Source organism: Nothoprocta perdicaria, unplaced genomic scaffold, assembly GCF_003342845.1.
Source record: "Nothoprocta perdicaria isolate Ctin4 unplaced genomic scaffold, notPer1 scaffold_21, whole genome shotgun sequence".
Taxonomy (NCBI): domain Eukaryota; kingdom Metazoa; phylum Chordata; class Aves; order Tinamiformes; family Tinamidae; genus Nothoprocta; species Nothoprocta perdicaria.
Window position 1 is genome coordinate 2,232,586 of NW_020455316.1, and position 72,089 is coordinate 2,304,674.

The 72,089-nt window shown below is 43.2% G+C and overlaps 2 protein-coding genes across 2 annotated transcripts; one reads left to right on the top strand and one right to left on the bottom strand.

Annotated features, from left to right (window-relative positions):
• Positions 1-8,933: 8,933 nt before the first annotated feature.
• On the top strand, positions 8,934-41,468 carry LOC112946568 (gamma-aminobutyric acid receptor subunit rho-1). The gene is made up of 9 exons (XM_026038430.1): positions 8,934-9,155; positions 28,632-28,738; positions 30,243-30,310; positions 33,870-34,093; positions 36,667-36,749; positions 37,900-38,040; positions 38,772-38,924; positions 40,035-40,231; positions 40,930-41,468. Exons 1-9 carry the CDS (start codon positions 9,034-9,036, stop codon positions 41,215-41,217), a joined length of 1,383 nt encoding a protein of 460 aa, XP_025894215.1. The 5' UTR covers positions 8,934-9,033; the 3' UTR covers positions 41,218-41,468.
• A 5,168-nt stretch (positions 41,469-46,636) lies between these two features.
• Positions 46,637-59,838, bottom strand: PM20D2 (peptidase M20 domain containing 2). The gene is made up of 7 exons (XM_026038427.1): positions 59,325-59,838; positions 59,106-59,254; positions 56,387-56,529; positions 54,236-54,390; positions 53,025-53,160; positions 48,617-48,724; positions 46,637-47,794 (listed from the first exon to the last, which is right to left on the bottom strand). The coding sequence occupies exons 1-7, from the start codon at positions 59,769-59,771 to the stop codon at positions 47,589-47,591; spliced, it is 1,344 nt and encodes a 447-aa protein (XP_025894212.1). The 5' UTR covers positions 59,772-59,838; the 3' UTR covers positions 46,637-47,588.
• Positions 59,839-72,089: the final 12,251 nt, after the last annotated feature.

Below are 72,089 nucleotides of genomic sequence, written 5' to 3' on the forward strand. Positions count from 1 at the left end.
GAGTACAATATGTTAACTCGGCGCCTGGGGAGGCAGACGTGCTCCGCTTCCCGGGGGTGCTGCGGTGGAGCCGGCCGTGTGAGGCTCTTGGATGACGTCAGTTTATCCCGGCTGCGGGATCTGTCCTGCAGCCCATCCCGGCTGGACACGCGGCGAAGTGAGCGCGATCCGCCTCCCGAATCCCCGCGCAGCACACATGGGCTTTGCCTTCACGGCCATCAGGAGGCTCCTGGTACCTTTCTTTCCAACCAAAAGGGGCTGYATTTGGTTTCCTTGCCCAACCTTGAGCTGTGGCTTTAGGAGTGGACTTCTGTGCTCCTCTGGGCAAGGGGAAATACTTTGCTTTGCTCCAGGCTCCCCTTGCAGGTCAGGACTTCCAAAGGCATCTGTACCCCAGCCCAGCAGGCTGAGATACCCTCCTAAAAGCCTGAGATCAAAAGCAAAGCTAGTGGGAACGCCAAGTGCACAGAATTGTCAATAACAATCACTGGTGAAGAAGAAAAATCATTGTGTTTATGCTGTGAGCCTAGAATATTGATATAATAAAAATGACTCACATATTGGAAAGCAAGCATGACTTACACTCGTAAGCTTTTTCTTTTTTTTTTTTTTTTTTTTTGATTTTACTGATAATCTGTTAGAAATTGCCCTATTGATTTTGCTGGTGATCTCATAGGAAACACTTCAGAGTAATTTTACATTACAGATTAAAGAAAGGATGACTTCCTTTTATTTGAGCATTTTAGATTTGACAGTATTTTGATTTATTCCAACCAAATACTCACGGAGGAAACCGCCCTCGAGCTGCACCATATATGCAGGTCACACCAGGCTTTCTTGGACTGGGCACAACTTGAGGACTGAGAAGACTCATCTGGGAAAATAAGAACAGACTTGGGGCAGTCGGCATCTTGTTGATGATCTTGAGTACGATTTTTTTCTCATTACCCTGCAGTGGCAATGTGAAAAAGGGCCTTCAAGCATGGACCTTTCCTATCCTCTCCATAACCCATCAAAGGCTTTATTTCCTTCCAGATGCACATCTACATTTGCTTTTTAATGGTAGGGTAAATTCCCCATATATGCTAGATGACAGGAGAGATACAATATCTCAATCAATGTGTCTACTCCAGATGGGTGTTCTCACCATATCTTAGTCATGTTTTTGCATGCAAACATGACCCTCTCCTTCGTGAGGGAGGGCTGCACTGGGACCCCCTTGCAGGGAGCTGCCTCCTTACACTGYTCCCTGCTCCACCTCTTACAAATGATGTCGCTTCCTTCCTTGGGGATGAATGGAGACTTGCTGCTTGCCATTCAGCTGAGGTCCATCTTCTCTTAAGGGTGCATCCAATATWCTTCTACTCTAGTGTGCTTGTGAAGGGCTACTCTTTCAGTTCGTGTTGTCTGGTAATATAAATGCTCCTCTTCTGCCCATTGCCCCTCAGTGAACTGTTGAGACCTTTCTGATAGACCTTTCCTGCCCTGATTCCCTCTGGTGCTGAGCCCCATACAGGTTGGTGACTTTTTGAACAGCTTCAGCACTTGGCCATGSTAGTGGGATGTGCACAGATTCCTATAACTGGCATTGGCCTGATTTGGATGGGATAAATAAGAAACAATGCTGAAACCATCTAAAGCTTTTCTTTTTTTTTTAATAACACAGCTCACCTACCACATTGCAATCCAAACCTGCGTGCCCTTCCTTTTCCACATCTGACACTTTATTCCTTTGCTACAGTTTCTGTCTAATGCGGGTCAAGATCTCTCTGGCCTTGCTGAGGTGCCCTGCTGAACTGTTGCTCCCAGGCCTGTGAAAGAGAAGCTGCAGTTGTGCAGCCTCAGGAAGAGGCTGTGGGGGTGGTGGTGGTGGTGGAGAGACATCAAAATTCCACTATTAAAAATAGTAAAATATGAAGACTGAAATTAATAAAAGCTCTATTCAAAATATAAATTTCTGACACCACTAAGACCTGATAGCAGCTTGTGGCCTGGGAAATGACAGGCCTTAAAGTCATGAGTTGTTGAGTCATGATTCAAATCAGTACTTGAGAAATCTCAGCAACCTCCATATAGGCCCTGGGGATGGTGCTTAGAGAAGCAAACTAGGAGAGGAGGCTCCTCCTAATCCTAAGCAAGCTGCCCAGCATCACAAGTCCCACAAATCCCACAAGTTCCACAAGTCTGGAGTACCCAGAGCAGATAGTGCTGTGCATGTCATCAGTGGAGGGAGGGATAGACTGACTGTAAGGAGTAACAGACCCTGCCATCCAGTCCAGGCAGGGCTGTTACGCTTTATTTCCTTACCACCCACTGGGTGTCATCCAGCACCACCTGCCATGTGCACCCTTTGGACGGCCACTGAGACATTAGATGACTTTCAGCCTGCAGCCATCCTCTACTGCAAACTATCAGGAAAATTCAAACGACACTGCTAACTGSTGTCACTAACTAGTGTCTGGACCTTTACCTGTGTTACTCCATTTATTCCCTGTCAGGGAGTCTTCAGCTTTCCTGATCTTCTTTTTGTCACTGTAGCCTTAATCAGAGAGCAATTTTATTTTATTTTAGCACATTGACAAGAACAGAACAGGAGAAAGAATCCATCTCTTTGGGGACATATATTCTTGGAAATATACTGGAAACATATTCTCCTGATGAAGCTTTACCATTTGCAGACAAATCTGAGATGCATTTACCATCCAGTTTTAAAACATTTTAATTATTTTATCTTGACATTGTATTCTGGTAGTTGCTAAATCACAATGCCCTGTGGAAGAACACCAAATGCCTTATAGGCAGCAAAATGCCTTACATTGCAAAGCTTCATTTCCTCTAGCAAACATAGTTTAAATTAATCAAAAAAGGATTAGCTTGGAAAGAACTATCTTCTTTAAAGTCATGCTAATTGACATTAATTTAATTACCCTTTAGCTCTTTATTTATTGAGTGTCATATCAGCCACTCCAATATTTTGCCTGGGATCAGTGTCAGACTGAGAGGGCTGTAATTACTGCAGTTGTTCATTTAATTCCCCCCTAAACACTGGCTGAATAGCCCTCTTACAAAGCGCTGCCTCCTCTGAATCCCTATCGACAATTCCATTACTGTTATTTATAGTTGCATCATCTTTTGCCCAGAGAAGGCCCTGTTGGGCTTCCTGTGCTCATGCTGCAGAACAGCTGCCCCTTCTCTTCTGCTCTATTTTGCTGCTGTCTTGTTAAGAGCATTTTGAATTCTTCCTCGGTGGACAGGCAGAGGCATTTGGCACGTTACTGATGCGATTCCTGACTGGGATTATGCTGGCCCTTGGGAAGAGGAAACTGAGAGGCCCTTTTTGGCTGGAAACGTGCATATTGCAAACAAGGGGAACGGAGTGGGCTCAAGAGGAGAGATGAAGAACGGAGTCTAGCAGTCGGAGCAAAATTACTGCCCGGCCAGGTTTGGAAAGCTGGTTTCAGTTCGGGGTGAATGCTTGGATCCCTTTCAGTTCCAGGTCTTCCAGCTCAGCTCACAGCTTTTAAGGAGCAGCCCCACCAACAGCGCTGTGCTCAGGGGATTAGCACTTATGGGGAGCGTCAGGGGCACCCCGCAGCACCCCACATCTGCCTTCTCTAGTGTGTCTGGGCATACTAGCAGATAAAAATGCTTCCCAGTGGGCTGCAGTATGCACTAATGTGTGCATATTTCAATATTTTAACCTGTTGCTTGCTATGAGCACCAGGTTTAGTAGCAGTGCCGAGTGCATGCAAAGCTGACACGATGCTGGGAAGCTGCCGAAGAGGCCCCAGCAACAGGACGTAGTTCAGCACACGTAATCTCTCAGACAAGAGTGCAASCTGCCTAAGGACACTTGCAAACCCAAACAGGTCTCCCTGGGGCAGCGAGGCATCGCGAGGAGAACAGGAGCAGTCAGCAGACCCGGGCATCACTGAGCACAGAGCTGCAGGGAAAAGCAGGCCACTGTTAAGGACTTGCCTCGCTGTGGTGCTGTAGCTTTGCTATTCACTTGAGCAGCGCGGAATCGCATCCAAAYGCATCAGTCCCGAAGCGCTGCAATTCACTGGGACACATTGTTAGCCGCAGCCTTTCAGCTCTCTGCAGGCTTGGCCTATTTCCCCTTCCTTTTATACAGCRTGCAATCCATTTAGGGTTTTATAGYGGCTTAGAGGCACGTGTCCTGTGCCTTGCCTCGACTCGCTTTGTATTCTGTGATAAGAAGGCTCGGGGTTACAGAGTCTTCAGTATTTCTCTCCCCTCCGCCATTCACTCTGAATGGAAAACTGTTTTTTGTTTTTGTGTGTGTATTTTTGAGGTCGGGCAATGTCCTGGTCRCTCACAGGAGATGTCTGAGTATTTGCCACACAGATCTGCAGACCTGCTCTCCTGTGGTGCTGTAAGCAAGGGGCTAAAGCCAGACCGGAGGAGAGCACAGGCATGGAGGCAGGAAAGATGATGAAGTCAAAAGCAATCTGGGAGGAAATCCTTGATCGGTATAAAGTGACATGATTCTCATGCACTGGCTTTTAATGCTGAAAAGCAAAATCTTTGGTTAGGACATTCACCCTCTGCCCTTTCCCGTCAGCTCTTGGTCTCCCACAAATGTAGCGCCTCAGGTTACAGAGGGGAGAATTTGTATTTGCATTTGCCTCTTGTTGCCTGCAGCCGAAATGCTTTGTACCCTTCCACCTCCATTCCTTCACTTTCCGGTCATCGTGGGGCAAATGCAAATGCTTCATGTTTCCGTGCTTCACTCTGTCCTGCTCCCTGCAGAATTTGATTTTAAGGCATATAAAGAGCAGAGCTACAAAGGCAACTGCTGACACCACCATAGAGAAATTCMGTGAATTTGCCACTCATCCCCAGCTTGTTCAAATTTTATGTAGTCTCTGTGTTGTTACCTCCTTGGAGGTGGTTCCTTACACAAAAATATAAAGTATCCAGCTGTCATAATTACTTACACTGAGTGTATTGGAGGTTATATACTCCCAAAAGGACATAAGTCCACCTGTTAAAAAGGGACACAAGATTCAGGAGCCCTGCTAGCTCAACATTAAGCCTGATTTTAAAAGCCTTTGACAACACCCTGACTGAAGGCACTAATGGTGTAAAAAGCAAGTACTCTGACAGGGTGCCCTGGAGACACGGAGCACTGTTTCTGAAAGAAAAGGGTAGCACAGGGTAAATAATAACTTTGCAGAAGTCAAACAGCATTACATCAGTCAGGCAGGTGCCCTTGTACTCCTCCAGCTGTTGCAAACCTAAGTCAGAGCACGTTCATCTCTGCCTGMATGAAGAGCTTTTAGAGAAAGGCCGGCACGACACTCAGTACGAAGAGGAGAGAAAATGTGAACACTACTGAGGGTTTTATATGTGACTGCTGCAGTCTCCTTTTAGCTCCAGGTGTATTTATATTATGTATCCTATGTACTTTATTGTAATATTTAAAACTTTGGGTAAGCAGTTGAGCAAGAGAAGCCAGGTTCATGACACTTGACTGGAGCTGTGGCAGACACACTGCCTTGTGCCCTGCTTCTTGGGCATTGCCAAGATTGCTGGTGACTTGTATAACCATTCTCCAGGTGAGATTTCTACTCCTGACAAAATCAAGATTTAACTATACAGCTCTCATTTTTAAGGTAGTCTACTTATAAATAGATTGGCTGAGCAACCAAGTAGCTGGGAACCTACTGTAAAGATTTGAAAATATTAATTTCTGTTTGAATTCTGTTTCACCTTTGGTGTTCATTTTTTCCATTTGTCTCAGCTGCCTGAAATGTTTTCCTTTCTGGTGAATTATCATTTGTATTCAGCTCCCACTGTATTGCTAGATAAGCATGCTATCTGACTTGAAGCACAAAAGCCTTCGAAGAAAGACAACTTCAGCTTTAAAAGGGAAATAAATGGCCTTCCCTGTTGTGAAGCTCGACATTGCTCCATTGAGTGTTTCATGTCTATAGTCTATCCTGACCTCCTGATCTGTTCCTGAATCAGCTACTGACTGTCTTAGGAGGATATGGCACAACCATTTCATGCTCTGCCAGCTCTCTCCTGTCCTGACCATTGGTGATACAGTTATCAAACTCAAGGTATTGTACTTTTCAAATGTATTTTAAAATTTGCCCTGAGATCTCCCAGTGAATGTTGTCAGACGTGGGCGGGATGTAAGTGCTTACACTACTAATGTGGAATCTGGAATGCAGATGATATGTTTAATTTCATATTTGTAAGACTCATTCGATGAATGGACAGGAAAAATATTTTTGTGAGATTATCAATCCAAATAAAACAAACACAGTGATTCAAATTTACACTATTTTGTGATGAATGCAAAGGGAACAAAACAAACCAAAATAAATCAGTCCCTAAGCTGAAACAATGCAGCAATTTGAAGAAATCACAGTCTGCTCACAGCTAGTCTACTAGCCGCGACATCAGATGAATTTGTTGAATATACGGCTCTTTGCAAATCATTCATTCTGCTCTTGTTCAGTGTCCACGGGGCTTTCTGTCTACTGAATGAAAATAGTGCTATATCTTTTAATCTCTTGTTGTGGTTTTATGTCCCTCATGGAGATAGCAGGCAAAATTAACTCTTCGCCTACTAGTGAGATCGAGCAGAATTTACTGATAATATTTAAAAAAAGATGTAAAAATTTTCTTTCATTCTTTCCGCTTTTTTTATATCAGTCACATAGCCAACTGTTCTCTTTTCCCTTGATGTTTGAATTTTCCTCCTTTGTTCTAATTTTAAGATACCACCTCCCATCATTTTTCTTTTTGGAAAATCATAAGGAATTAATGATGGAAGAGACCCCAAGAAGTAATTTAGTCTAGATCTAGCCCTTTTTTTCTAAGACAGGATCAACTATACCCATCTTAATGAATTCTAGTGGTGGCAAGTGCAAATCCTTCCCATATAATCTATAGCACTGCTTTTATTACTGTCCTTATTGTTAGAAAGGTTTCCTAGCACCTAATTCAATACCTCAACTCACTTTCCCTTACAGATTTTCAGGATATTACTCTTTGTAATATCCAACGGCCATTGGAGATAGAGAATTTTTCCTTTTGCAGTGACATCCATATACCTGAAGAGAGACATTGTGCCATTTCTCTTCTTTTCTCTTTGAAGTAGGCATCCAGCTTCTTCACAGCTTCCTTGCACTTTGCTTGTGAACATGGTGTGTTCTTGCATGCTGGCACTGAGTCACCCATAACTGCCCTTGGGGCCCAGCAAGACAAGCACAGATAAAGCTACCAAATGTTTACATACACCCTATACATGTTTCATCAAGACCACTCTTCCCTGGCGTGCTTATGAGAACATTGTGTGAGACTGAGTTAAAAGCTTATCTAATATACTGCTTCTCCTTGAGCTACTAAAATTGTCATAGAAAGAAATTAAATTTGTTCAACATGTTTCTCCTTGATCAGTCCATGCTGTTGATTCCTTATCCAATTGTCTTCTTCTGYGGGCTGACTGATGATTTGTTCCAGATTTTTTCTATGAATTGTTCATATTCAAACTTTTTCATGAAGAATGATCAAAAAACAAAAAAAGCATTGATATCTTCTTTTAGTAAAACACCTCTTTTAAATCAGAGGATGAAGGTTTCTGTTGCCTTATGTGTAACAGGGCACTACCAGCTTTTATTGGAAAGATAATTGAATTTGTCTTTATTCATTGCTTGTCAATCCCCATTGCTTCCAGGAAGCAAGTAACAAGCAAATTTTAAAGATGTGAACAAAGTTATAAAATATATTCCAAAGAGATGAAGCAGTTTCTTTTGATGGAAAGACTTCATAACTTTATATAGATTATTGAAAAGAAGACCAAGAATAGATTTGATTTTAGTTTATCCGTTTACCATCAGAGATGAATAAAACAGTTATTAAGATACTTTTTGTCCTCACTGAATAGATCATGTGAATCAGGGGAAACTGAAAGCAAATTTTTAAAGACAAGATTGGTTGAACTTGTTTCAATAATAGGACTTAGCAGGTGACTGATTTGGCATTTCTTGAGTCATTCACCACCTGAAGTCCGCATGACTTTGTGCAAGAAATGTTTTAGCCCAGCAGATCACTAAATTGGATCTTGGAAGATGGAATGAAAACCTCACTGACTCCCGATGTGTTGTTTCTGTGGCTCCTGGGACAGTGTTCATGCTCAATGAAGTCAATAAAGCTGAGGCAGCCTGGACCAGGTAGAGCTCTGCTGTGTTCAGGATGGTCCTTCCACAAGAGAACCTGCCACTCCACCATACAGTACTCTGTTTTGGCAGGATCTCTTCTAGACAGCCAAATGCAAAGAAGATAAATAACTGCTCCATGCTCATCCCTCCATGTGTTAACCCTGCTCTCCTGGATATTTTCCCTGGASCCCACGTGCAGCCAGGCTGTGTGGCAGAACAGCAAGGTACGTGATACAAGTCTTGAAAACACCAGGCACTCCAGCCACAGCATTACTGTGTGTTACAGTAATGTAGAAAAATACAGAAAATCAAAATACTACCCTGTAGATCTAAACAGAAATATCGACATTTTAGTGGAAGCCAATATATGCTTATTAACACTATTTAACATATTAGAGTGCCTATGACAAATGTCACTATTATATAAATAATTTCAGTAATTAAGAACTACTTATGACCCTAGTCTGACCAACTGCACTATTTTAGTTAACCAGACAGAAATACATACGTTGTTTTCCACAGGTACTTGGAAAGGGTTCAATTTAAACCAATTAATAAAATAGCCTGTTTGGACAAAAAATAATTGTTCTATGAGAATACATGAATTCAACAGTGCTAGAAAATCCTTGCCATCTGACGTAGAGGGATTTATAGGTTTAGTGGAAATTGCTTTCCCCACTGTCCAGATTAAATACTGCAGGATGATTTTTTGTATGAGTAAACATCCTTCCAATAACGATCAGACCGATAATGTCTTAAAAAGAGAAAGAGAGTCTACATTTTGGGTTTCTTCTTCCTGTATGGACTATTTCTGGATGCAGAACCTTAAAGCATCATGTTGACTGTCCATAAAATGCATTTTAGCATCTTCTTGCTGTTGTGGGGATGGGTTTTATGCACTGAATGCAGAGTCCACCGACAAGGAAAGGAAATACATGAGGTATACAAGAAAGGCAGGTGAGTGTCATTTTTTACAATCAGGTTTGTTCTGTTTGGAAAAATGTATTGTTACAGATGAACATATAATATCTAAGAGAAAGCTGGACTTTGCATGTGCAGATTGTGGTTTAATRTATTTTATTTTGCTGTTTTTGCCGATGTAAAAGGATTAATGAATTTTGCACAATGAAAAATATTTATCCCAAAAAGGTTTGTGAARGGTTTCAAAGTTTAGAATAGTGAAAAAAAAGGAAACACTGAATGTTATTTATTGTGATTATATTTGATGAAGTATTTACATGAAAGAGAATAGGAAGCTTAGGTCAGGGATTGCTTTATTGGCTGAGATTGGCTGGGAATTTGATATGAAAAGATTCACAATTTGTTTTCTTATTCACATATTGGATTGTTTTATAGCACTTTTGAGGGGGAAAAATGCCAGTCTTTCTGCAAACCTCAAGGCTACAATCAGTTAGCAAAAGAAACAGAAAAAAAGACATTCAGAGTACTGAATGAAGATCAAATATTCAGTCTATATTTTCCTTCCCTCTCCCTCTCACTGTCAAAGTGTCTGTTTGAAAATTTTCCTCCTACTATCTTGCAGACATCCATTTTAAGAGATTTTAGTTTGAGAACGATTTTTTTTCTGCAACTGTTTCATGTTGAGTTTCGATTACTTTTATTCTGTTTGGTGAATATTTAGAATTTTATATGAGGATTTTTAAATTCAGAGACATCACAAGGTATATCTGGAGGAAAAATCTTTTTTTTTTTTTTTTAAGATGGTATATTTATATGGAGTTACTGTTTAAACGTTGTTTTCTTCTGCTTGTCACAGACTGTAACTCCACAGTTTCTCCTTTGCTATAGTCACCATTTGTGTTATTTAATGACTCCAACTCAACATCAACACTGCAAAGTGCCCTGCACTGGAAATGCGGGAGCATTTGCCTTCAGGAAAAAAATGATAAAACTTTGAAAAGAGGAAAGCATAGTGCCTATATATTTTCCAGGCCCTTTACACCTATGGCACAGAAAAGCAAGACAGGACTATACCATACAGCCACTGCAGGGCCATGGTCAGCTCGGGGGGGTTCACGAGCCATCTTGCATGTACGAAATGGCTTCAGTAACGACGCCACCTTAGCGGAGGTAGAACTGCCAAAATGGATGCAGTTGTTCTGGTCATGGCCAGCGTCCAGGGGCTACAGTACCACGGACGGCACTGTTGTGAGATAGCCAGGAAGCTTTTCTTTGCACTGAGGTTTCATGAGAGTGCTGACAGAGGTGATATGCCAACTGCAACAAAATCGGGAACTGAAGAGCAGGTATAGCACCTCAAACCATAAAGTTTCCAGCACAAAAGGACATATAAAGCACAGCCATTTTCTCTTCTAGCTATTTAACACAAACTCTTCCAGCACTTTAAATGCTGGTGCAATTACAGGGGAACATAAGAAGCCGTCACAGAAGGAAGTATTGAAAATATGCCAAAAAAAGGGTGATGGGCRGGGGGAAGCATTCAATTCATACAGGAACTATCTCTTCACCTTCACAGGTGTGAAAGCCCTGCTGCTGTGTCCAGATTCCACCTCACAGTGATCCTGTGATTATTTTCACATGGGAAATAAAGGATATCAGATGCCTCGGTCTGAGTTGCTACTATGGTGGCCAAGGCTTGGAGCCACTCCTGTGAAGGAGGAATGACCCTGCCAGGGAGTCACAAAGTGTCCTGTGCCTGGGGACACAGGTCCCCTGCGCTCCTTGTGCAGCCGCGCTGGCCTGGGAGGCCATTTCTGGCCTATTTCAGCCTTAGAATTGGGSAGTATCTGTAGCCAGGAGGGCTGATGGAGAGAGGGGAGCAGCCGTGGTGTCCAGCAGCAGCAGCAATGCCCACCAGCAGCGTGGGGCCCACCTCAGTGCTCACTTCACCCTGTGATGTGATAGGCCAAGACAGACTGATAATTTTAACAGTCTCATATTTTTAAGATCAGAAATGACTATTGCGGACATCTATCTGATTGCCCACTTAATACAAGCATCAAAGTCTTCTACATAATCTGTATGTTGTACCGCTAAATTCTGATCATTATTCTTAATGTMAGATTAAATTCAGAATAGGTTTGAAAGATTTTAGTGCTCCAAGCACTYCTAGCACTCCTAGTGCATACTCTGTATGCATAACAGTGCATGYGGAGTAACTCCCATTGGCCTTTTGGGACTACATTAACAGTCTCCATTGCAGACTTGCAGTGGGATCTCATCCTACAAGTACAGCCAGTCCTCTCTGCTTTTACATGTAGTACCTTCACATCCAGGAACAGTATTAAGGTGCTGATCACATGAGACAATTCTGAAGTAGGCAAGATCTCTTTGCATTTCAGTCTTGTCTTTTTCCATTGCAAAAATGATCCTGGGAGAAAAACAGGACAAGAGTGGATGCAATGAAACATTAGAAGTGAAAGTTTGTAGTGAAGACTGCTCTGGAATATTCTGGTGTTGATATTTCTCCTTTCTTCAAGACTCAATTATGAATATTTATTTTGTAGATGTTGCCATAATTTGTGTTACTTCTCCCTGAGCACTACTGTCTCCTATTTCCTAAGGCTTGAGACGAGAACAAAGAGGGTCCAATCTATCCCCTCACTAAAGCCTCTCTCTGTTGGCTAAAACTTGCCTGGGTGCACAACTTACCTGGCGACAGGCTGTGAGCACATTAGCTGCATAGGCTGATATGGAGAATCCACTCAAAGTGCCAAACATAGTGGCCAGACTGGCTCCACAGCACGGCAACATGCTCAGGGCTGATTTAGTTTGCACCCATGTCTTTTTAGCCTTTAGGGGCATGAGACCATCAACTTGTCCAACTGCTAGAGCTCAAAGCCATCTACCAGTGCAGGTACTGTTGCAGATACCTGCTGCCTTTTTTGTGCTGCTGTTTTCCTTCTCTTCTTAAGAGACGTGCCCGGCTCTGCTCCTAGTTCTCACAGTGTAGTTGTTGGAGGAAAGGCAAAGGTGCTTACCTTGTTTCTTTTGATGGTGCCATTCCACTAGTGCCATTTTACTCCAGAAAGACTCAAAAATGCTCTGAACTCTGTTTTCAACTAAAAACTCACCATTCACTCAGCAGTTTTCAGCCTCGGGGCTTGCCTGTTCATGTGCCAAAAAATGACCCCAAAGCTTTCACAGCACTGCTGATAAGAGGAGGCAAATGAGGTGTGCAGGGTCAGACATCATCTCTGTCACAATTTTTGGCACTGCAGACACCCCAAAATAGCTTTTCTAGAATGAAACAGAAAGGCCTTGAAAAAGGATGGGCTGAGAGGCGTGGTTTACCCCACCACAGTTCACAYAGTGCCATTTGGGGTTGAATTGGCATGACAGGAATTTTGCAAAAGGTGCTGAAAAAATTCTTCGAATGAAAAGCTGATGAGGCTTTGGAACACAATGCAAAGTGTATCAAGATAATGGCAAATAACTGTGGGTCTGAAAGTGGCAGTGTAGCTACCTTTAGTGTATGAGACTTACTACAGAGCCCTCCAGCACTGTAATTCACTGTTAAAAATGTCTGTCAATCAAATAACCAACTACTGATCTTTGCTAATCTCCAGGACAAGTCTCCTCAAAGGAATTCCTCTTTAAAGAATGGCAGTACAAAAATGAAACCTTTCTAGTCTTGCTGAGCTGTTCCCAGTGTGCAGTGAGCTGCGTGCAGTTCACGCAGGGTTTGCAGTGCTTCCTGCTCCTGCTAATTCCACCGTGCCAGAGCTCATACAGGAAGGAGCTGAGCTCCAGGGCATCAGCACGGCAGCTGACTGCTGCTTTCCCAAATGTTGCTCTCTTGAAAAGCCACCAGGCTGCCCGGGGGGCACCAGAAGGGTAGTCTAAAGGTCACAAGTCTTTCGACCAACCAAACGGCCAAAGTCTGTGTTGCTAATTAGACTTACAGAATCGTTACCGCTAGAGAGGATGAGCAATAGGAAAAGAACTAGCCTGGAGCTGAGCCCAGGTTGTTCTGCCAGAGCCAACTGAAGAGGAAAAGAATTCTCTTTTAACACTAAAATCTCCCCAGCCAACACTGAACAGACAACTGACACTCAATAGGTTTCACTGCCCAAGAGCTATGGATCTTGTTTGTTTAATCTTAGCTAAGAGACTTGTTTTCAGTCACAGCCTTACTCATTCTCTGCCTGTTTTGTTTACCTCAATCTGTTCTCCAAATAGCAGCAGATTTTCTGCTCCTCTAGTGCTCCCTGTCCATGTTTCTGACAGAGTAGTTGAATGACATCCGTTGCAGCAAACCCTTGGCTTGTTATCAGAAGGTCTCTCTCATAGCAAAAGATTTTTCTCCTTAAAACATTTTCACACATTATTGTAATTAAGGACGCTCTCCCTAACAGATGACATCTACCCTGCATCATTACGGCCAAGCTTCCTTCCCAGACATTGCGCAAAGGCTCAGATCCTGCTGAACTTTTGCAACATTAAAATTACATTCCCTAGCTTTGGTTAAATTCAGACAGAACTTYGCTATTATCAGCACATCTGCACCTGGCCGTGCTGTCTGCAAGCTGTTTGCAGCCTGTAAATCATACATAGATATTTTCATACCTTCACTGAAGCTGCCTCCTACATGTAGAGTGAATTTTAACTTCTTGCCCTGTGAGTGAAAAAGACTTACTAATGCAAACTGTCTTTAGAGCAGATCTCCAGAGTGCAAAGTAAGCCTGCAAAAAGCCCCATAAAAGCATTTCCCATATAAGCCACGTTGTAGGCAGTGAGCCAGATACAGTGGGACACTGAGCACCCACCGCTCCCAAGCCACTATTATTTAAGAACAGGAGACACTGGTAGCACTGGATATCTCAAGAGCAGTAAGAGGCCTGGTGTGGGCTTATGGCCAATGAAACCATGTTGTCTTCATCTCCTCCATCTACTGATCTACTTGTTTTACCCTTTCCTCCTTTCATCTCCATGCCTCTTTTCACCTCCACCTCCTTTCCTCCTTTTCTTTCCCCTATTTAAGTTTCTTGCTCCATTTCTCCTCTCACACAGTTTGGCTTCCCTTTCAGGATTTCTCCTGCTGTGCTTACTCAATATTATTCTATAGCTTCCTCCTGTCCTCTTGGCAACCATTTCTGCTGGCTGTTTTACCTCTTCTTCCACTTGCCTGAAATCCTTTCCTTCTCTCCAACAGTGCTCCTATCCTTTATCCTGCTTTCATCCTACATTATCATACTTTTTGTTATTCCTTTGTTATTCCTTTTCATTTTTTTTCTTTCCATACCTGTTGCTCTTTCAAGTAACTTTGYAGTTTGTCTTTTCAAGTAACTACCTGCAGCCAAGCAAAAAAGAAAAAAAAAGAGGGTRGGAGGGGCAAACCCTACAATATTGCAAGGCAGATAGGCAGATTCCTCCCTCCTGGGCACATATAACCTGCTTTCATTAAGATATCACACCTGGGGTTGGTGATTGCCATGCCAAGGATACCCCACTGTTGTACCCAGAGAGTCAAGCCAACAGCTCGGAGCAGCTCTCTGTTGAGTCAACWTTTGGCGAAGAGGTAAATCACAAAGATAAATCTAAATGGTGTATTCAGGCTGCTGCTGCACATTTTATTTCTCTGTAATGAGAGAGAATGCATGATCAGGCACCAGTTTCGTTGCAGATCACAACATCACAATATGTAGTGTCAGTGTACATCCGTTCGTTCCTTCTCCTTGTTGTGAAAAATGTTAAGCAATAAACTCCTGTTCTTCCTTACCTTATCACTTCTAGTTTTATATTAACTACATCATATCACTCAAGAGTTGTCTCTCTTCTTCTAAAAGCCCTGCTCCTTTCAGTCTGTCTGGCAGCTAGTTCTCATCCCTGACCAGCTTTGGCTCACTTCCCTTGCTCTGCTCTGTTTTTTTTATAGAAAGGGTATTAGATATGGGAGATGCAGGCATACCTTGGAGTTACTAGCAGCATTTAAATGTCTTATGTTTGGTTTTCTGCTCCTTAATACCATCTAGCATCCTATTTACGTTTTTGAGCACTGTGTAATATTAAGCTGGTCTTTACAAACAGGGAGCTACAATGATACTGATACCGAGACCTCCTTTTTAAACACTCACAGTTAATTCAGAGGTCATTGGTATGTATCTATCTTCATGCTGTTTCTCAAAATATATTGAAAATATGTGAAAATACAAAGTGCAAACCAGTGTGCATTGGTCTGCATTAATGCTGGATTTCTGCTGCCATTTTTTTTATTGTCGGTAAAATGAAATACTGCAGGACTCTGTTCACTCCTGTTTTATTTTTGACTGCTTTGAACAGTTATGCATCTTTAGTGAATATTGTTACCCAGTACTTAGACTTTTTTTTTTCTCCAAAATCATTCATAAACAACAGGGTTCCCATGGGACTATACTGACAGCCTTAATTCCTAATGGACATTGTCAGTTTTTCCTTCTATTTCCTATTTTATAATCTTCTGCAAGAAGATTCCTTTTCCTGACAGCTTGATCTCTTTATAAGATTTTGGAAAGAACCTATCAACATACCTTTTGGAAATCCAAGTATACTGTGTCATTTGAATTAGATAGGATTGTGTTGACCTTATCCACATGGTCATTAACTCTGTTAGAAAACCCTYTTGCATTTCCAGGGCATAACATGCTTCAAGAAAAGTGAAAACATTTCTTATTCTTGTTCAATTTATTTGTTGTCTACTTTTGCTAATTTTTGCTATGATTGTAGATAATTTGATCAGTGCAGAATTCTGTAGTGCCTTGGATTGCATTTGGAACTCGTTTTCCAAAAGAGAATAATGTTGTCATCTTTCTCTGATTTGATGCCAAAGACAATTTAAGTGATAGTTAGGCAGATTCTTACTTGACTTTCTTCTCGATGGAGCCCTGGTGACTTGTTACTATGAAGTTTATTTATTTTAATCTACCTCTGGTCTGGTCTTGTGCAAATCTGAATATTTCTTAACTTTTTTCTAAGAACAGAATTGCCACAATACTGCATCATTTGGTAGTGCAAGTAAGTTCTTAAACTGTTGCTGATTTTGATTGCCCTTATAAAGACAAAATGTTTTCACTACCAAATGGAAGGAAGTAAAACAAGTGTAGTTCTACTATTTAGCTATTTATTCCCTATTTTGTATTTGCACAACTGTTTTTCTGTACTCGATGCTGTTGTTTGTATTCTTTTTTTTTTTTTTTTTCTGGTGTCCATCTTATTGACACTGGAATATTTCTCTAATGTGCTGAGGTCGCTTTGAATTCTGATCCTACACTCCAAAGTGTCTGTGTCCCCTGTAACCATGCTGTCACCTGCATCAGTATTGAACACGTTGACTAGCAGTGAGTCCAGGATGAAGCCTGTGAAACCTGGTTTAACAAGTCTGCCCAGCCTGACAGCAAAATAATGGCCATTGCTCTGACCACAGCCTTTCAGCCATGCTCCTTGCCACTGTGCCATCTGAACTGTATTTCACTACTATGGCGATGAAATCAGCTTTTCCTCTTACTTAGAGACACACTCTCAAATAGTGTTAGACTGGTTTGACATAAATTATTACAAAGATTCACACCGAATGGTCTTTATAATGTTGTTTTCCCTGGGGATGATTAAAAGTGGAGTAAGCACTCATGAATGTTCATCCACTTTCTTTCCAAACATCAGAACTTCAGGAGCTCTTTTTTGTCTCCTTTTTAAAGCCAGAGTCTGTATTTACCTTCTCTGTTTCTCAAGGATRTCACCGATCTAGGATGAGTTCCCTGAGGTAACTGCTAATGGCTCAGAGATTTTATCAGCTGATGTTCTAGCTACACTTGGGGATGGGTCATAGGGCTCTGTAGATTTAAATACATCTGATTTTCTAATTGCTTCTTCAGGTGTTTTTCCCTGACCTGTACTGTGCTGCTACATTTTACCGGTCACATTCTAACTCTTCTTTGATGACCAAGGCAGATATTAAACATTTTAGCACTTTCTGCATTACGTGGTTGTCTGCTGTCCTTCCCTTCATCTGTCTATTTTCCCTATTTATGTTCTTCACTCCTGGCACCAGACTTGCTTATTCCTCCAGCYGGCAGAGCAGACCTCAGCAATGCTCCTTCTGCTCTCCCAGCTCCTTCCCTTCAGTTTATATAATACAAAACTGAACAAACACGGACCCTCAGGACGCATTTTCAGGCACATATGGCAAGGATGAACTTATATTTGTACAACCCCAGGCACAGTATCAAATCTCAGCTGCYGTTACACTGCTGTGAACAACCAGTACATATAGCTCCGTTAAGGAAATGCAAATTTAAACTATATATATATGTCTCCTTCCTCAGCTTAGTTTGCATTCTGAGATTGTTTTATGTTTAAGTAATATTGGATTAAAATAGGCTTCCCATTAAATTTTCTGTATAATTAAAAAAAAAAAAATATGGTAGATCCACTCTCATCCCACTATTTCTCAGAGTTTGTAATCTGGATAGAGAAACTAGCTCTCTCCCCCCATTTCTTTTTATACATTCAACTACTTGCAGTGGAAAGGGGCATTCTTTCTTCATGATCTTTAAACCTACTAAGCATAAGGATACTTGACTGGACCTAATTAGAAGMAAATAAGAGCTTGCCGAATGCCAACAAATAGAGCATCCAGTGATTAATTTTCCTCAGTTTTGAATGGCTTATCCACAACTCACAAGCCTGTAAGTCTTACAGGTTAAGTACACATTAGTGAGTTCCCATCATTTCCATCCTTAGAAAAGAATACTTTTTGCAGTGCATCTCACCTCTCGCTGGGCATGCTCATGGCTAAGGGAAAACTTCCCCCCACGGTGAATTTGCTTTATCCTCCCTTAGGTATGGGATGCTTTATTCTCCCTATTTTCCCACTTCACTTTTCCTCTTACCTCAAAGCATTTATTTAGACTCTGGATTCTCTCCCAGTACTCACTCTGACCCACTGCATTGCCTAGGCATCTCCTGGATGCTGTTGAGGTGTTTCTAAATCATTTGCAAACCAAAGGAACGTGGCAACTTTCTGTGGTCCCCTGTCCCCAGCCCCCTTTCCCTCACTTGGGGCAGAGAAGATATCCATATCCCCTGGCCACATCTGCCACATCATGCAGTGCAGAGAGACTGGGCTCATTCCCAGAGAGCAGCCCTCACACCTGTGTGCTGGAGGGCATCATAGCCCAGCAAGGACCACAGAGGACACGTCACTTGCCCAGGGGCAAATGCCACTTGTGCCCAGTTCCAGTCTCCAATGAGCAGGCCCTGCTGCTCCTTTCTGCCTGAGCATCTCTGCACTGCAGGATTTCAACCGTGCAACAAGGGTATGCCATTTGAGCCTGACCCATCCTTTCTGCTGCTTCCAACAACTTTCTCCCTGGCTCTATTCAGTGTTTCTCTCTGTCCCCATCTCCCCTACGCAGCCTCTTTATATCTCTTTAGTTTTGTCTGTCTCTCTTGCAGACTCAAGCTCTCCTTGCCCCTGCCTCTCTTTCTCTGCAGAAATCTTCTGTATACTGGTGAACTCCAATACAACTACAAACCACATGTCACCAAGCCCTTCCCATCTCTTCTATTTCCTTGCTTGACATCAGTCAGGCTGCTTATAATATGAACCCAAGTCGTTAACCAGTGATAAAAGAGAAGCAAATGAAAGCTAGCTGAATATTTAAGCATAATTCGTTATTAAACTTAATCTGTTAATAACCTTGAGCAACCACAGCTGGCAAGGRTGAGGGTATTTTCATTAATTTCATTCATTTCTTAGTCATTTTCTTCAGAAATTCCTTTCCAAATAAAAATGACCACTGCTTTCAGCAAAAGCAGGCTTAGCAAGCTCAACATCCTCCCTTACTTTGCATCAATGGTAGGATTGGTTGTAGATTATCTGCACTGCAGCACAGTATAAGCTACATKAATTAATGACAAAAGAAGACTTGTATCTGATAACATGAAGTTTGTGATGGTATCTGAGGGTGGGGAGAGTCTATAGTTTTTCTGTACTGGAGAATGGTTGGGAGCATCATCCATGCATGAAAAAAGTTAGAGTGGGAATGGGCATCCTGGGTCTCTTGTGCAGCTTCTGGCTGCTGGGCTTTCCGTGGCAGCAGGTGCCTCCACTCCAGGCAGCAGATTCAGGTTTAGTTGCTACCCTCAGCCCATGGGTAAAAAGTTGCAGTGATGCGAATGACCAAAGGGGCAGCAATTATGTCACTGTGGCGTTATGACATTTAAACGAAATTTCTTGAGACAGGATTGGATCTGACATCTCTTCCCTGCTCTGCCATCCTGTCTGCTATTGTCCCTAACCCATAGTGCAGGTCATGGGCCAAGAGCTTCAGCTCTCTTTGGGGATGCACTGCACGTATGTTTCTATGTCACATGCCTGTCCCCACACTGAAGGCAGGTCCCCATGTGCTGGCTAGCCTCAGCTAGTGCTAGTGCCAGCCTCATTTGCTAAACCTKCCTGTACTGGTCCCCGAGGACAATCCCCTTCAGCCTCACGGAAGGCCATATGAATGTGGCTCCACTGCTTGCAAATCCAAAGTGGTCTGTGCAGGACCAGACATCTTCACTGCACCAGAGACATCCTTCATGGAGGTACCTGAGGAACTTGTTTTGCCCCCATCACCCTGCTAGCCATGTGCCGCAATCGCTTCACAGTTGCCATCATTACCCAGGGCACATGGATATTACAAAGATTAGTCCTGATTCTACAGAAAGACTTCCACAGAAGAGGAAATCCCTTCCATACTCTAGGCGAGGTGGCAGGTTGCTGGCCACCTCTCTCTACTCCCTTGTAATACATCTCAGCAACATACATTCACCCTTCTCTTTAGGAAAATACCCCAGATCTTCCTTTTTCATATCTTGATTTCATTCTTTGGGAAAGAAATGTTCTCAAATCCGAATAGGMTTATCCTAATAAGACTGTAGGATAGGCCACAGCCTATAACTGGTATATTGCCTTCCACAGAGAAAGTACCAAGTATGATTCCTAGATATGAAATGTAAACTCTGTTGTAAATCAAACACCAAAAAAAAAAAAAAAGAAAGTTAAGTGCCTTTTGTAGCTCTATGATAATCCTGGAGAACATTTTTTTTTCTAGCAATCATAATTTATTTTTAGCTCCTCTCCCCGCCCAGTAAGTCTCAGCCTTCAAGATATCTTGAAGCAATGGGAGAATAGTGCTGTTTGTCACTTTTCATAGAGCGTCTCAGTGAATTTCATGAGCCGTGAAATGCCTTTTGGCACTGTAAGTGTTAGGAGTTAAATATTGACACAGTAAAAAAAGAAGAGTTGTTCATTATTCACTGCATTTTACCTCGGGAGTTATTGGCTTGTTTTAAAAGCAGCCTGTTACCCAAATGGAGGCAGGGGCAATGCCTCCCCGGTGCGTGGCTGCATCGACGAGCCGCCGCACGGAGCACTCTGTGACCGATCTGGGCACTGCAGCTCCTGACTGCGGGCTGTTGGAGCAAGTGCTTACGGACAGCAGATGCGTGGAGAGGAAGGCACAGCAACCTGCGATTGATTCCCAGCCAAAACGGGCATGGTAATTGGGTCCCATGATGTAGCTGCCATTGATCATTTAGCCAGCAGAGCACTCTTCACAAACTGGAATGGAAAAACTATYGAGCAGGTTTCAAATGGCAGTAACTAGAGAAATGGTCATCTATGCTGATCTGTGATAGAGAAATAAAGTTTAGTTTACAAGAAGTGGAATCACACAGATGGAACAAGAGATACCATGTGGGTTTGCTGGGTGTAGAGCTTTCAGCCTACAGGGAGAGCTTTCAGCCATGACTTACAAAGTCACAGCTTGAAGACTTCTCTGACAAAGTTCAGGGCCAGTATGAAGTATTAAATAACCTCTATAAGGGGAAATGGAGATCAGAAATAGCAAGAATATGGCCTCCTTTCTCCCWATTGAATATCAGCATTCTTCCCAAAGAGCCAGCAGTTTACTAGGACAATTTGAAGTCAAGTAAGTAGGTCGGATCTTTGCCAGAATCTGCTCTACTCTCAAAGCATGTGAAACAACATCCTGACAGCTGCGTGATGAGAGAAGGACAGCAGTGAGACATGTCAGTGGGCAGCCCAAGCGTGTGCAGGCAAGGTAGAAGACTCCAGTTTCCAGCTTCCATCCCAGGTCTTGGGGATTTTATGCAGCCTGATTTTCCTGTATTGGTTTCCTGGGGTGGCAGCCCCACATGTCCATGGGTAGCTGCATGGGGCTGTGAGGAGGAGACAGCAACCATTCAGTGGCAGCTGTTGGGGAGAGGGAGGTTTGCTGGTTTGTGTTGGAGAGAGGCCATTAGAAAGGGCGAGAGGGGCCCTGCAGTGCTGAGAGCTGCAGAACAGAGCAGTCATTAGGGAGCAGAAGCTCTAGATTAAATTGCCACGCTAAGTGCCAAGGGCAGCACCTTTCTTTGTGGCAAAAACAGCCTCAAAATCACAGCTGTCATGCAAAAGCACCTCTACCAGAAAGGTAAGTGATGCGGTTTGGATAAGAGTAAGGAGTGTGCACATCTTCCCTCCTTTCAAAACTCAGCACTTGAGGGCAGGGTGAAATGTTTGCAATCAGTTATTAAGGCAAGAGCATTTTGCTGTATGGTGTCTGGGGCTCTGGGGAGAAACAGGACAAAGGATCTGTTCCTTAGAATAGCAATGGTGCTGCATGGCGGTAGCTCTGGAAAACAGTCATCAGCATACAATTTTATTCCCAGTTCTCCTCTGGGAAAMACAGATGGATTCTGGAAAGAAACTCTGTTCAGCAAATGCCCACTCCTAGTCTGGCCATATATAGTTTATCTGCTTCTCTGGAGCGCCAGAAATATTAATTTTCCCTATAGTTCCAGGAGTTCTCCGCCTAGCAGAGACCTGTCCTGCAAGGTCTGAGTGAAGCTTGGCCTCTGCTCMCCAAGAGCAGGATTTGAAATGCATGCTAATAACACAAAAGCCTCATTAGCAGATTAGAATTAGTGTTTATTACAGAGATAAGCTGTTTTTCTTATTTTTTCTCTTTTTTTCCCCTCTTATTTTTCTCCAGAGTATTTTCACAATATTTACCTCTCATGAAAGTAATGAATTACCTCTAATGAGCAGATTCAGTGCTATGAAAAGTGCTGCTCACACATATTTTTTCCTAATCTTTTGTCACTTTGAGTACAGTGTAGTTCTGTTTTGATAATGTATTGTGTTTGCTTGTGTGTACATTTATATAAGGCCTTCCCTACCAGTTTTCCTATGAGCAGAAACAAAAGATTASCAATTGAGGCTGCTGAAGTGCTGCTTTCTTTTGTCAGTTATCAAGTCAGGATTTATATGTTTAAAGTGCTTGTAGCTTTCTGGCAAGATTTTATTGACATTGGTGAAGGCTACTGGCACTGAGATGAAACAYGAAAGAACTCCCATCTTCTCTCTATATTCAGCTTATATCCACCAGTGGGGCTTCACTCCTTATGAAACATATTAGCTGATAGAGCCAACTGTTTTCTTGCAGTTTCCCAGGAATTTGGATCAAATTCAGCTTCTCTTCTCCAAAGCTCATTCTCCTTTAGCTTATTCAGGAGATAGTTTAGGTACTTCTGCATGCCCATGAATCTGCCATGAAATGAGGAAACTCCCCATAATTATTGTCACGTTAATTCTGAACATATTTTTCAAAGTGAATTGTCTCCATTGGCAGAATCTAATTTAAGCATCAATCTGTATATTGAAAAACATTTATTGCTAATACACCTATGGTATAAGCACATGCARCTCACTGCTGGCCACCAATTGAAACCAAACATGCAGGTTAAGAGCTACATGTGGCTGACAAATTCCCTAGAACTTGTCTTTTGGGATATTTGTATAAGTGCTTTTATGATGAGGTTTGTTGGGTTTGGGAGTTTCTTCTCACTGCAAGTGTATTATTGCATGTATCTGCTATTTGCTACCTGTGTGAATATCTGTGCACCTGAATATCTGTTTTCCAGCACCTAAATCTAGGAAATGTGAGAATAACACAAAAATACGGATTATTTTAGATTTTTTTTTTCTGTAAGAGGAACAACTGAAAGCCCAGTGTTTGTGTAATTTGAATGGCTTGCTCACAAGCTTTGTGTATCACTAAACCTGACTAATGGACTAWTGAGGTGAATCCTCATCTGGCAGCAGGAACAGATAAGTGAGCTTGCCCAGGTGGGTTGTAGTATTCGCATCCTTCTGCCCAAGGTGGTAGTGGCCCTGCACAGCTCACTTTTTGCATGAGAAGAGCTCAGTGTTCAAGATCAGTCCCAAGCAAGAAAATAATCATCAGTAAGAGTATCACAGGATGCTCTTACTATCTGTCGCTGAGCAATGAGACAAAGCAGTCAGACCAATATGATCATATTGAGTCTACTTTATTGTTTTCCAAGTCAGATATTTATAGATGTCATCCCCAAGGGCCTCATGCTCCAGAATCTTTAGTAAAACAATAACAAGGTCTGTATATAGAACACATAATGAAGTCTGCAAGATGTGCTAGTATGATAAGCTTAGTTATGTCAAGCAATAATGTCAAGCAAGCATGCAAACAAACTAGAAGAACATATTCTGTCCTTGGTCCGTGCTTATCTTTCTTGTTCAAACCGGACACTCCAAGTCATATATCATGTGGAGTTACCTACCACCAGACACTCCAAGTCATATATCATGTGGAGTTACATACCATTTTCTTTGAAGTATCCCACAGCTATCTGCTTGGGGGATTTCACAAACAGATTTTATTTCTCTCATATTTCTTTACATTAAGCTATAAAAGCCCCATAGCCTGGGATATCCCAGTATTCAGAAAGGGAGAAAAAATAAAGGAAAGCTTCTATCTTTTCAGCTCCAACCCTGCCTTTCTCTGCTGGAAAAAACATTTGGTGCTGTGGCTGGAGCCCATACTTGTTGGTGCAAGCTCTGAGCATTACAATGTTTTCCACAAAAAGAGAGCCAGCCTGGGCTGTGGAGGGATGAATGAGACCTGTTTGTTTGGGTCCCTTGGCCAGGAGTCCCGAGCAGCAGTTTCTGGCCTGTTTAGTTTCATCTTCCCCTGGGGCTCYCCTCCTTTTGACCCCTGGAGCTGGCAGCTAGGGACCTCTTGGTCTCCCTGCCATGGCCCTGGCACCGCTCACAGTCCCTGACACTAGGGTTTGGTGAACATGGCACTGGGAAAGATACAGCAAACAGAAAAAGAYAGAAACAAGTAAGTAAAAAGATTAAAAGGATGATTGCATGCATGACAAAAGAGAAGCTGGGTGCTTCCCACCCAGCGTGGCCATTTCCTTCTTCCCAATACTGCTAAAGGGCTTAATCCAGAATTGCAACCACTGTCCATGACAGGTTGTTTCTTTTCTTTTATTCTTTTATATTTTCTCCTTTTCTTTGCTTTCCTTTCTTTCCTGGTGTTTTCGGCGCAGCCGGCCGCAGAGGCAGCGGCGGGAGACCCACGGCGAATCGCACAAGCAAGGCAGGTAGGTGAAGCCCTGAGCGTGGAGCCGGCGCCGCTTCCCCACACCCCGAGCGCATGTTCCCTTAAAAACTTGGCGCTGGAGGGGACAGAGGGAATAAGAGGGGAGTTCAGGCCCTGGGTGAGGGAAAAGCCACCCACTTGTGGCTGGTCAGAGCATCACCGTGCGTCAGGCACCCCGCTTGGATGTGGTGACCATGTTCGGTGGCCTCTRAGATGGCTGCACGGGATGCATGAGATTGTGCCAAGTGGTGGCCAGGATGGGATCTGAGTCACGTCTAACTCTCCTCACAAGCGGCAGCTCTTGGGAGGCCAAAGGGCTGCTGTGGCAGCCCAGGAAAGCCCCCATGAGGGCCTGCCCTGCCCTGCCTTCCCAATGGCCACCACAACATGGTGGAGCCTCCTCCTCGCCCAACATGTCGCACCCAGAGCTCCCCAGCAGCATCTCCCTGCGTCCCACCCCTGCGGAGATGCTGCCTTTTTCCCTTTCCCATCTGAAAGGCAGAAGTGAGAGAAGCTGTMGATCACATCACTTCATCCAAAAATGTCTTGTCCCCCCACAAAAACCACAAACAATCAAAAACCTCTCCTTATTTCTAAATTAACTTATCAGTTTTGTGGAAAATCCGTGTGTTTCACTGGAGAGATATTTTTAATTTTCAGGACTCAGTAAAGACTTTAAAAGCAAAATGAAAAAAAAAAAAAAAAAGATCGATTTAGCTGAAATGAAGAAAGGAAAAAAAAAAAGTATGGCTTTAATCTTCCAAAAGCAAAACCCTTCTGTAAACATTTTTCTTCGGCACCCCAGAACTGTTTTCACTGTTTATTTTCTGATTGAACTTCTATCCACTTCCTTTAAAATGCAAACATTTTAAAGAGAGTCAATTAAAAAAAAAGTAACCAGTTCTTTTTAAAAAGCAAGTAAAAGCCCCATTTTTAACATCTTTTCTTTTAAATGATGTTAAAAATGAACTTTTGCTTTCTTTTCTTTTAAACAAAAAAAAAAATCCCCATTTTTTTACCAGAAATTAATAAATAAAATCACTATTAGTCAAGATAAAAATATTTTTATCCTATCTTTAGGTTTTTATGTAGGGTTTATATATATAATATATATTCTTTAATTTTTAAAATTAGTCACTGTAATAGGAATATTTCAGAACAGGAAGAAATTAAGGGAAGTGAAAACAGTCCCTGTTGTCACAGACACTGCTGGAAACCAAGTAGCTGCCTTCTGTGATGGGAAAAATAAATAAAAATCAGCACAACCACAAAATATTTGAGTAACAATTGGGAGAGCAAATGCTCTCTCCTCATTCATGCTGAAAATATGCCATTTCTATGATTATAGGACAGGACTTAGAAAAAATACAGCAGCAATGTAGTTCCAGGGTATTCACTTTACCACCCTGTAGACTTTCAATTAAACTCCTTGGTAAGAAGGTTGCAGAAAAGTGATAGATAAAGATCAGAGCGTTCATACGACAGAGTTAGATGTCCATGAAGTATTTCATTTAGACTTAGGAGATCTGCAAAAGAAGTACTAGACAATATTACATAAATAGGTAATGTATCCACAGTAAATAAATGGAAGAGCAGTGAACTGGCATCTCAGAAGCGCATTCTGCATGTAATGTTGGTTACAATAGGAATCTGAAGAATTCTCTTATCTGCCTGGGGCTATTCAGCATCTTTAGTAATGAGCTGATAAAACATGAAACAATTGCTAGTGAAGTTTAATAAGCAACATAAAACTTAGCTGAGAGGCAAATAGCTGTGGTATTTTGTCAATCCTRCCAAGACATCTAGATCCCAAATTGTTTGAACAGTGTGCATTTTGATGGCTAAATGCAGTATTATTAGGAACAAGGCATGTAGTTCTTGAAGGATGAGACCACACTTGGAAGGGAATTAACCCATGAAATTCATCATGTATGATTAGAAGCAAGAGCAGTGAGTAAGGAAGTACGGAATATCACTTTGTATGGTATTTGAGGAATTATGTCTCATCTCTAAAATCACAGAAGGGAAGGAACCCCTGGGGTCACCAGATTTCATCCCCAGTGACTACATGGACCATCCTCCTGCCACAAACACAAAGAATATCCCCTGCAAACCTTTGTTTGASAAAGGAGAACCTCACTGCTCCATTGAGATAGAAACATTTTAATTTTGACCCAGCTTTATTCATTCTTGTTTTGCACAGATTAGTTTGTTCTTGTGTTAATATTCTCCCAGCCCAGGCTCTACATTGCACTGCTCATCCTTCTCTCTACCTGTTTCAGAGAAAGCTTTCACCAGTGATCAAATGTACACACGAACCTCGGAGATTAAGTCAGTGACCTGCTAAAAACACTCCCAAGTCTCAGATGAATGTAACCCTTACATAATGCACACTGCAGCCGCATGATATACCACTGTCCCCTTTTCTTCTCTGTCATTTCTAGACAACTGTGACTCATAGCCCAATATTGTGTTATTCAATGCCAGGGGCATGGAAGTGCATTTTTGAGTTATTTAACTGCACCCCATGCCTGCTACTTTACTCCTCAAGTTTGCCTACTTCTTTCTGGAAAGAAAAGAGAAAAAGACTCTAATTAGAGCTGTGAGAGTGGTTCAGCTTCTGGGGCACATACTTTTCATTGAAAGTGGGGAGAAATGCAGTGACTTTCTGGCATGAAAGAAAGAGTTTAGAAATTGTTTTGCTTTGGCTTGCAGACATTTGGTTTGTGAGRCTGCTTCTACATAACAAAATAGGGGCAAGATGCTGTGGACAGAAGCTGAATTAAATAATTCTAAAGTAGAAGCAGAGTGTAGCTTTTAAAATTCAGTGTGGACAATTAATTACTTGAAGAACTCATTGATGGATATAGTGATCTGTTCACCTTTAGAAATCATTAAACTCAGACTGACTACCTTTCCAAGATGCTCTCTAGTTTAGAGAGATGTATGGGTTCGAGAGAGGATTCCCTATTAACACCTTCATAAGACAGGGCATCAAAGTAGATTATCATACTAGATTCCTGTGGTAAGACTGTCTATGAGGCTACAAGAAATACAGTGTGGTTAAGCAATCTCATTTGTGGAAAGTTTTATCTCAAGAAAATATTCCTGACTTGGTTTATATATATGGAGGCAAGCGGCCCTCTGAGCATATTATCTTTCTTCAAACTCAGAAACAGCAAAATCTTTCCTACTTTTTTCTCRAGCCCTCATGCTGTCTTATCATCTGCAGGGTGGCTAGCTCACAGTGCAACAAAGGTATAATTACATTACAGAGCTATAAAAGCTGCTGCAACTGCAGTCCAGGCGTCAGTGGAGCTGAACATTATTTTCCMTTTCAGGGGTGGATTCAGAGGATGAGCACATCATCYGCTGTCCAACATTTGATGTGACTCTGTTAGCATCTGGAATGACTCTTTCCAAACTGTCCAGTCTTTAATGTTCCTTTTTATTCTCATTAGAAATCTGGGGCAGGAGCTAATCATTTTATCCCAAGCTAYGAGGGCGGGGGGCTGGCCTCCTGGCGTGATTCCCAGCCTATCTCCATTTTGTTCCTGGGTTACAGCCAGCAGCTTATTTGATATATTGTTTCCTTAATTCCTGTCCTCATGCCTTGTCACAAATCGCTGTCAGAAATGCTTCCCCACTGCCATTTCCCCACTTACCATGCCCACTGTTTTCTAGGCCACGTGTTGAATAATTGTAGCCAAACGTTATTAGTGGTGCAGATAATTTTACAGAGACAAGAGTCAGAGAACAAATGCTTTCACCGCATGCATGCTTTATCATAGCCGTAAGCACTGGATACTGGACACGAGAATTATTGTTTGATGAGAGGCTATCAACTGCTCCCACTGCAAGCAGTCACACAGTCACGGTTTAAGAGGCAAAAGAGCAAGAATGGGCCCTAGTTTCAGAACTGCAGTGAAACAGGATGCTTCTTACAGGCACTGATCAGGAAGGACTCATATCTGTGCTTCTCTTTTCCCGGTAGCCCAATTCTAAAACGAAGCCCTGACATCACCAAATCTCCCGTGACAAAGTCAGAGCAGCTGCTGCGAATAGACGACCATGACTTCAGCATGAGGCCGGGTTTTGGAGGTATGAATCATGCCCATTTGCCTGTGGTATTCTTCACCATAACCTTTTAATACGGTAACATAAAGTTATATGCAGCAAGCAGATCAGCAAAGCTGAGCCTTTTCTGTCTCTAATTTCTGTTATTTTGTGTTATGGATTCATGACACATTTGGGAGGATAGAGTTGCAATGAAACATCCTGTTCCTGGGCTGAACAAATAGCTTAATCAAAGACATGGAAATGTGGAAGAGGCAAGTTAATATTCCTGGTATTCAACAACACTTTCTTCTGATAAACTCAACGAGAGCAGCTCACATTTATTCCTAGGAGTCCTAGGAATCTAGAACTTTGTCTTACTATAACAACGTGTTTGCATAATCAAATCCAGTATGATATTTACAGACCTGGCTACTTCATTTATAACAAAAAATTAAAACAAGTTGACTACTGTGTGTTAATACTTTGCTCACAGTTTTGTGCCTGTGTGCTACAGCAAGCTAAGCTTTTAGAGAAATGGATTAAGGAGAACATGCTTTCTTCAACCTACCGGATTAAAGAATGTTGTAATTTATCTACCCTTTCTGGCTGACAGATGGTCATTCAAATCCGGAGTACTATTATAYTCTCCGATAGAAGAAGATTTTATTGCTAAATGCTCAATATACAAAATACCAGCATGTTCAATTAATTTAAAATAGTTTCAGTGTCACAGCAGTTTCATAGCAGTCCACTAATGTATTATTTGCCTTGACAGATCTCCTGTAGCGTAATAGCCAGAGGTATACAGGAGCTACCCAAAATCTGGAGGATGGAATAAAAACCCAAATCCCTGTTCTGTCCCATCATAGTCCAACCCTTCCCTTCCCCTCCCAGGAATCCCAGACCCAGTGGCACATTCCTTTTTATCAAGTAATGTGATGTCTCCTTCACAGGCAGTCCTCACACCTTGCCATCCACAGGCAAACACTGAGTGATGTAAAAGCAAAATACTCAAAGTAGCTTTCAGGGATCTTATTAGTCTGAGAGAAGAGCAGAGGAAGTGATGGGAAAAACATAAATAATTCTCCCACATGCTCTTAACTGAACCTCAACAGCTCTCCAATTGAGTGGGATGTGCTAGGGGACTGTCAGTCCTTGACTTAAGCACTGGAGACATTATTTTCAGATTTTGAAGGGATAGGTGTAGAAAGAAGGTCCAATCCTATCCTGAGAATAAGGTGGTTAAACTCAAGTACTGCAGCTCCACCACCATTTTCTGCATTTTGAATGCATTGCAAGGCATGTTATAGCCTAAGAAATGTGTGTAATAAGAAAATATAATAGTAAAAAGGAATATAGTGGAGAGGAAGTTACTTATGCATTTGAGTCACTGCTACCATGCTGTGTAACTGCTACCAGTTTACTATTGTTTCTTTTCTAGACTGAACACCAGTTTTTATCTTTAAGATATGAAAAACGGGTGATTACTTTATCTCACCAAGTTTATAATTTCTCTTTTATTTTTCTTTCTCTTTTTTCTCTTTAGGCCCTGCAATTCCTGTTGGGGTAGATGTCCAAGTTGAAAGTCTGGATAGTATTTCTGAAGTGGATATGGCAAGTATCACAGCATTGCTGAGGCGGGAAGGCATCTCTGGAGCTCCTCTAGTCCAACCTCCCTACTCAAGCAGGGATAGCAAGTAGTCCAGAGCCATRTCCAGGAGGCTTTTGAGTATCTCTAAGGGTAGAGATTCCGCAACATCTGTGAGAATTTGCCAACAAACTGACCTCAAACTACCATTTTGTCTCTCTAAATGCTTCAAAGTAAAAGGAAAGAGAGTTAATATGACCTTTTATTTTGTCTGAGACAAAATGATATAATACTGCCAAAACTGCCCCAAAGGACTTATGTTTTGTTAAGAAGTGGTAAGATTTGAAAGCTCTGAGGAGAGGAGAGCAGTTAATGCATTAGTTTCATTACATTTTGTGTGACACATTGCAGGCACAGTCTAGTTCCATCCATGTACTGAGCTGGTCAGGGGCAAGCAGGCTCCAAACCAGAAACCATGTAGCTGCYATTGGAGCAAGCGTTAAGTGTGAAGTGTTAAGTCCTGCTCTCTGCAAGGCAGACAGTGTGAGCAACAGCCTGTACACGATAGTGACAACATTCCTGTTGTGAGATGGGCCTGCTGTGAGATCAGGAAACCCTGCTATTTAAATATCACCTCAAAAGGCAAGCTGTCACCGTGATCAAATTCCTCATTCCATCGGGAAGTGCACAGTCACAAGAGGCTGAAAGTTTTCAAAGGGCAGAAGCATCTTTAGATTCTACCTTTGATTCATTAGCTTCTACATCACCCCTGTTGCATACTCTGTAGGATCTTCCTTAAACTTTGCACTAAYGGTAAGGGAGGATTTCAAGGGCACACATGACTGATCGTGGCATTCTGCATCGGCTAAATTCATTACTTTAGGAGTCTTTCTCCTTCATTTCCTATCCACCATGAAAAAAATACCATGTGAAAACTATGTGAAAACTGCCAGTTTTCAAATACTCTGACAGTGCTGTGGATTTTRGCCTTTATGATTTTTGTTTGAAGAACCTTTTCATCACAAAACAGCACTGAAAGTAGGGTATGATTTCTGGGGGAGATTTTTCTTGGAAATATTTTACATACATGCATGACATAACCAGCCATGCAGGAGAGAGGGAACACAGAAGGAGAATGGAAGATGGAAGTTCATTGCCCAATGCAAAACACTTTTCAAAATGTTTCACTATTCCAACAAATGTATTAACAGCTCTAATGATTTCACAGGAAGCTCAGACTTCTCTGCAGTCTTAATTGACAACTCCTGTAGGCTAGAAAGCTCTCATCTGACCTCTTCCCATGTCTAAACCAGGAGCACAGTTTTGTGGCAGCAGTCAGTGTTTCTCRTTTCACTGCAGCAGGTTGTTGCCCACCGGGTGTAGTGTCCCTGTTCTGCCGCCTGTGGCCAGCCAGGCTCCTTTTACCTCAGCAGCAGAGTCCCACTGACGTGTRTGGTTCCAGCACTGGTCCCAAGCCAGCAATTCCTGGGCAAGCTGACGTAAGAGCACAGTGTGTGGGACATGTGGGGGGCCAGCAAGGTGAGAGAGAGCCCTTGTCTCTGCCTTGCTCCGACAGAAAAATAGAGAATCATCCAACCATTTGATGGGGTCTTTCAGCTGCCAGGGTCTCTGATCCCTTGTGAGAGGCTTCTGAGTATATTGGGTTATTTCCAATTGACCTACCGTGTGGCTGAACTAAACACTTCTGCTCTACCCAGCCTAAAGAGCTTTCTGCTGACCTCTGTGATTCCAAATTTGTGAGCCAAGCAGGCTTGAACACCCCAAGGCAAAGGGAAAGAACTCAACATTCACAGAATCACAGAATATTCAAGGTTGGAAGGGACCTCTAGAGATCACCTAGTCCAACCTTCCTGCTCAAGCAGGCACACCTACAGCATGAGGCACAGGGCGGCATCCAGGCGGGTTTTGAAGACCTCCAGAGGAGGAGACACCACAACCTCCCTGGGCAGCCTGTTCCAGGGCTCTGTCACCCTCACAGGAAAGAAGTTCCTGGAGACGGAACTTCCTGTGCTTAAATTCAGCTTAAATTCATTCATTCCAGCTTAAATTCATTAATTTATTAATTCATTAATAACCCTTCCAGCTTAAATTCATTAATTCATGTTTTCAAGGCTAGAAGGGAAAGAATCTTGATCTTTAAGCAAGCATTATGGTTGTGGGGGACTTCCCTTGGTTTTTGAAAGCTGTTAGTGCTCCTCACCGTGTCCTCCACGGCCTTCCTGGGGCTCCAAAGAGGAAACCAGAGCCTTTCACATCGATGCCACCCGGGCTGCTGTTTCATGGCCAGACAGTGCCACTGAGGCGGCCTTCACTCCTGAGACACCTTCTGGCTGGTGCTGCTGGAGATACATCACGCTGCAACACCCAGCCACACGGGAGAAGTGCTTTATAGCCTGGCGGAAAAACACATTCCAAGTCAAATTTGGCTGTTAGAAAAATAAYGATGAGAGAGACTTTAAATGTCAGAATCAATTCTTTTTAACTCGTGCAGCTTCATATAAAAAGGCCATAGTGCTTTGCAAGATCATTGCTTGTTTTGCTTTCAGACTGAGCAGAGATCAGAGCCCTTCACTGTGTGCTGAATATCAGTTGCCGAATTAAATATAAWAAGTTTTCCTCTTCTCCTACTTTCTATTTACAAGAAAGTGATAAAGTAACAGAGGACATGCTAACACTTCTTTAGGATGCCAAAAATCAGCTTTTTGTCCAATGCGTTTTAAAATTTATAACCATCTATTGTGGGCAACTGACTTTGAAATTAGTGTGGCTTTTGTGGGCTGTGTAGGGCAGCTGTTTTATCTGAAGGAAAGATAGGAAGACGACCTAAAATCAAACAGTTACCCCAAATTGGTAATTTGTTTGCAAAAAATAACAGGAGGAAATAGTGTCTCTGAGAAATGGACCAAAAGAAAAGGGAATAAGTACTTAGTTGTTTGTTACRAGAATTTCAGATGACACATTATAAAATATTGCAGTTTGATATCATTTCTACTGAGAGCTGAAAATGCTTTATTTCTCCAAGGCAGCCATAAATGCAAATGTTTATGTAAGAAAGTAGGACTTTATTACTGCTTAAAGGAGATATTTAATCAATAAGGAGAGATAACAAGGAGATAACCAGCTAGGAGTCAATGAAAAAGGGGTTTCCTAAATGATTTTCTTTAAATCTGTACACAGGAAAAAAAAAATCTTATTGAATGTACCAAAAGAAAAGAAAGAAATGGCATGGTCAGTGGCCGAGGAACTTCAGGGGGATGTAGTGTAAAATGTTTCCAGGAATCTTATTGGCCTCCAGTGTGATACTAGCTTAGCTAGTACCAGTCTCTCCAGTCTTCAGCTGAATACAGAGAGCCTCTGGGCTAGCAAGTGCCTGCTCCTTTGCTGCCAGCTCCAGAAGGGCGTCTGCAGAGCACTGGGGACGAAGTGCTTGGCAGGGCCCTGGCATACCTGCCCTCTGCTCCTTGGAGCGGCTCGCGGGCAGGAGCACCCTGCGGAGGCGCGGAGAGCATCTCGACCTTGCCTGGGCAGTAAGACCTAACTGTAACGCAAACCTCTTTCCTTCAGGACTTCACCATGACCCTTTATCTGAGGCACTACTGGAAAGACGAGCGGCTCTCCTTCCCCAGCACCAACAACCAAAGCATGACGTTCGACGGYAGGCTCGTGAAGAAGATCTGGGTCCCCGACATGTTCTTCGTGCACTCCAAGCGCTCCTTCATCCACGACACCACCACTGATAACGTCATGCTGCGGGTCCAGCCAGATGGGAAGGTACTTTATAGTCTCAGGTAAAATTGCATTCRGTCAGTGTCAGTTATGAGTGAAACGCGAGAGAAAATCTGGGGTCTTCCTGTGTTTCATTTTTGCATAGTTTCATGCTAAAAATAAATGAATAAATGGCATGTACTGACTAGCCACTGTGATCAAGAGGAAAAGTCCCATTGTCTTACCATAATAAAAATGCATATGTGCACAGGGAACCCACCTGGGACAGCACTATATAAGTGGAGTGAGAATCAGGTCTGAAAGTCCATGCCTASGAAGCACTTTGCTTCTCCTTCCTCCAGCCGGGTCCTGTCCCTGCAGCTCATCAGCCTCCAGAGCAGGATTTCCTACCTGCTCGCCCTGGTGTGACTTCTGCCTGCCCTTTGCAGCCCTGGACACACGGCATTTCCATTGCCTGCTGAGCCTCATAGCCTGGAGCCAGTGGGAAGGAAAACCCATGGAGGGTCTTTTGCAGGCAGCAATTTCCCTAGTTCCCTGCCTTTTTTTTGCAGATTACCGAGCCATAGGCTGCAGYTCCTTGAGGGTGCCCACCTTGGAAAAGCCAGGTGTGATCCCTGCAAGGCATTGCAGAAGATGAGGCACGGTGTAAGAGTAGTGTCTTATAATAAACAGAAGTCCATACTAAAYTAATTTATCCACTTTGTAGCAGAGTCTCAGGACCCAGTGAAATGTACAATTGCTGTTTTTAAAGGTCCATGTGAAGACATATTGATTACACTGATGACAACTTTACATTGAGCAAGAAAACAGCCTGAACGTCCTTAGTGCCACAGAGTGACGGGCTTCACTGTGAGGGCATGGGAGCTCCCAGTGATCCACATGCAGCTAGACGTGACGTGCAGCTRGAGCAGCTCAAAGACTGGGCTGGCTTGAGAGCTTTTGTGCTTTTTGTGCAGTATCTATTTCATGTGAAATGCATTGCATGCTCCATGGAGGGAGTGTGGGAACAAGTGACACCTAGTTTCAGGTTTGACGCTCACCCTGCCTGATTTTCTCCCTTATTTTCTGGCTGGTAGAACACAGAATCACAGAACGATAGAATCCTTATGGTTGGAAGGGACCTCCAGGGATCATCCAGTCCAATCCTCCTGCACACAGGGGGACATCTAGAACATGTGGCACAGAATTGTGTCCAAGTGGGTTTTGAAGATCTGCAGAGAAGGAGATTCCACAATCTCTCTTGGCAACCTGTTCCAAGGCTGTGTCACCCTCACTGTTAAGAATTTTTTCCTTAAGTTCCTCAGGAACTTTAGGAAAAGATGTTCCTTAATGAAACATCTTAAGGGAAAAGATGCTCCTTAAGAACATCTTTGAGAAGAGCATACTTCTCCATCCAGAATAGCCCAGCTGGGGGAGCACTCTCCAGAGAGATGTGGTGTGGCCCCTGCTCTGAAGGCACCTGAGTGTAGGTCCGCATGTCCCTAGTGAACGGCAATTTCTCATCCCTGAGTACTTAAGCTGACGGGGAGGCTCCTGCCAGAAGCCAGGAGGTGTTTAGAAGGAAGCCCAGATCCCACAGCTGCTCARGTGCATCCATTGAGCCCTTCCCCATGGCCAGCTGCCCCGCGAAACGGGCAGGGCGGGCTTGGCGTGTGACACCGTGTGCAGGTTGGGCTGACCCTGCGCCGTCCTCGCGGGGACGCTGAGGGGGCCACGCCGGGGCAGGCTCGGGATGCGTGGGGCAGCCTGTGGGGCGGCGTGTGGGGCGGCCCGCGCTGCTCACGGTGCCGGGGCAGCCGCACAGCGGSGGGCAGCGCGTGGGCAGCCGCGTCCAGCAGCGGCCGGGGCATCGGAGAGCCCCTGAGCCCYGCGCGACCCCAGCTCCTCAAGCCACTGCAATGGGGGTTTGCTCCCAGTGCGATACAACGTTTTACCTCCTGTTAAAAATTGGCACAGGCTGCCCAGGGAGGCTGTGGAGTCTCCTTCTCTGGAGGTCTTCAAAACCCGCCTGGATGYCGCCCTGTGCCACATGCTCTAGGTGTACCTGCTTGAGCAGGAAGGTTGGACTAGATGATCTCTAGAGGTCCCTTCCAACCTTAAATATTCTGTGATTCTGTGAAAAACAGGCTGCAGGAAGAGCAGGGTTATTGATTCCCTGTGCAGAGCATTTCAGCAGTGGCGGGTTGGGACCAACAGGATTTCTAGCTGTTGGTACTGCCTGTGCCCTCTGGTGGCTCACAGCGAGGTAGGTCCTCAGGAAGGAGGACGTGCAGGAGAGCTACAAAGGGCAAAAAGYCTTCTCCCTGCCCTTTTCCATTTTCTTCCCTATTTTCTTTCATCTAGTAGAAGCCTTTCACCTGGTCATCTATTCTAACCCTGTTTTGCTGAGAATAAAAATTGGCTTTAGCTTAACTGGAATGGCTTTAGCTCAATGAAAGGTGCTTTTTTTTTTTTTTTTTTTTTTTTTTAATGTACTGTTACTGTTAACAAACTGGACCACTATTATTAACAAAACAAAACAACAACAAAACAAAAACAGGAACAAAAAACAAACAACAACAGAAACGTGCAATTTTACTACTTTTCAGTCACATCAGATGCCTAGTTTTAATGCATCGCTTTTTCCTACACCTAGAGTGACAGTAACAGCAATGTGCAACATGGATTTCAGCCGCTTTCCCCTGGACACACAAACGTGTTCCCTGGAGATTGAGAGCTGTAAGTACAAGGCAGATGTGTGCAAGCCAAGGGCCTCACACTGTGGCCACCTATGCCTACGTTTAATTATAAAATAAGCAGCAGGTAAACAAGCTGGAGGTCTGGAAGTGAGCAAACTTCAAAACCGAGTGCAAATCCTTGCCCTTCAATATTTTTGCTATAATTCYTCTAGACAGTGTTTGAAACAAGAAAATATACTTTGAACACTAGTTGCTAATGCTGTCTTGTTAGTGCCCCCCTCCCAAAAAGTCACCTGGCCTGCCCCACACTCCTGCCCCATCCAAGGAGCTTTGCCTGTATGTCAGCAGTGCCCCAAGCACCTGTTTGCCCCAAGTAYCTACCCCCACCAACAGCCATTAAATGTATAAAACCAAAGTGCTCAATCCCTTCATGTGAGGAACACCCTCTGCTTGTCCAGGGTGTATAGACCATGAGGCAGCATGGCATAACCGTCTTGCCCCTTATGTTTCTTACACCTATCTGAGATAAACCAGTTTGTACCCCTATGTAGCTTTGTTGACCAAAATATGATTTACATATACATCTCCTAGATTTCTTACAGATATATTTTAAACTTTTAGCTTTTTAGTGCTTTTTATCTTAAGTTTKCAATGAGTAACTATAGTCTTAATTCCATTTTAATAAAGTTATGTGCAGTTGATAACTTATTAAACATGTCTGATTAAAAATACATCTGCAACCTTCATGTGTGAATCACAGACAGAAACTTTAGCTGAGAGTTTGTTCTCCCAGATGCCTCAAACCATGGAGAGTCTGTCCTTCCTGTTACCCCAGGCAGCCTCTTTTTCCTAAATTTCCCCTCCTTTGCGTCYGATTGTAGTCCTTCTTCATATTCTGATGCTGTGCACTACCTGATGCACGATTATATATGTGAAAATATGCWTAGAGGAGAGAGAAAAAGTGGGTACAAAACAGATCAGTCATGAAGACTGAGGGCTGTGAGCACCATCTGGCCTTTCCCTTTCCACAGCCATACCCAGCACCTTCGGGGCTGCCATGAGCCGGTGGCATCCGGCCGTTTCCCTGGGACCTTGCACATAGGTTGGCATATGCATTGCTGTGCTCTGAGCTATAGGCGCAATAATGGCCATTTCAGTGCATTGCAGCAAGGTTTGCTGTGCTCCCCTAGATGCCTACACTGAGGATGACCTCATGCTGTACTGGAAGAATGGGAACGATTCCCTAAAAACAGACGAGAGGATATCTCTGTCGCAGTTCCTGATCCAGGAGTTCCACACCACCACAAAGCTCGCCTTCTACAGCAGCACAGGTGGGTAACGGGGCTCCTGGCAGAGCGAGGGCAGTGGGAAAGCGGGTGGTTCCAGCCCTCCTGTCCGGCTTGTCCCACAGGGAGGTCCCAGCTGTGCCCCCCAGACCAGTCTGGGCTCTGACAAAGGCACCAGCTCTGCCCCGTGCAGACCTTGTTCACCGTGCAGATCTGCTCACCACGCTGCTGCCCCTGCCGTGCTACAACGTTATCACCTGCGTTTCTGTTCAGAAGGGCCTTCAGAAACAGGACCCTGATTTTCTGAGACCCTTGCACCCTGAAGCCCCCTAAGTCCTCTAAGAACTGACTTGCACAGAGCATTCCCAGAAGTTGAGCTGGGCTTGCCAGAAAGGAAAGCAGCTTCAGTCTGACTGTTTTCAATTAATTGGGTATTTCTTTTCTGGAATGGAGAGCGCCTGATTCCAAATGCACTTAATCTCTGTGGTTAGAAAATGCGGAAAGTCTTTTCCTCCTCAGGATCACACTAGGCCTCAGTGTGAGTTGAACGTCCTGGGTGCACAGGTCTTGTTATCTTCTCTGGAAGATCTGGTCCTGAGAGTTGCTTGGACTGCAGTAGTCAGTTCAATAAAGATTCTTTTCTGTAAACCGCAACGCCTGGGGTCACTCCTTGTGTTTCCCACAAAGCAAGCGTGGCAGTATTTCCCTGATGCACCTTGCCTGGAGAGAGTTTGTCTTTGGTGTCACCTCTCTGCTTTCTTCTCTCTATTATACAGGATGGTACAACCGCCTCTACATAAACTTCACCTTGCGCCGACACATCTTCTTCTTCCTGCTCCAAACCTACTTCCCTGCCACTCTCATGGTTATGCTGTCCTGGGTGTCCTTCTGGATCGACCGCCGAGCGGTACCGGCCCGAGTCCCGTTAGGTAAAAAYGATCCCGTAGCAGCAGACTGCAGAGATGGTCGCACGCGAGGCCCTGCCTACCCCGACAAATCAGGGAGCAAATGACAAACTCTGCTTTTATTGCTTTTAACAGATATATAGCACATACAGAACTGGAGTCTCACTATCCTTCACGCATGAATGTGAAAATCAGTGTTAGTAACATTAGCAAACGTGCAGTTTATTGAATTTTTCTAGAGGAGGGTGGGGGGAGGTTACACTGTAAGCAGAGCTGCGTTGTTCAAGATGTTCAGGACGACTGTGCTGCAGCATGAGAGATTTCGCTTCCACTTCTGCCTCGGCCTTCAGGCAGAGGAGGCCCCGTGTCAGGGGATTTGCCATTGGAGCAGAACTGTGTTGTGGATGTCAATCTCCTTTCAAAGTGGATGTTTTGTCCTTAATGAAGCAGCACTTGTGTTTTTACAACCTTTAGGCCCGAGATTCCTTCCATTTGCTGCAGGGAACACATTCCAGGACTTAATTTATTGTTAGAGTTGTGTTCTTCAGGACTGAACATACACACAGGAGTGAGCATTTCCCTATAGGGGGTGGCAATGGGGCACGTTCATGTCCATGTTCAGAAGCAGCATCCAGTGCCTCGAGAAATCACTGAACAGCAGCACAAGTGCTTGGGCCTGGGCTCTCCAAGAGACGTAGGCACTGCCTTTAGGAGCAGTTAGGCACTTAGATATTGTTGTGAATTCAGACCTTTGTGCACATATACCTCATTTCAATTTTTGAATGGGTTACGAATGGGAAATAATTAGTCCATGTAATAAGAGGACCACAGATAGCCTCCCTCAGARACAGCCTGACACTGAACTATAAAGACCCCTGTTCTTGTCAGTGTGTTTGTTACACTCACTTGTGGCGTAAAACAGGACAGGATTTYCCCTCGCTAGGCCCCATTTGTTCCTTCTCTAACAAGAGAGGAACTTAGGGATTGTGTCCTTAAGGAGAGCTSTGCTACAGCTAGAGGATCACTCGCACAGAGTGCAAGAAAGGCAGCTCCCCTGTGAGGTCTGGCGTTGCATTCAACCTTCCCCGAGGCTGGAACCTGCCTTACGGGCTCTCTCTCCTGGTGTATTCCCAGGGATAACCACTGTGCTGACCATGTCTACRATCATCACGGGAGTGAACGCCTCCATGCCCCGGGTCTCCTACATCAAAGCTGTGGACATTTACCTGTGGGTCAGCTTCGTGTTTGTCTTCCTCTCCGTGCTGGAATACGCGGCAGTGAATTACCTGACTACAGTGCAGGAACGGAAGGAGAGGAARCTCCGGGACAAGGTGAGGTTTTCACTCTGCAGTGCTGGTCTTTCCCACTGGGAAAAAGTGCATCAAATGTCTGGGAACTACCTGAAGTTTGCAGCTGCAGTATTTTGCTCTCTGGTGCTTTGGGAGAATGCAGTGCCTGCCAAAAGACACTGTCAGTAACTCTTGCTGGTTGTGAGAATGAGCTGCCTGATACACAGGCTCACTATGGGAGAGCAGCTGCATCCCTGCACCTACAGCCCTCCACTGCCTGTATAGGTGGAATAAGTTTTAGTAATTTACCTGTAAATATTTTGTTATTTTGGSGATACACATGCAGACCTGTGAATTGCACCAGATAGATAGTGCATATTGTCAGATAACAAGGCACATTTCTCTCTGTTTTCCCCAGGCAGTGCCTAGAATTATACATAGTGGTCCAGAGTTCCCCCTTTTTGTCTTTTAGGTAAATTATATACATAAAATTATAACCACCCCAACTCCCTGCCTCAGCTCTGTGAGTTGGGCAAGCCAAATGCATCCCATCTTGCAGCTTCCCTGTGTCCTTTTTCTGTTTTCCTCAGCTTTGAAGTCCTGGCCCAGCCTTTATTTACAYCCCGAAACCTGTGCATTATCCAAATGAACTATTGTTTTTCACTTTAGCCAGCTCTTTGTGCAAATCTGTATGTGAACGTTTACACGTACCCGGACGTAACTCATAGCTGTGTCCGCAGCTCCCGTGCGCGTGCAGCCTCCCGCAGCCGCGGCCCATGATGATGGACGGCAGCTACAACGATGGAGACGTGGGCGAGCTGGGGCACTACGTGTCCGAGAACGGCGACAAGCAGGACAGGATGATGGTGCAGCTGGCGCTGGGCTCCGAGAGGGGCTCCAGCAGGAGGAAAAACCAGAGATACGTCAGCATGCGCATCGACACTCACGCCATTGACAAGTACTCCAGGATCATATTCCCTGGGGCTTACATCCTATTTAACTTGATATACTGGTCCATTTTTTCATAAACATGTGTAACTTCTGTATTCACAGAGCACTGTGTCATTATACATGAAAAATGCAGTCTCACAGGCTAACAGAAAGAAATGTTTTAATTTGAAGAAAAATCGATTGTTTCCAGACTTTCTATTGCTTTTTTTTACTATATATGTCTCATCTGTGGCATAAATATCTCTGTGCAAGTTTCACATTTGAGCTAAATATAGGATATACAGTCCAACATTTTCTACTKAAAGCCGTGCTATGTTCCTTCTTGTGCCTCACAGGCCACTTCAATCTGTTTCAATGAGTGACAGTAATTCCCAGTTGCTTGTCCGCTGTGCACCCTGCATTTGTGACCCCCACATCCTAACTCCCTGGGCACTGGTGTGCACGCTCAGCAGCCCTAGCACCTCCAGCACCACCCGACACAGCCCGTGCAGGCGCGCAGGACGGGACAGTCACCAGGCACGGCCTGTCCTGCGGCAGGAACCGCTTGTGGTGGCTGGACCTGCTTCCGCGGCGCAGCACAGGCTGCACCACCAGCCCAGCAGCAGTACGTTTGAGGGCTGAGCTCTGCCTTGAGCACACCCCATAGCAAAGCAACCCTTCCAGCTGTTGTGACTCTGCTTGCCAATTCCTTAGAGCCTGCGCTCACTGCGGAACCCACCCAGGCTGCACAAGAGTCGGGTTTTGCTCCGTGATAACCAAGTCACAGGAGTTCTCCTTGGATTTGCTTGTGTGGGCCACAGTGGGAGTTCTGTTCTTGAGCTTTTCTGGGAGAGGAAAGAGGGTTTCCTACAGGATGTTCCACTGAAGACAAATAGCTACAGAACCCCCCACCCCTCACACACAACACAGATACTCACACCTCTMCTGCAGAACAAGCTCCTTCTCCCTGAGACTGTCCAGGTATTACCGGTTAGGAACAGGGAGCTGCATCTGCTTGTAAATTCCTGTTCCTGCTAAAGCCAGGATAACTGCACTCCCTTCCAGGAAGAGCTTGGTCCTTTTTTTAGTGGGAACAGAATAGCACAATGCTCAGTGACAAAACAGTTGTAAGGAGTTTATATCTGATTTACTAAAGACACCGTGCCGAAAGTTTGGAATGAAGCAAAAGGAGTTTCCCTCTGCAGGCCCAGGGTCCTCTAACRATCTCTGCCTCGATGCTGCACCCASTGCCCCAGCACCCTGCTGCCCCGGGGCCGCGCTGCCGGGGCGGGAACAGGGAGACACGGCGGGARCTGAGGGCACTCACCATTTACCCGCCTCCCAGCTCTCCGTCACAGTTTCTGCAGAGCAACCAGCCAGCATGACTGTTCTGTATGGAAAAGGCAAAATCTGCAACGTAGAAGCAGCAAATGTGCGTTTCAGGAAAATAAGAATTTGTGGAATAGAGTCAAAGTTGGGTTCATCARTGAGTCCTCCGTCATATGCTCCCTGCCTGTCTCCATCTGGCTAAACGACGGCGGTGGGTGGCAGAATTCTGAGCACCTGCACACTCTTGCACAGGCTTATAAAGCTCTTCCCGTGCACAGGAACACGGTTGTTTCCTGCAGAGCGGGTGCTGTTGAGGTGGCCTCCCCAAAAGGCAAATGGCTCCTCTCAAACAGCATCTGCTCTGGAGCAGCTGATCTGCGGCTCTGTGTGCTGTGCTAGACACAACGCACAGACATTCAGATTGCTCCAACACTGCTGATTCTTGCTTTTAATTTCATATGTAAATAAATCTAATGTAGAATCACTCAACGTTTCTTAAAGCTGCCAAAATCATGGCCTGCAAAGGCGTAACTGCCCTGCATGCTGCACTTGCAACCTACAATTCAAAGGTAAGGCAAGGAAATCACAGAAGTCAAGAGATCCACCCAGCCGTAACACAGTTTTATGACTAGTTTCTATTTGCACATATAGACACARCCTCACCTTTGTCTCACCAAGTTTCCTTCCTATCGTATCATTCTCCAGAGAGATTTTCCAAGAGATAAAATAAATACGCATTTTCTTAAACCATTAACATTTTAATCAGCTGAAGATGAGTGGCAAAAGTGAATGAAAGGCCATCCCCGAGGCTTGGTCACCCTGCCTCAGGCTGAATGGTATTTTACTCCACAGGTAGCCCCAAGATTTTGGGGAGCTCTTCCCAGCATTACACAACCCCAACTTCCCAACATTACACAACTACAAGAATAGCCCAAACAGGAGCGCCAGACTTTGTAATAAGCTGCCCAGATATCAAATATGTGATTTATGTTCCTTTGTTTGAAGCCTAACGCTCTGTGGTTTGCCGCACCAGTACTTTACCTTTCCTTGTAGACTCATTACGTTTATACTATAGACAGTCTTTGAGCTCTGGCCAACATTTTAAGGGAGATTTTGAAGGTACAAGAGGCAGCCGGGCTTCCATATATGTCTTCCTAAACAGACTCCCCAGGCTCTGTGTTTGGATTTATGGTGTGAATTTTTGTGTTTTTCTTTGGAAACTCTAGTGCCTTTTCAATCTTATGTATAGGTGTATATATGCATTCTATAACAAGAGAATATGTCACATGCAGCCAGTGTTTGCTCTCAAGGACTGTTACCATGAAATGCACTTGCGTACACAGCGTGGGGGATTGCACTCTCCCAGCGCATGGTTTTGTATCCAGGCATTAACATTCCACTCCATTCCTGCAATAAATCCGAGCAATTTGCTTGTTTTGGCTCCTTTCTAGAAACACTGGAGACCCCAACAAACCCACACGTTCGTGCAGCGCGGAGTGTCCTCTGCCCTCGAGGGAGCAGCCTCCAGGAGGGTTTCAGCACGCAACAAACCCCTGCACACAGGACCCGGTCGGGTCCAGGACTGGGCGACCTGCAAAGTTTGGCATCTCTGGGCCTCTTATTGTTTCTCCTTCTCCTACTGCCCCTTGGCGCTGAGCTGATCCTTGAGCTGCTGTCCTCACCGTGAAAGAAGTTCCTTCAGGTTCCATCAGGAAGTTCCATCTGCACGTGAGGAAGAACTTCTTTCCTGTGTGGGTGACAGAGCCCTGGCACAGGCTGCCCGGGGAGGCTGTGGAGTCTCCTTCTCTGGAGATCTTCCAAACCCGCCTGGATGCCGCCCTGTGCCCCGTGCTCTGGGTGTCCCTGCTGGAGCAGGAAGGTTGGACTAGATCATCTCTAGAGGTCYCTTCCAACCTTAAACAATCTGTGATTCTGTGAAGAGGCTCTCGTGCTGCACACCCCGTGCGACGGGGAGCTCTGCGACCGCACGGGCAGGGCCTGGTAAGGAGCCTGCGGGCAGGTTGTAAATAAATCACAAGGATGATTACACTAAGCCAAGTCCCTCCTGGACTGTTTGTATGTCCCAATCCTCATTTTTCTGGTTTAGGATGATATCATAATATAATTTGATATAATTAAGACCAAATTCTTCCATCCACTTGGGATGGAATTTTTAAAGAGCAAAACTCGGAAACATAAGARGTCGGAAATAAAAACTGATGATCTCTTTTTTTTTTTTTCTCCCTATTGAAAGGTTCTTATAATCACCAAATCACTAGATATCCCTTTCTCTACATGTTTCAKGCCTGAGCAAATGATTCTGCCCAAACGAAACCGATTCAAACTCCTTGGAAGTCATGGGGAACACACAGACATCCCTGGGACTTCCTTGTCCTGCACTTGCTCCTATGGCAACGTGGTGGTTGATGGAGGACTGGGAACAAGCAGTGAGGAATGAGACACTGTATGACTTCATTTATCCTAACAAGTATATTTTACTTATCATATCAAGTGCTTATCAATTCAAGTATGTCTCAGAGCATGTGGCCCTCCTCATGTCCTCCTAACTGTGTCCATGTAAAAGAGAAAAACTCGAGGGGCTGAACAACCACCTTGCTGGAACATGTGTTATTCCAGCCCCCTGGAAAGATGCTAAAAGCAGTAGGTATCTTCCGGGACAGCAGTCCAGCTACACAAGTAGGTCATTTCTACTAAATGATCTAGCTGGAAAGYTGGGTGATCCAAGGCTTTCAACTTMGAATTTCATGGGAAAACCTCAACATCGGCATTTCTGAATAAAGTGATGCGGAAAGCCAGATTGCTCCTTTTTCCTCCTGAGGTGATGTCTGCTTCTCACAAATCACAGGCTTTAACCCAAACTCTTAAATTTAGCAAGTGACACAAAGCATTTCAGTAGYGACTACTTTATCATTCTTGGTCAAGTTTTTCTGCCCATTAACATTATGTGGTGTAGAAGTTTCAACTCTCCTGGATAAAAAGCAATTCATAAAAATCCTTTCATAGTTCATTTCTTAATCTGTAACACTATAAAGCTAATAAATTCACCACTACGACCACTTCCCTAATAAGTATTTATGTTTCTCAAGAGAACTTTTATTTACAGATACTGTCAGTTTGGTAAAAAGGAGTGTTTCTTGCCATTCCGAGGCAAACATTCGCGTCTCAGGACTAGTGCATAGGGCTCTGTGGAAACTAGTTTAAAGAAATGTCGTCAGCGCTTCAATGTAGAGAAGGAGCCTGTGGGATGCAGAGCATCTCTGCCAAAGCAAGCTCTGAGGCTCTCTACAAGTATCACTTTATAAAGGCAAGGTGAATTTGACACTGTCATATTAATAATGTGCTAATAAAATTCTTTCCTTCTATTTATCTCTTATTTCTGAGGCACACATCCCTCAGCCAAATAATTTCACAAGGAATCTCAGCTCCCACCTTGTATCCTAGAACTGCAGCCGTAGCTCTACCCCTAGCTACAATTCTCTGAATTCTAATGTGTTTTAAGAGTTACAGCAGCCCTAAGATGATAAATATTTTACTTGAAAAGCATCACACTCAAAAAATACCAGCCTGGCCTAGCAGAGATTGCCAGCCAGTTCTCCCAGAGTGGAATTACCCTTGAGTGTAGATATTCAGATAAACACAGTTAATATTAGTCTGAAATTAACTTGCCAGTTAAATCAAATTAATAAAGTGATAATGTTGGTGTGGTAGGGAAATAAAGAATGTGCAGTATTTGAGCAATACCTTTCTTTTTTTCATTTCCCATGTATAGGGTACCGGCATTTGTCCACTTCTTTCCCCGCCTGATTCCAACACCCAGGAATATGCTGCGGGCAAGCACAGAAAGGGATATAAATTCATCTCAATTATTTGCCATTGTATTTGTAATCCATGAAAACCAATGCTTTAACAGAATATAACCAGTCATTTTGGAAGTTTAACACATTGCAACATATTTGCAGGCCAGAGAAAAAAGTCGTCACCAGAAATACCTGTTCTTTTTTAATTCTTGAACCAATCTCTCAAAATTAATCAAAGGACAAGAATATTGCTTTATTGATATCAACTCAGCAACGCTTCAGACATTTTCATTTCAATTCCAGCAATGATTACARCAAAATTAAGATGTGCTCTTGTTGCAGAAATGTTTAATTAAATGATCAGATCATTTAATTAAATTACGCAGCCAACAACTGCACTGAAGAGAACAGGGAAGACTGTAATGCCCTCCAAGGGAGAAGTTCTAAAGCCTTCTAAGGAAGAAACCGAATAGTTTACATGGGAGGAAACAGTAACAAATTCTGAGTAATAAACTATTGCCAAGATCTGGCAAGGTAGGGCTTAAATTAATCAATGAGAAAGTGCTTTGGACAAAGTTTAAMAAGGATCAGTAGAAACGATCTAATCTAACATCTCAGTTGGATTCAGCACCCAATTTATCCACAGCTGAAGAGTCCAACTCTCATCTAACCGTGGATTCAGGCATGCACCTGAACAGTTTGTTCGGAGTGAAGTCAGTGCACTTCAGGAGAGTCCAACCTCGACAGACTCTGCTTCTGTCCCACCAGTCCCCTCAAATCCACGGCTGCTGTCGAAGCCAGGCCTGCCTCCCGGCAAGTCCTCCTCTTGGATGAAGCAGCTCAGGTGTCCAGCACACGGACGCCTGCCAGAAGGAGCCTGGCTGCTGGTGCTCCCATCTGCCTGGTTCCTGGGAAGGCGACTAGCCTGGTGGAAGTGCTTGGTAGGTCAGGCTTGGCCTGTGGTCACTGAATGAATAATGCWTATTTAGTATCAAAACGTCCACATAAAAGCTGTACTGTCCATATAAAGGATATTTCTAYAGCAGTACAGAGAACAATCACTGACATAAGAGAACTGAACATCAAATATTCAACTCTGCAACTGAAAAACGATGTATCTGAGATCTCCAAAATTATCATATTTAATACAGCAAACATCACAACTACATAAAATTAAGCATTTTTTTGAATTACACTATCGGTTTTCCAACTCTTAAAGTACAAAAAAATATTTCTTCAACTATGTTTATGCAGACTCTTTCGGAACTCAAACACAGCTTTTCCATCAAGCCATCCCCACTAAGGTGGGGAACAGACCAAGTTTAACGTGATGCACACGCAGCTCCTATGCCAAGACCACATTCTTTGCCTGGCTCTGCTGGATTTAGTTGCCCCTCCTCTCTTAGTTTCATCCGTTTAAAGTCTTGTCTAACTTCTTCCAGCAGACCTGGCTTAAAAATTACATCCAGTGCTGTCATTGCCAAAGCTTTTGCTGTCCGCAAAGTATAGAACTGTGCGTTCTGTGACCCTACAGAAAAATAAGAGAAATTGCAGGTTAAACATTACACTACGTCCTATAGAACCACTCAATTATTGCATAAAGTATATTTTGCTTATGAAATAAGATCATGGGAGTTTAAATTGGAACAACTTTTAATACARTTTTGTTTGCCTGAATGAAGTAGGCCTATTTTCCAAAGCCCCCAAATAATTTTCCCMCACAAGTACTTACCTTTCTGTTATTGCTTTAAAAGAGACAGAGAGCAGGAAAAGTGTCCACATTTCCATTTTTAGCAAATGAAGAGTTCTAAGCCATGTTTATGTTACGTGTTCAGCGCACTGTGTTTTAAGGACAAATTTTTTTTTTTAACTTTTATCTCAGCTTTAATAGGCTCACATCTAGAAATCCTTCTCTGAATATGCTAATCTTTGTCAMTTTTTCTTACTAGATGGCATACTGAAACTTGTCAGGCTTTTAGAGAATATTCTACCACCACGAGTGGTAGGTTCTCATATACAAATACAAGACCACATATTCTAGACACCGTGAGCTTGATTTTTCCGCAGTTCTGCAATTAATTTCCTTCTTTTGGGGTCTGCAGACAGCTCAGATCTCATCACGCTTGAAGTTAACTCCAGTGCTGCACAGGAAATACAGCCTTGTTCAAGTCTAGTACTCATGCTTTTACTACAGCTTTACAATATACTAACCTCGAATGGCACRGAAGCATGAGAAAGCTTTAATCTTCTGCAATTCCAAATATCTATAATCTCTAGATCTGCTGCAGTTGAGCCACTACAACACTGCAGATTTCTCAGTTTGAGCTCCTAGCCCTTCTCACCAGCTCACCTGCTGCTTCCGTGTACTGCTCAGTATGATTCAACGCATCTGAGCCAATATAAAAATAAGGATGAAGTCCAGGAACYACAAATGTCACATTCCCAAAGTCAGTAGAACCTAGAAGGAATGGGGAAAGTTTCTCAATGAATACATGTAAAAAAGTTTTAAACGCTGTGAGAAAATGTATGATATACACTTTATCTCCAGTCTACCTAAAAAAAGTCCTTCGTCTCAAATGCTTTCAGCATTTCTAAGTAGTCTCTATCCATACAAACACTCCTGCCACTGAGCTGAGTTTTCCCTGACTAGATACCCAGATTTTGCTCTCCACAGCACTTTTAATCAATACCTATTTACTGTTAAATTTTTTGWGAAGTGTCTCCTGACAGTCAGTTGCTAACTCAAAAAGAAGGAAGCTCCAGGTCTTACAGAGTTGGGCTGTGCATCTATTTCAAACCCACTACAGCTACCAAGAGACAGTCTCCAAGACAATGTTTCACAGCTCTAAGTTACTACTTTGTAACCATGTTCCTGGGGTTTGGGAGCAGGACTCGGAGGTACGAATAATCCAAAGCACTATCTTCAAGCAAAAATAGATGGAGGAAAATTATTTTTTCTGTACTTTCGAATTATTCTGCTACGGAAACCCTTAAGAGTTCAAGCACTTGTGGAAAGCAAAATATCAAAAATGAACTCAAGATATGTTAGTAACAGGTTGCAGAGAGCTCTTGATAGCAATACTGCAAATTTAAATGACATTTCTGCTTTCATACATGACTTGCAGTGTCAGTGCATTAGCCAGTGACCATATGCATCTTGAAGGCTCATTATGCACTTAAAGATCCTATATAGAAACAGTAGATCCCCTCGTCCAAGTCATCCAAGAGGCTACAATTACTTCCAAGCTTTCCTTTTTCTAAGTGTTCCTTTTTCTACGCCAACAAGCAGTCCACTCAGTAACYAAAAACAGTGACAAGTTCTCCCCTATTTATAACAATTATATTTAGAAACTCGAGAAATCAATAYGTGGTTATTGCGAAATTCAGGCACGAGAGGACGCACAAAATCACCCTGTTCAGCGGTGGGCTGGGGAAAGGGATGATCAGTTAAAATATAGCAATTTTTTTAAGGCCAGCAAGAGCTTCAAGAGATTTTCTTTTCGAGCTAGCAGGTGAAAGGGCTCTTTCCAAAGATTTAAGTTATTTCTAGCTCCTAGGTAGACTTATCACAGTTACTTTATTGGAGAGACCATATTACTTAGACCTTAAGACTTAGCAATAAATTGACTCAAAAGTACAGTTGTTACAGGGAAAGATGCTTAAATGCAAACCCACAGAACCTGCATTTTGTGATCAGAGAGAACAAGACTCTAGCTTGCTATTTGTTCTGCATATATACAAATAGAAGACAAAAAAAAATTGTTCAAATGATGACCTTTTCATGCAAATACCATACAGATTTTAATAAAACCCAATTGTCAGCACAGCAGTTTGTTATTTTAGTTTTCAATAGTCTATACTGTTGATGCATCATTTGATCAGTGTAGAAAAACCAAGCAGAAGCCTAGGAGTTCTCCCTACTCCAAACCACACCAAGAGCTCCAGACTTGCCTTAATAATCTCCAACACACACGGTTGCTGCAAAGACCGTAGGGTTTTTTCTTGCTTTCACTCAGCAAATGAAGGATTAGAAATTCCCAGTGTATCTCCACATAGTTCCACTTGAAATGAGGTTATATCCACACATCTACCAACTTCACAAATTATTTTTGCTAAATGTAAAGTCACTAACYGGTCATTTTCTAGTAAAATTTAGAGCTTACCAAGTGAAAATACAAACAGCTTTTGATAAAAGTGTGACGCCCACATTTTCACTCCCAAGAAAACTGTTAAGCTCTTAGCCATAACCTCCAACACATTTAAAACAAGAGCTGTTCCACCAGGCCCCCTGCAAACAGCTGGAACTACACTGGTGYTGGAGGTGGATGGATCAGAGCAGCAGTTACCAGCACCACACACACTGTGCACTGCCTTCAACAGAAGGGACCGGGGAGCTGCAGCTCTCAGAGGAATGTCCTGCAGCAGTTACTGCACCCAGGCCAACTCAGGAAGCACGTAAGGGAAACCAGAATTGCCACAAACATAAAAGGAGGGAAAAATGCAACGATTTCAGGAAACCTTTTTAGAGAGTCCTACGCTTCAGAGGCGGTAATTTAAGAACATAGTGACTCCCTTCTTAACATCATCTATATCAATCTTGTGCACAGGAAGCTAATGAATGTTAAAAATATCAAAATAAGTTATCCCAAGTGTGGGGGCCTAAAATGTGCACTAGGAATTGTCTGCATTGGCAGGATACCAAACTCCTGTAGAACTACTCCTGTAGGGTAGAACCACCCTGACACCACACAGAGAAAGAGGCCATGGCACCTGGTCAAAGCTGACTCCAGTTCACACTCTCTTACAGCACTCTGGCTGCTTGCCAGCAAGCGGAGCCTTCCACACGGCAATGTAATTTGATGGACTAAAGGAATTCTCCAAAAACACTTAGCTGCCTAGAGTGATACCTGTAAGGAGACCGATACTAATACCCATGGAGAGGTGGCAGCGAGTGTGCTCATCTGTTAACGACTTTTCTGCTGCACAGACATGGAGAAGGAACTGAGCTATCTTCCTTCTCTTTCAACAGAAGAAAAGGACATCCTAAAAGAAAACATTGAAAACCATATGAAAACTGAACAGAAATAGAGGTCTTGAAAAAGATGAGATAAAACACTCAAGCCCCTCAGAAAGGGGAGCATACAAAATTCRAATGAGCTGTGTTGGGGGAAGAAAATTCAGTACGGTCTAATTGCAGTATGAGATAAAAGCTTGTGAATATTTTGACATTTGACAAACARTTAAGAGCAGGCATATGGGGAATTTCAGTTTAAACAAGTTTACACTTAGCACTTACTACTTCCTGTAACTTGCATCTGAAAGCATTGCTGTATTGCACTTAGGTTTGTTCATTCAGAGGGGCTCTGAAACTGCCACATCACAAGACCAGTATCCATGGTCTTTGAAACACTTAACTGGCTTGTGAGGAAAGCAACTAGTAGAGCTGCAGAAATTTCACTACAATTAGCACTCTAGAGGAAACAAGTTACTTCAGCTCCTTTTTAAGGCCAAACGAACAAAGCAATAAATCTTATTTATACCGCACTGAAAGCTCAATAAAGAAATCTCTCTTTAGTTATAATTATCTGCTTCTAAACCCAAGATAACCAGCAAACTGGAGAAAATATGCTAGTGCTGTCTTAGTTTAGAAGGGTAATCAAAGAAATAAGCAACTAGAATACAGTTACACAGGCTGTCTTCCCCACCCAAAACACAACTGCAAGTCAGAAAAATCCCCCAGACATCAACTGTTTAAAGATACTCTGTATTTTATAGAATGAGGTTAGTGTTACAAATAAACAATCTAGAATTAAAGGTTTTGAAAAATATTTTTGAAAAATATTTTAAATATATATTTTTTTAAAATAGATTTTTTTTTCCTTAAGAGAGGTGCCTTTCACAGGAAAGGAGTAAAAATATTTTTATATGACCAGTAGTGAAGGCCATGAACACCTTCAGACATGCATGCTTTTAAGTAAGAATGCTGAAGTAAGAGCATTCAAGATTTATCAAGATATCTCCTGTACGAAGATGCTAAAAAACTGCGAGGGGTGACTAGCAATGTCAAAACATTCAAAAATTCACATCGCTAAAATAGCCCTGACAGACCAAGAAAGTTTGAGACATCTTGGATCAGAGCCCAGACCCAGAAGCAAGCACCTAKATGAACGGAATACTTTGGAAAATGAATCTGTTAAATTTGTGAACTAAAGTCAGAGACATGGAATTATCTGATAACAGAAAGGAGGGTGTTGTTGGTTTTAATTACAGTTACTGAGAAGCTTAAAGCAGCTTACACAAAGTCCCTTTAAATTATCAGTTAAATGCTAGTTGATTTGTTTAGCAGTAGGCTTGTAAGAAATTATTAAATAAGGTTCCTAAAAACTAAATTTTGTTGTCATTTCTATGATACAGTAATTCTGTATTTCAAAGCAATGATGAGTCTCACTTCATTCCACATTCTAACAGTCTCAGTAAGACAGCTCTTTTCCTTACAACTCCTCACAATCAAAATACTTCCTATATGAAATATTCAGTGATTATTACTGCTCATTTTTGCCAGAAATTTCTCAGCTTCCAAAGAAAACACAAATACACAGGCCAGAGGTAAGATCCTTTTCAAGTTTCAATTTTCTAATTCATTTTTTTTCTTCTGACCAGAAGATGCTCAGTCCACCTCTAGCCCATTATTTTATACACTTAGGATTTGATCAATCCAAACTTGTCAAAACAACAAAAAAGTGCCAGACGTGAGTTACCTGACAAACCATTCAAAATCAAATCATCTGATATAAATTCTATTCCAAGCTTCTTTCCATTTTCCTTGTAAACTTTCTCCAGACTCTTATTTGGAAGCACATTGTAGTAATCATGTTCACTACCTTTTATTTCCACCTAAAAAAGTAAAACAAACAGTTACACATTATTTACCAGCCTAAAGCAATTTAACCTAAACTGTGCTTAATTACTTTAAAATTTAAGTACCTGGCCACATTTTTAACTCATATCAAAGCAGACCAAAGTGCTTCGYCCCCTTCCAAAAATTTTAATAAACTCTTTCTTCAGTTAGTCAAATGCTATCCCTGATCCAAACCCAGCTGGGGATTTCATCAAGCTTCCACAAGTTTGTCAAATTAAGAAAGCATGAATTTTGATCATATYATCATTAATTAAAAATAGTAAGAAAGTATTGTATCAAATTCTATTTTGCTATTTCTAGGTTAAGAACAATCCCAATAATTACAGCTCTATTAATGTTTACTGAATGACTTCATGCAGGAAAAATGATTGAAAATAAAGGCAAAAAAGTATCAGGGTCAAGTTTCAAGAAACCCTAACTTCTGTTTAGAATAAAAAAATTGTTTTTTGAAAGTTTTTCTAGCTGGAGTGGACACCATACTAGGAAACCAGCATGATTCTAAGTAGGCCTTAATACTCACTAGTTCACATTCATACCTAGCACAGACATTTTTTTCTGGTGACAGTGCTTTCACAAAAGGWTATTTTCACAGATAGCCAAGGCCCCCGCCTGTAACTACAGAGCAAGGAACACCTGTGATCTTGGCAATACATCGCAAGGTAATCACATAGCTTGAGTCAGCTACAGGAAACACTGTTTACTAAAAGAAAAAATAAGTGGGAAGAACACCAAGTGAAATCAGCCACTAATGGTCAATTGCTACAACCTATTCTCAACTGCTGAGGAGAGTACAGACCAAACGCTCCTTAGGCCCACATCCAGGCACATGAACAATTCTCCTCCAGTGCAATCCACATTAGGTGATTCTGTGGCATTCTATTATAAGATTGTTTTCAGGACACAAAGCAAGAGAATAGCAAATWGTGTCATACAAATTTTGATTAACTTCTGTTAAGCACCACGCAGACAAATGCTGTAACCTCAGCTCTGTATTCTGGCCGACCTCATCCCCAGCACACCAGAAAGACATGGCCATGAAGACATTCTTACTTTGCATCCTGTGGCCAGTGCTGCAGCCTTGAAGCAGTTTTCAACTTTCTCTGTCAGAAGGTAAAGATCTTTCACTGAAGGGGCACGCAAGTAAAACTCCATCTCAGTGTAAGAAGGAATGATGTTAGGTTTCACACCACCGTTTTTTATTATACCTGTAGAAAGGGAAGGGTCGTGATATTAATGTTGCATACAACTGCTTCACCTTCAGGTCTGTCATGAATCTCTTCAGAACCAAATGAGTAACAGAAATAAAACATACGTTAGGCATGAAATACAAAGAACAACAAACATATTATGTAGACAACATTTTTCTACATCATGTGAGATTAGTAAATGGGAGGCCTTTAAGTGTGAATTTTGAACATTCATCTGATGTCTGTTACTAATCTAAAGAAAAATCAAAATAGTACTGATAATTAATCTCTTAGAACACAATTTATCAGAGCAGTTAAACAAGAAATTACCAAGAAATAGGGGAGAAAACGTCGGTTATGAAGGCTATTTTAGATTCTAGCCTTTTAAGATTTCCTCCACAAGGACATATTTCCAACTTATTTTACCAGCTCAGAGAGAATTTTATAGACTCTCATGTTTTTCTGCAATGCTAAAATTCTTTGCTTCTGGAAATGTGCACGTGCTGCAGTGTGCAGAACATTCAGTCAATTCTTCATACTAATTCTTCATAAATACTGGTATGTGTGTATGCATGTTTTATATCTTTCTATAAATAGATCTATATATATATGTGTGTGTATAAAAGCACACATACATGTGCGCACACACAATTTTATTCATGGATCAGGCTAAAATTGAAAGTCTCCCCTCAAGGAAATATGACAGCTACATAATTTTCAGTTATGGGATCAGAAATAGTATCATAAAAAATAATTATGTCAACAACAAAACACTACACACCTCAACACCATGGTAGAGTTTTCAATGTATTAACAGCTAGGTTTTTTTAACAGCCTGTCCTTGTTCACAGGACTCCTAACATGAATTTATTCATGTGAGATCTGAGTTGTTTCAAATAGAATACAAGAAACACTTATCTTAAAATGAAACACTGAAAAATGTTACCATGGCCTGAAAGGACACTGTCTTATATAGTCCTAAAATAGGACAATATCAGAATACAAGTGGGCACGATATCTTCCATTTTAGTGCAAAAAATGATTAGGACTATGAAACTCTATCCCAATAAAATCTTGATCACAGTCAGTGATGGAAGTGCTCAACGAAATGAGCAGTACCAATCTATGTTACAGAAGGAACAGCTGAAAGGGACAGGCATCACAGAAACAGAACCAGCAATCATTCAAATTTATATGGCACATTCCATAGTGTGTTTGCTCAAAACAAGCAGCTTATGGAGMTAGCCAAAAAACAGCACTTTTGCTGAATTTTAATGTGTCTGTAAACAGAGCTGGGCAGATTTGAACAGTATGTCYGCACTTAAAGCTTCAGAACAACTGCTACATGAAAACAGCTGGTTTGCACAGTATTTGTAGCATTTTGTAGTGTTTACCTTGGTTGTAGATGAAATATATCTTTAACAACCTGTTTAGCACAACTTCTTCAACAGATACATTGTAAGAAAAAACGTCTACTTTCCTATAGTGATTATTGCACTCAAATGTGGAAGAACAATARACCTATCAAATACCAGACAAACTCAAAACAAAACTGTTGAATTATGGCTCACAGCAAGTGTTCCAAATAAATTCCTCACTCAGAAGTCCTGTAGGAATGGCCGAATTTCTTATTTGCAATTTAGAAAAAAAAAAGTGGAAGGCAGGATGAGGGAAATTTGAGATTATATAGCTACTGGGCAGATTCCATTTCAACTTCTGAAACTCTGAGTAAAAACTTCTACTTCAAAATCTACTAGATTTTATAACCTGCCATCATGGGGTTTTCATACCTCAGGAAATCTAAGTCACTCTAGTCAACACACCTCTATAAATGTCTCTCCTACAAAAAAGTGCAGAAAACTACATTTTGTTTTTAGAAGCATTTAGCCTTACACCTTTGGAAAAACACAAGCATTGATAAATAGGGGTTTCAAGGCTTCGTACCGACATACACTTAGTATTTGAGCAGCCTAAAGTATTACTTGGTGGACATGAGATTTAATGAAGCTCTCACCATGAACTCTCCAGGTTGGTTTCATTTGCTGTCTTAAAACAGACAGGTTGTTGTATGCCAGAACAGCAGCATCTAATGCATTAAGTCCTTCCCAAGGATAAGCAGCAGCATGAGACGCTTTTCCATAGTATTTCACAAACAAGCTAGGAAATAAAAAGCAYTGCTTAGTTTTTTTCATTCAGTGAAAAAAAAAACCCTAAAACTCTGAAGTTTCTTTGGTTCACACGGTTCACTTGCATTCAGTCTGGTAGAACACAAAGCAACAATGTAGCTGGCACTGCGCTGTCGCAAAGTTAAACCATCTTTGAATGCAGACAACAGTTACAGAACAATGAAATGAAGCAATATCAAAGAAAAAAAGCAGGCAAAATCGCTACCACTAACATACCAATACACAGAGTTTTTCTGAAAAGTACAGTTTTCACATAGGAAGTAACTTTCTCCTATACATGTTTATATCTACGTGACCACTCTGAAGATTAAAGTTCCTAGCAAATTCTTCTAAATAAGAGGATTAATATGCCCTTTTCTCTAATTCAAACTCAAAAGCTAATTGTGTTAATTCTTGCTAAACTTTTAAATAAAATCTGTATTTAATACTTCCAATTACAGAAAAATTCCTTTCTAGAGGCAATAAATACTGCTAGTTATATATTTTTTTATTATCTACACAAAAGCTAATTTTATCAATACTAGAGAATTTTACTAAAATTTCTGTTTGGAGTCAACAACCAGTAAAGCGAATAGTGATAGACCTTTTCCAAGAGACATATACTTCTTATATATATATATATATACAGAGAGAGAGAGAGAGAGAGAGAGAGAGAGAGAGAGAGAGAGAGAGAGAGAGAGAGGCATATATATATATATATATGCCTATAGCCTTTGGTGAACAATGCAATCCTAAAGAGATCTTTAAGAATTTCAGCACAAGACCTCCACTGAAGGGAGATTTTCAAATCTTTCTGTATCAGCCTCAAAAGGCTGTAACAAGAGTCAAGAATGAACAGAAAGACAAAGCTATCAATGGAAGCTACATCTGGAGGATTAAATGGACAGGAACCAAAAGCCAAGAGGAGCTAAGGCTCACAAGGAAATTACAGCTAGGATTCTTTAGAAATACAAAGGAGGGATGTAACACAGGGCTGGCTGTGCAAGGCTACTGACCTTGCTCATTTCTACCCTAAAACTAAGCAGTCTGGGAGCTACACTGAATGAGAAGGCAAAATGGCCAATGAAAGGTTTGAAAAGCAGCACAACCCAAAGGAAAGCAGCAGATGGAGCATTCAAGTTAGAAATTGTTGGGCACCCATTTAATCATTACAAAATGTAGTACAGGACAATCAAACGCAGTACTCGGAAGAAAAGCTGTTGCACTGGAGAGAGGCTACTAATGGTAGGATAACTCCTTGGGTCAAACATTAGTGACTGGGTGACATCCACTAAGGCAAACTGCTGATGACCTACAGCTAGAACACTATGAAGGTAGAAAAGGCTTATAATACCAAAGAAAGGCTGGCATGACCTTGCAGACTGGCATCACAGAAATAGGATGAAACTCAAAAATAAATTAAAAAAAAAAGCTGTGCACTTACAGACTGTGTTTCTTCTGTAAGACAGACTGCTTGAAAAAGTCTGAAGAATAACCCTCACATTAGCTAGCTATCTACAGAATTATTATGAGGCACCAATTTACTGAAAGGCAAGCCACCCTAGGATGCATATGCTGAATTTCCAGGAAATAAGGGCACACAGTGGTCCCGGCATTAGGCAAGTGCAGCGCAATGAGATTCCACCTGACGTTCTGTGTACAGCCCTGCTTATGCAAGTCCAGGGAGGAACACTTCAAAACAAGTTGCTACAAGTGCCATGAATAAGGGTACAGAAGGAAGAGCAGGAAAAACCAAAAGACTTCAGGACACAGTTTCCACAGATTTATCAGGCTAGCTGGAAGAAATGGATGCTTAAGAAGGGATGTGACTGCCCTCTGTACCTGTATTGGGCTATGACATGAGGGACAGTCAAGAAATWATTTTCCGAAGTGGGAAAGAAACAGAACCACTTTCAAAAATGATTAGAACATTTATATAAAGGAATACATGACTTAGTACCCAAGAGAGCAGGGAAATATGATCAGTGAGACCACTCTCAGTTCTAGGCTCTAAAATTTAAAGGRTATGYTTTTCAAATGAAGTTTTTTTGAAGAGAAGACAAAAGTATACAAGTGTAAAGCCAATGCTTAGAAGTCTATCAGAAGAAAAAGAAAGAAYTCTGGGGACCCACACGGGATTGCTTGCAAGTCATAAATGTTCTTTAACTTTAAATTTCAAGTGTGAAGAGCATCAACATTTGCATTAAGAGCTTTCTGGCATACACACTGTGCTGTAYTGTAACAAACAATTTGGTGCTCTGCTGAATCAATGTCTGTCTTGGCATCTGCTCCTCTGTACTAACATTTTACAAGTAAAAAAAAGACACAAGCCTAAGGAATTCCTGCAAGCCRGAAACACTGCACAAAAGCTGTCTCAGGCTGAACACTGTGCTTGGGAATAACTGCTCTGAGTGACCTGAGCTGACTGCAAACACCCTGTCTGAAAGGCACCTGCAGGGTCCMTGGCCCTAAGCCCAGCCTCTTCCAGAGCAGCTCTCCCACTGCAAGGATGACAGCCACCCTCTCCAAGGAAGAGRCCACCCTCTCCACCCCAGCTCGCCCACTCACTCGTGCTCGGCCACGTCGGGCAGGTAGGCTGCGTTTTCTTGGGACGGGTGGGCCATGAAAACCACGTCCAGGTCATCAAAYGCTCCGGCTTCTATCAGGTCTATTTTGCCTCCTCCATCTTCCTCCGCCGGGGTGCCCAGCACCGTAATCTGCAGCACAAACACGCAGAGTCAGGGGCCGAGGCCGAGCCCGCCCGTCCCTCCCCAGCGCGCTCCTCACCTGCACGGCCACGGGCGGCGGCTGGGGCAGGCTCTCCAGGGCGGCCTTGAGCGCCAGCGCGGCCGCGGCGCCCACCTCGGCGATGAGGTTGTGGCCGCACGCGTGGCCGATGCCGGGCAGCGCGTCGTACTCGCACAGGAAGGCGACGCGGAGCGGGCGCGGGCCGTGCGGCGCCGCCGTGCCCCACTCGGCGCGGAAGGCCGTGCCCAGCTTGTAGCGCGGCTGCACGGCCCACGCGGCGCCGGGCAGCTCCTCGGCCGAGAAGAAGCGCGTCATGGCGTCGTGCGCCTGGTGCTCCTCGTAGGCCAGCTCGGGACGGCTCCAGATGTCGTGGCTGAGCGCGCCCAGCCGCGCCGCGTTCACCTCCACGCTCTCGCACGCCCGCTGCTTCAGCTTCTCCAGCGCCGGCGCGGCCAGGCCGCCCTGCGACGGCTCCTGCGGCCTCATGAGGCACCTGCCAACGGGAAGGACGAGCGTTCCCGACGAGCAAACGTTCCTAAGGGGCKACCGCCGCGTACCTGTTCAGCGCCCTGTCAGCCGCGCGCTGCCACCGCCGCCCCCTTTTATCACCTCCCCGGCGCCGCGGGGCGCGCTGGGAGTTGTAGTTCTCCCCTCTGCACGGCACATGGGTGGCGTTCGGCCGGGACTACCCATCCCAGTGCGCCCCGCGTGGGGAAGGGAGGMGGGAGGAGGGCGGGGCGGGGAGGGGCCGGGCGGGGCCTCACCCGCTCYCGGGTCGGTGGCCGTTATGTCCGTTTATTTCTGGCCGCTCCGCTGTGGCGGTTGTGGCGCTTCGTGCAGCGCGGGGGTTCCCATGTTTGGGCTTCGTGGGTGGTGTCGGGGGAGCGCTGCTGAAGTCCTTGTTTAACCTCTGTGTGCAAATACTTGTGGGTCCTTCTTCAGGCTGCTTTCCTCTGTACTGGACTGGGGATCCAGTATGTGCCCTGTTTGTGCACCTTGCGCAGGCATCAGCCTTTGKTTTTTGGCAGGTTTTATAATTTTACATCGATACAGGCTCATTTTGGCACTTCTCAGCTACTGTTTTGCAAAGAGATTCTATTTGAGTTTTCAATTAGACATAATTATGCAATAGCTAATTTTCTGCTTGAAAGCTAATGCCTTGTTTACCTGTGTTATTTCCTTTATTCTTTCAATCAGAAGTCTTATCTGTCTGGATTTTTTTCCCTTTCACACATGCATGGCTCGGGTATGTGCACCACTCCTTAGAGGTTGTGCCATTGCTGGCTTTCCCAATCATCTCCTGACCATCACGTGCACAGCACCGGGTGCTAGCAGTGCTTGGAACGGGCTTGAATCATCACGAGCTAATGTATTACACACAGATCAGACAGCAAGGACATGGCCTGTTTGCACCTGAAAAGGGGAGAGGTTGACACAAGGCAAAAAAGTGCTTTTCCTGTATTCACTGACTTACCAACAATTACTTTTTGTTCTAATCGCAGTCTGTCCGCTGTACTCTTTTCTTCTCTGTGGTCTCAGGAGCACTTTGATGCACTGAATTAGAGGTTTCCCTTCTCTACAGCAGAAAGGGGAATTCTTTTCCCCAGTGACATAGAAACCTTACATATCCTCAGCTCATTGCAGAGGGAAGTCACGCGAGCCTTACACAAATATTTGTCACGAGCTGTTTTTCCCCTTGTAACAGGTTCCAGCAAATGTCACGGCTGTGGTTATTTTTGTCCCTTCACTCCCAAATACTACAGAATAGGATGAAACCTTGTGCCAAAAACATAAGCTTAACTTTCTGCTAACCTRTGAATACATTGAGTTAATATTTATCAGCAGCAGAGTGTAAACATCCTCAGCCAAGAGTTAGCATAATGCAGGTTTATTTGCCAAGTGATTTCTAGGACTGGGAAGTGTTAGGAGCAAGGACTGCGTGTTCCTGAATGTAGTGCCAGCAAACAGTCCTTGGGAACAGTCATTCTAGACATCGAACTCGGGCGCTTTTGAGTTTGGTGAGAGAGCAACGCTCTGCGTTGCTGAGTTGCTCTTCTGAGAAGGGCAGATCACACCTGTGTTTGGAAAGAGCTGGCACCTATTTCTGCTTTTAATGAGGGGGAAAAAARCAGACTTTCTGTTGGCTTTCTGAGCACACAGTTCCCCAAGTCCCTGCTGTGCACAGAGCTCAACATTTCTTCAAGAAAAGTGTGGGGACCTCCTCAGCCCTGCTCTGCCTTTAGAAYAGGTTAACTGTGCACACTGTATAAATGCTTACACCTGATCAATAGTTCTGTGYTCGTAGGTGGGCGCCTTTAGCAGTTTTTAAAATTGTAAACTGGAAAAATAAAGATTCTATAATGTGACACTTAGGTGACGTGCATGTGATTCTTCAGCAGAACTGAACTCTTCAGTGTTTACTGCATATTCCTCATCCATTTGATGTAACAAAGCAACAGCAACACAGCAGCTCGTCATTTTCCAAAGGCAACAGTATGACAGGGGGAATGCTGCATTAGATTTCACAGATATTTGCTGACAGTGGGGAAAAGATAACGAGTCAGATGAGGACTGTCAGGCTCCCTTTCAGCTCAGAAGAGGCATGTCCTCCAGCTCACTTCTTACCCAGCCGTGACCTTCTCCTAGCTCACTCCCAGTCTGTCTTTGTCCCATCCCTATGAGCCTGTTATAGCTCCACGCTTCATATCCAGCCAGTTCTAGTCTTCATTCCTTAACAGCTCCTCAAAAATAGTACAGTGCCCTGTGGGCTCCAGGTCAAAGCTTCCAGTCCTACTCTTCTCAACTAATTGATCCTAATTCTTCTGTCCCTTTCCCTTTTTTTTTCCCCTCTGTTTACTGTTAGCCTCCAGTCCTCTTCCCAGCTGCAGTTCCTACCTCACAGAGCAGTTGGGGTTGAGGACATCTGTTAGGTACGCCCCTCGTACCTCGGATGGACAAAGGCAGAGAGAGAGATCTAAGTAAGTGAGATATTTTATTCCCAGCTAGCTGGGGTCCAAGGCTCACCCTAGAAGGGGGTCTTGCCAGGGACCCCGAGGCATCTGTGTGAGAGGTTTTTATACATTTTGAAGTAAGGACACAAGATCATTAACTTCCCCCCCCCCCATGCCGTTTTGTCTTTTCGGGATTGGCTGATCTTCTTATCTTTCTCTTTGAAAACTTTTCCAAACTGTCCAAGTGTATCCGTTATGAAGTTCCTGCAAAACCGCTCAAGCGGTTAAGCGTTATCGATGCTCACGATTTATGATCTTCCAATTAGTCCAGGCGTGGCTCATAATTTATGATCTTCCAATTAGTCCATGCGTGGGTAGTTTGTCCTTCACATCCAGTCCAAGCCCCTGCTCAGGCAGGGTCACCTGGAGCAGGTTGCCTTCCTGTCCAGATGACTTTTCAGTATTTCCAAGGATGGAGCCTCCACAACCTCCATGAGGCACCAGTCTCACCACCACCCGTTCCAGTCTCTTTGCTGAAGACACTCTCAGTTTTTCCAGCTCCTGCTTTCCTTCCCTGCTAGTTTGTTGCCCAAGCATCACAGTTTTCCTCTCCCCTTGTTCCCCTGTTTCTTCCCTAGTCTCTCTAAATCCTATTTTCCTTCCAGCTTTTGAAGCATGGTGTGCTACTTTTCCTGCATGTTAATACCTCTCTTGTATTTTTTAACTTGTCTATTTTAACTTGTCTCTAAAGGGTTAACCTGTTTTAACCTTTGCATCTGGTGCAGAGMTCTCCCTTCATGATGCAACCTGTGCTTTGCAAACTGAAAACCCCTGACTTTCTGTCTGAGCTGGTTTTCTCCTGGGTCACTGAGCTGAAATCGCCCCGCAAGGGTCAGGTGAGAGCGGGGACGGGGCCGTGCAGGGCACGGCCGGCGTGTGACTGTGACAGTGCAGGGGCTGGATCCAGCGCGGGGTGCGGAGGCCGCAGCTGAGCGTGGGCTGTGGGCACAGCAGGGACAGGCTGGAACACGCAGCAAGTTGCAGCTGTGTCTGAAGGGCAGGGTGGGCCGGGGAACGCAGCCCTCCGAGCATGAGACTAACTCAGCTCTGGCTCATCCAAAGAAAATGTGCCGGGGAGCAGCTAAATTATTTTTAAGGATAACGGCACCTGCTTAGTGCTTTTTTTTATTTTTTAACTGCAACATCTCAGACTGTCGCAAGGTTAACTTACTTACGGGACCACAGTCTTACTCGTTTGCAATTAAATTTAGAATGCACTTAAAATTCTCTTTGTTATGAGAACTTGTGAGACATAAACTTGTGAGACATGAACAGATCTACTATTTCTTTTTAAATTAAGCATTACACATTTAATGCCAGCCTGACAATTCCGATCTATATGCTGGAAAACAGCATTCATGATAACAGCAGATAATACAATAATGTGTATGTTATTTTGATGTGTTCTGCTTCACATTCCCAAGTCATTTATAGTCTCCATGTGCAATACAGTTTTCTATCTTTAATATAGTGTGTCTGTTTGTGCCAGGTCCCAATTCTCTTTCTGCGTGTAACTGATCCTTCTGGCTACAGTATTTTACAGTGGCATTATGTGTTAGGCCGTAACAAATGCTGAAGCTGGGTAATTTGACCCCTTCAGCAGGTGTCCAYGGTGGCAGTGCTTGTCTTCTACAATGACCCTTGGAGAGGTGGAGTCTCTCTCTCCTGATGCAAAAGCATGAGGTGTTCAGCACAGGACAGAGCAGGCAGAAGAAAGGACATTCTTTTATTTTTCTTGTGTAGATGTAGACAAATTGCTGTGTAATATTGCCCTGTTTCTGTGTTTCACCATGCAAAGCTGTGCTGTGTTGGTGGTGTGCCTGTCACTGACAGTTCCTAGATAACCAGGTTGGAGCGAAGAGGGCCCTGGACCATCCCTTGGGAATTCGAGGACTCGGTGGCTCTCCCGGATGCCTCTCGCAGGCCGTGCTCAAGGCGGGGGTGGATGAAGTCCCTGRGCTGCTGCAAGGCGCCCGTCGCTGTTCTGGCCTCGCCTGCGTGAGGCCTCCTGCGCCCCGGCACCAGCAGCGCCTCCCGGCGGAGCTGGGGAGCGGGGGCGGCTGCGGGTGCAGCCCCCTGGCCGTACCCGGCAAAGGACGGTGCCTTCCGCTGCGCTCTGAGCTTGGGGGAGGCAGGATGCCCACAAGCGGGAAGCGTGCGGCCCCTGCTCCCTAGCCGACCACAAGCAACTTGAAATTCCACGTGTCCCAGGACTCACCGTCAGGATGAGATGTCCTTGGATGCTCGGACGTAACAGTCAAATTCATCCCTGGCTTCTAGCAGTGACCCAGCTTGGTAGGGGCAGGAATTCTGTTCTGGCCCTTGTAGAAGAGCCATGGCTCTTTCACCTGCAGAAGCTCTGTATGGGAACAGAAGCCACTGTTCCCACAGAGAAAGATAAAAAAAAAAATCAGTGTTTTTGCAAATTCTTATGAGAATGGAGCCCTATTCCCATTTCTCCCCTTATTTCAGGCCTTTCCCATTATATAAATAGTAGTAATGATAGGTTTCTATTACTAGGACTCCCTTCTTGAGGACACAACACCAATAAATTGACATATGGCACTGATTTGAGATGCCCTCCACAAAGGCACCCTAAGAATATAAAGCTGTTAAACTGCACTCATGGCATGTCAGGTTCATAAAGGTAGGTAACAGCAGAAGAAGGACAAATCCCACAGATACAACATGCCTGCATGGGCACAGCACAGCAAGGAGCCTAAGAAGGGATGCTTCAAGAGACCTGACTGTCCTCCAAAGCAGGGAAACCTCAGCACTACCAGAAAAAAAAAAAAACTTTTTCTTTAAAAAAAAAATATATTTTTCTTCTTTGTGTTGTTCTTTGCATAAAAGGGCAAATAAAGAGTATTTCTGAGAGGGACTGTCACTGCAAGAGGACAGCCACCCTTCACACCTCCTCCTGGCAGGGAAGGAGCTGCTTCTGTTGTGTGGGCCTGGCAAACATTCGATCCTCCATGAACTAAGCAAGCCCGTAAAAACAACTCCGAAAAGAAATGGATCTCTTTCAGCTGGGTAGGGTTTCGCAAGACATATAATAGCTCCCTGCTTCCAAAAGTGTCTGCCCCAATTCCGCCATGATTTTCCCTCTCCTTCCAGTCTCTATGCCGCATTTGGTATTTTTTTGAGCCAATGTCATCCGCTAAAATGGCAGAAAAATAGTTCACCCCGAGCCAGGTAATTTCCTGCTGTTTTAGTGAGTAAAATTGGTGCAGGTGAAGGTCCAACAAGCGCCAAGGTTGCGGGGAGAACTTGTTCCTATGATTGGCAGCATTTAAAATATATATATATATATTTTAAATCAAATACTATGCTCATATTTCTATTGTGCTAAACACATTTTATTGCAGCATTAGACTTTTAAATGTGCTATTAATATAGATAGGAAATACAGTCGAGATATCATCACTGTTCTTCAGGAAAAGCCAGTAATTGTGCATACACTTGTAATTAAGCAAGAACAAACTTTGCAGCTGCTAGTTTAATTCATATTCCAGGAATAAAGCTGTAAACAAATGCCTGTATTTTTCTTTTGGAGGGTGGATGAGGTTCAGTAGCTTTCCATTGGTCTGAAGGATGGAACATCTGTTGTGGCCATAAAAAAACTTGATGATCAAGTTTACCGCATCCCACATTAGCAATGTTAGGTATTTAGGTTGAAATCCAGATCCCACTGAACTCAGTTTTGCTATTAAATTCAGTGGGTCATGGATTTCAAGCCAATCCAAAGCTTAAAAAATAGTATGGATTACACAGTAAAACCAAAGAAGATGGTGCCCAGCATAGGAGTGACACCCTGACTTGCCTAAAATAACATTCCAACCTGGTTTACAAACAGGTTTTGGTTTCATCTTGTACAGAACATGGAATTTACTCCAAAATTCCTCACATAGCATTTTTCCTTGGGCCCTTTTCCAGCTTCCTTTCCCAGATATCTGTGTATTAATTCTTTGACTCAGTGGTTAAGATCTCCACATTTATCCCAAAACTGCAAACCCGTGCGCAAAATACCAAATTGAAAGCTGTGCTTAGAGCTCCGATCCATTCACTGGGCCAAGACAGCTTTGGCTATTTAAGATGTTTCTCTTCCCAGCTGTTTGTAGCTGCCAACGATGTCGGCCTTAGTTTTGGTTGCACAGAGAAAAACACAAACGTGTCTGAGGTCTTTTAGTGCAGAGCCCGACCACTTGTTTTAAGCTAGGCCCCACTGGCATCTTATGCCTTAAATCGTTGGATTTTACTGTGAAGCAGCTTAGAGATATCTGTGATTACGTTCTGATGGCTCTGCGTGTGGGTGGCAGCCCCAGGAGAAAGGCAGTAATATTTTAAATCATTATTTTCGAAACACCTGCATTCCTGCACCACTAACAGCAGAGACCCAGGCACAGGCGCTAAGAGCTTTCGCCTGGATTAGCAAAACAGAGCTTTTGTATCTGGTGCAAATTTCCATTTGCTCTCCCACAGCTGCAAGAATGCAGGCGCTTCTTAGTTGTTTTCTGCATTTTTGCTGTTTTTCTTTTCCATCTGAATTCTGGTTTAAAAGAGAAACATCAGCAAGATGTTCAAGAACGGTTCAGAAGTTGGCTGACTTAAGTGCTGCCAGTTTACTAAGGGCCAGGTAAATTCATATTTCTTTTTCTTTTCTCCCCCTCTCTGAAGAGTTATATAAAACTTAGCAGCTATTTTGGGCTCTTCAAATTTTGCACGGCAGAATGTAAACAAGGATAGAATTAAATATCTGATATTACTGATATCCAGTACTCTTATACCACAGAATTGACAGACTCCTTGTTCCTTCTTCCATATTCAAACTTTTCTAGCTTTGCAAAAGCAAGAAAAATGGCAAATGTCAGAGATCTTACCTTGCAGAAAACCACTTGGACCCCTCTTTCTCCTGCAGTAAAAACTCCTGCCTCAAACATACCATTTTATTTCTTCATTCTTAAATTCTATAATATGGTTGGTTATTTCCTATAATTCTATAGGTCAGGAAAATTACATAGACGTCCTTTCTGTACTAGCAGCATTATTATGCTCATATTGTCAAAACTTGAAAAGGTTTGTGAACAAAACAGCCTGATCACACATGCATATCCTATCAAGACCCCACAGAGTTTGTTCCCCTTTATTTGATACATTAGGAGCTTGCTTATTTGGTTGCCCCTTAGATATCTGATTTTAGTATGTTTTTACCTCCAGAGGCTGATTTTGCCTTTTTAAAGCCAGATAGATTCAGTGATTCATTTTGTACCGTGAGTCATGATTGTTCTATGGACACAAACAGTCAAGAGGGGAAGGAACAAGTGATGATAAGATCCAAATGGCTTGAGATTGCAGTGTTGCCAAATCCCCTGCAACATCAACTGCGGTCTGAGAAACAAACTTCACCCTAAAGAGGGATAAGAGCTTGCACACTAACAGTCACTGCTGGTTTTCCAGCTGTAAAATCACCCGTTTACTCAGCGATCATCTGTGTTGTGGACAACACAGGGGGCTAGCCCATGGAAAACAGGCTGATGATGGCCAAAATGGTCAAAATGTAGGTGACCTCCCCCCAATTCCTGTAAAAGAGACAGTTATTTCAGTCTCTAGGAGATCAAGTGTTTTCCCTGTTAAATCTCCATACAGGTAAGAAGAAAATAAAATAAATGCATCTCCACATATTTAATTGCTTCTCCTCTGTGAATTTTAAAGGGATTTAATCATATAACAATGTAAATGTAAGTGAAAAATGAAATCCAGACTGTGCTGAACTTTTCAAAGTAATGAAGACAGTCCTGATCTTTGCTAATGTTAATATAGCCCTCAATTATGTTAAAATACCACTTTATGAACACGTTTGTCACCAGTTATTTACAGCGAGGTCCTCTTCTGTTGGTAATCAATGCTAGTTCTGCTATGGATTCTAAAAGAATAGCAATCAAGTCCCAGCACTTGTAGTTCTTTGGAGAAAAAAAAATTTACTGTTCTTTGAGATTTTTATTTTAATCCATTGACTCTTGGAAGTATTACAGCTGTTTGTGCATAGAAAGTATGCATTCACTATTTATTTATTGCCCTATATATGGGTTAAAAATAGTGGAAAAATGGAGGCTCAATCAAAACAATTCAACATGCAATTTTATATTTTTTAATTTCAATTGAAATACAGGTAAAGATTTTTATCTATCTGGGATAATACCAAAATGTTACATGAAAGCCTCTAATTTATCTCGTATTAGTGTAAAAGCAGCAAAATTGTGTATGATACATTAGAATTCACAGAAAATTAACTGTTTCTGTTAGGCATCACAGTATCACTATTAAGCACTTAATTGTACATTTAGTGATACTAAGGGGCTATTGAAATAGAAAACCAGCAGCTTATTGTGTCTAACTGCAAATTCCTTTTACCCCCATAGATTGTATAATCATAAACATACTCATATCAAGGGTTGACATTTCTCGTAATACCTTAGGAGATCACATGGAAACAGAGTTATTATTTTTGCTCCTGTTACTGAATAGATTTGCTACGAATCTCACAAATACAACAACCTTAATGGGTGTTCATTAATAAAGATTATTGTGTTAAATTATTCATTTTAAAAACAAATATTTGCATGACCAAACTTTTATCTATTTACACTGGGAATATAGAAAGCCAAATGACACAAAKGCAAGCAATAGCCCCTGTAATACCTCCTCACTTTCTCAGTTATATCACTAATGTAAAGTAGTGCTTATAGAATATGTTCACACATAGTGCAGGTAAGAAGAGGCTTACAAATATAGCAAATCTGCATCAGTTTTCTGGAAAACATAACCAAACATAACCATTGTAATTACAAGGAAAAAATGTATCTGTTTGCAGGATTATTAAAAGAATCATATTCCTAGTTTGCATTACTATAAATACGTCCCTGTGTATACGAATACCTAGTGAGAGTACAGCTTGATTTCTTTAAACCAGTGTAGCACACATTGACCTAAAGTGTATAACYTTGGAAGATTTTGGGTGTCATTTGAATGTATGCAGTCAATACATTGCTTTACRAAATGAGACAAGTATATTTTGTTTTCATCTAAGGAAATTAGGATATCCACGAAAGATGACTGAGAATTGCAGGCAGTTGTGATCCAACTGCATTACTGAAATAGCCAGGCTAATCCGCATTGGTTTCAGCTAGCGGCACGAACGATTCCTGGATGAAGTCATGCCTTGCATAATGACATCTGGTAAATTTAGATAATGCCTTCTAGTTGTTTCTAGTCCAAGACAGCTTGACCTGTAGTTACTCTAGCCCTGTTAATTATTCCTTGCCTTTAACCCATTTTTTTTTGTTGTTTTTCAGACGCAGAAGGAGAGACTGAGTTGCCGTTTCTCCGTGTACTGTGTCACTTATTACCTTGCCGTGGTTTATTACAAATCTCAGATCTGGCTTGTGCAATCCCAGTGTGTAGAGACCTGACCCTAATCTTGTCACGAGACAGGAGAAGCGGCTCTGGGTTCACGGGTGGTGCGTGTGAACACCCCACACAGCCGCAAAGGGGTAGTAGCGAGATGGCCAGAGCCCAGGCCCTATAATTAAAATGTTCGTTTCTCACATTCACATGCATAATATTTGTACCCCAACAGGTTTTCACATGCTCAGGAATACGTTCAAAGTATGTTTTGTATTATGTGCTTGTGGCCCTCCCCATTCCTTATCAATCCCACTTATTTTATCACATACCAGAGGGGTCCACAAAGCAGTGGCTTGGACTTAGGTGTGGTGCCAATGGTGTACGTGTGTAAGTTCAAACCAAGGGTGCTATTAAAAAGAAAGCATCCTTGCAGTGTGGGGGCAATCCACCCTAAACTGACATATGGGAGAGAGCTGAGGGTACTTTAGTCTCTGAAAGGACACTAAAGAATCGATAAGAAACACCCCCCATTTCACAGACTCGCTATCAGGTAACAAGAAAACCAATTTTACCTAGAGCCTCACAAAGCCAGCTATACAGCTCTGGGACTGATGACTTCCCTTAGGCTTTAACAGGGTTGCTGGAGAAGAGGAAAGTGGGAGGACGAGTGCACTTCACTGAGCAGCACTGCTTGCCCAGGATCCACCATCAGCAAAAAAACTAGACTTTTGTGTCGCATTCCCTCCCCACTGAACGGTACCCAACCCTGTTGTATATATGACCTGCACCTAATTCCTTAAATCATTATCCAGACAAACCATAACATTAAATGCTCTCAATACATACAGTAGCTAGATAGGGCAGAAGGGAATTAAAAAATATAGAGATAGATGCAAAACTGCAGGATGCCATAGGGAACGTAGAGCATTCCAGAGCTCCTAAGTGCCAGCAGATGGCACAGGGTGACCTACTTAGGCAGGACGAGAGAGGCCGCGGCTGCTCCGGCAGCAATTGCCGCGCAGAGAGGCCGGCGTGGGGCCCTCACCATGGGGCACCCCTGGGGCCGGCATGGGGCCCTCGCCATGGGGCACCCCCGGGGCCGGCGCAGGGCCCTCGCCATGGGGCACCCCTGGGGCCGGCATGGGGCCCTCGCCATGGGGCACCCCCGGGGACCAGCGCACGGGGCCCTCGCCATGGGGCAGCCCGAGGGCCGGCGCGGGGCCCTCGCCATGGGGCCCGCAGTAACCGCATGGGCTCCCCGGCCGCTGCTGCCTCCCGTGTGACACTGTCCACCACGAGCACAGGGCAGGTGGGCAGCGAGTCCAAGGGCTGAGTGAGCCAAAGGAATAAAGCTAAAATTCCCAGCCCTACTAACATCCTTTCTGGAGCCAGGTTGGTAACGGGATTTACAGTATCGCTTTTTTACTTTTAATAGATCCTTAACAAGAAGTGAAAGATTTCATTATGCAAAGAAAAATAAATATCCAGAACTTTTACAGGCGCCACACATGCAAAACCATCAGATTTTTCCATTCACCTCTTGCAGTTGCTTAAATTATCCAGTATGTATCACTTAATTTCTCTCATCTGTTCAAACTCTTACACTTTAAATCTGCACAGACTCCTCTGCTGAGGCTCCTCTGCTGTAGYCAGATTTATTTGGCATTCAGTTATGACTACAGTGTGTCTACTTGGCTGCTTGTGTCTTGTAAGGATTTGCTTTTTCCCACACTGAAATAAACACCCTGAAGGGACAGCAGGGTAAATATCCATTTGTATGGACTTGACAGTTGTGTAGGGTGTAGTTAAAACACTTTCCACAAGATACATCATGATCTTTAATCCTTCCTGTTCATCCTTAAGCGATCCATATACCTTTTCAGACATTTAGAGCTTGACGTGGAGATAAACATGCCTCACAAAGGTCAAATGTCAGGAATGAAACAAGGGTCTGAAAGCCTTTTGCAAACCTTTAAGAGTATGGGAACTTTAAAACTCTGGCAGGGAGAAATATATGACAAGAAGGGGTTAAAGGAGCTCAGTCATCCAACCCACAGCCAGGCTCCATATCAGATGATCAGATTCAGTGTGAAGTCACTTGGTTTGACTCCATCTGACCCTGCTGTGAGTGGGAGGCTGGCCTGAGGCCCCTTCCCATTTGAATCATCTTATGATTAGGTGTTTGGAATTATTATTTGCATTGGACTTAATTATGAAGAGCCTTAGCAAAGTGACTTTTTTTGGCTATCCAAAGCAATTTCTGCACACGTTCCACAAATGTTCCATATATAGTGTGGATGAAGACACATGGTTCTTCCTATAGCTGGAGCATCYAGTAACCACAAAAGCATTTCAGCTGTCCCATCTTGGAGTCAAACCCCTACCTAAA